Source organism: Pongo abelii, chromosome 22 (assembly GCF_028885655.2).
Source record: "Pongo abelii isolate AG06213 chromosome 22, NHGRI_mPonAbe1-v2.0_pri, whole genome shotgun sequence".
In the NCBI taxonomy this organism is placed as follows: domain Eukaryota; kingdom Metazoa; phylum Chordata; class Mammalia; order Primates; family Hominidae; genus Pongo; species Pongo abelii.
In genome coordinates, this window is record NC_072007.2 from 34,310,701 (window position 1) to 34,382,789 (window position 72,089).

General features: G+C 34.3%; 3 long non-coding RNA genes across 4 annotated transcripts in view; 1 reads left to right on the forward strand and 2 right to left on the reverse strand.

Moving 5' to 3' along the window:
* Positions 1-7,562: 7,562 nt before the first annotated feature.
* Positions 7,563-24,333, reverse strand: LOC103888862 (uncharacterized). The gene is made up of 4 exons (XR_653231.4): positions 24,208-24,333; positions 11,227-11,344; positions 10,631-10,770; positions 7,563-9,183 (listed from the first exon to the last, which is right to left on the reverse strand). It is a non-coding gene; the product is annotated as an uncharacterized LOC103888862 (long non-coding RNA).
* On the forward strand, positions 23,594-56,304 carry LOC129052428 (uncharacterized). Of its 2 annotated transcripts, none has more exons than XR_008517457.2 (4): positions 23,594-23,706; positions 37,778-37,948; positions 52,126-52,203; positions 56,061-56,304. It is a non-coding gene; the product is annotated as an uncharacterized LOC129052428 (long non-coding RNA). The 2 variants fall into 2 exon arrangements; XR_008517456.2 differs by having other exon boundaries at positions 23,613-23,748.
* Positions 56,305-68,434: 12,130 nt separating this feature from the next.
* LOC129052429 (uncharacterized) overlaps positions 68,435-72,089 on the reverse strand; it is a 4,647-nt gene continuing 992 nt past the window's right edge. Inside the window, exons 1-2 of the long non-coding RNA XR_008517458.2 lie at positions 70,979-72,089; positions 68,435-68,993 (exon numbers count right to left, since the gene is read on the reverse strand). The exon at positions 70,979-72,089 is cut by the window's right edge and continues 992 nt beyond it. This is a non-coding gene — a long non-coding RNA (uncharacterized LOC129052429). The remainder of the gene's footprint in view (positions 68,994-70,978) is intronic.

A 72,089-nucleotide genomic window follows, 5' to 3' on the forward strand; every position in this document is an offset into this window, starting at 1 on the left:
AACCCGTCATCTACATTAGGTAATGCTATCCCTCCCTTACCCCCACCACCTGCCGACAGGCCCCGGTGTGATTTTTTAACTATTTTACCGATGTGGAAAGTGAAACTTAGGGAGATTAAAAGCAAAGCAATAATGTAGTTAAGTCACTATTTCCATAAAAACATGTTTCTGAGTTGGAGCATAGATCTTCCAGTAATACCCTCTGCTCTTTTATTTGTGAAATCACTTTCCAATAAGGTATTATGGACTATATTCAATAACACAGCAAGGTTTACCCAGATCAATTTCTGAAATTCAGTCAGGTGTATGACATTGGCTCAAAACTCCTCAGCAATCCATGAACCAGCATGTGTGATCATGAGTTACATAGTTTGTTTGATAAGGGAATTATAATTTCACAAGAACAACTGTTGCCTTCTACAAGCCATCCTGCAGAAGATTCCTTGTGCAGCTTCACAGAAGCTGGGTAAATGTACGTTGTTCTAACTTTTTAAATTATAATTTTTCTCTTGGTTTCCTAAAGAATAATAAAAATTTTAAAAACTAAGGCACTTATTAGATGCTTAAAAATTAATAAAGAATGCATAGGTACAATTGAATTACTATATATTGCAAAATTGTAAATATTCCTGGATTATAATATAAAATAACATTAATATCTGTATTTTACATAAGAGGAAATTAGGCGACTGTGGTCACTTAGCTAATAGATGTAGGATTTAGGATCCAGATCCATGTATATTTAATTTTAATTTAATGTTTTATTTAATGCCACTACTGAAGGAAAGATTATTTGAAAAGTATAGAAAACAGTCCAGGCAATTGTTGGTGAATTAAATTTATAAGATGAAGGAAAAATATGGCATTGATCAAAAATTTTTTCTGAAAAGAATGGGAATGCAGATGTCAGAGGGGAAGCAAATTTTACCCAGCACTTTATGAAACTCCCGTAGGCAAAAGTTTAAATAGACAAGAGATTTGATTCCACAATTCTAATATTTAGGGTTTAAAACACAGTATACAATGTAACTATGAATAAAGATTTAGGAAATTTCATGCATTTCAGTATAAATTGTGATGAACGCCACCAAAAAAAAATCTCCAAAATACAACAGAAAAAGGATGAAATCAACAAGAACCACTATTGTGCAATGTATGCTTTCTTTCTCATAATATAATGCTTTATTCAGAAAAGATACATTTTTTCTACCATGTTGTATGAATCTTTTCACAATCCTTAATAAATTTAAAGAAATATAAAAAATAAAAACTAGGAAATAATACAGCATAAATTATGTCCTTTTGATTTTGAAAGTCTTTCCCCTTGAGCTATAGATTTTTAAACCTCGATTAGAGCAGATGCAAAATGTTATATTAAATATTAACTTTTATTCCAACCATTTTTCAATTCTTGGATTGCCATCTCATTCTTTATGGAAATAAATATGTTTAAAATCTATTTTAAATATTGAAGTAATTTGCTTATAAACACCAGTAGAAACAAATTATTTCCTTCCTTCAATGCAGCATTTATGAATAAAATGTAAGGTTCGTAAACACTGTGAGAGTGCGTGTGAAACGTTAGGGAATTTCACCAGCTTATAGAAACAAATAAGTGATTGATCTGAGTGTCAAAAATAATCTGCAGCCGAAAAGATGTCAAAGTACTTTTCCCTTAACTGCATTTTCTTTCTCCAAGCTTACATTTAATAAGCTTCCAACAGAACCTAAACAAGAGCCAAGAAAATCTACAGTTTATGTGTTCCTAAGCATCTGTAAGGGAAAAAGAAAAGGATTCAACTCAAAATCAAAAGTCTAATACTTACTCTGAAACTATCATCAAAAGCATATGCTGAAATTATCTTCATATCTAATTATTTCAAGGCATTTACATTGGGAAAAAAGGAAAATGAATCAGATAGACATCAATGATTGTTCTGAATTCACATTTACCAGAAATATTTTGACAATGACTCTTGACAGCCAGCATGTATTGAACCAAAGCTGAAACACAAACCAAAGTCATCCTTTTAAGCATCAAACTAGAGTACTTTATTTTGTGTATATGTATATATAATTTATATTTATGTTATACAATATTTATATTTTCTATTTTTTTGATACAATATACATCAATGACTGTAAACCTTCTGAATTCTGCGCAATTTTGCTCACTCAGTGGACACATGTCACTATATGGAGATATCTTTCATTGACACACCTTGGGGGGATAAGACACTATTGGTATCTGCTGGGCAGATGAAAGGGATGCTTTTAAATATTCTAGGACAGGACAGCCACTGAAGATAAAATATTACCTGTCCACAATGTCAATAATACCACATTAGAAGATCCTGATATTTATTATATATTATATATGTTGAATATTTAATCTAAATTCACATATATACCATGTATAATTATTTAATTTATAATAGAAATATATATATATATGTTGCATAATAAACTGTATGGGGCTTCACTAGGATACTGTGTTTCATTTTATGTAGGTGTTGTGGGACCTCTCTATTGGCATATTATAAACTGAGAACATAGTAAGATTATGGAAGAGTCTCCTGTTTTTCTCCACCATAAAACCTGCTCTGGTTTAACTGGAACTTAAACTAGATGACTGCTTTTAGAGGGAGTCAAGCAGTCCAGACATACTCCTGTAGTTCCTAGATTATGAAGATCCAATGGACTCAATAAGTAATTGAAAATGAGTATACTCCTGTAGTTCCTAGATTATGAAGATCCAATGGACTCAATAAGTAATTGAAAATGAGGATGAACAAAATATTGGGAATATTGTGAAGAATGGTCAACATAAACTAAAAATCAAAATAGTAAAAATTCAAGTTGGAGAGGTCAATGGTAAGAAAGGCAGGGAAATTGGGGAAATAGAAGAGAAATCATGAGAAAAGTGTAAGGTAATGATATAAAATAAAATAATAAAAATAATTCTTGTCTTTTAGATCTGGCATTTTTGGAAAGGAAATAATCACTGAATATTTGTACATTTGAAAAAAATGAACAACTTATATAACTTTGGGGCATAAATAATACCAAATAAAGTAGAGTTTGTGTAGCTATGCCATCATTCAATCAGTAGTCATAAACGCTCAGTTTAGCACCCTTCTAAGGATTATAGGCATGAGCGACCATAATGGGCCCAGGTTGTTATTTTGAAATATCACCTTTATACATGATACGTGGAAAGAATTCCATTATAGTAGCTGATTGTCAAACTAATTTGATCAATAGGATTTCCACAACAACATTATCTACTGTATTACCGTATCTTATATTGGGCTATTTTTATAAAAATGGGGACAATGGAACTATTTAGATAATCCAGGTAATTAGTAATGTCTCTTAATAGACTGTATATAAAGAAATGTGTTTTCACCTATTAATGAAGATTGAAACTACAGAAGTTGAATAAAATAGGTTTACAATATTAAAGTGAACATTTCCATTGCATTTTTATAATGGTAATAGGTAAAATTGTCCAACATAATACAAGTGGCATTTAGACTTTTTACATGAATATGTTTCAGTGTTAGAATGTAAAGCATGGTAGAGTAAATCTGTGGGCCTGTGAATATAGATCACAGGTTACAATTCATGCTGTTTTCACCAGTGATAAGCTAAGGGTAAGCATCTACAAAGAGTAAATACTAGGATGAAATAAGATTTCCTATTGTTCTTTCTTCTGTTGAAGAGCTTAAAAAAGGGAAATTATAGGCTAGTTACACTTCCAGTTGGATGAGTCTACCCACCTGGGCAGGATAGCAACCAGTCCATATTGTGTGATTCTTTGGGATTTAATTTTAGAGAAAAAGAGAGCTAGTTTCACTAAGCTTTCTCCCATCATATTGTGGCACAAATATTAGAGTGTACTTAGGCATACCTGAGCTTTCAGCCAAGTTGATGGCTGGGGTGGCAGGGAAAGAAAGTAATATTACCCCGTGGAAAATTTTCCTATATGAGAAATATTACCTGTACATTTTTATTATGACATATATCATAATATTTGGGATATAATAATCCAGCATAATTATTACTAACTACCTCAAAAAAATGAATATTTTAATTACTGTTTAGAAACAATTCAACACCGGAAACCCTTTCTTTCTATATTCCCATTCCAGTCACACAAAGGTTAACATTGTCCTGAATTATATGTTAAGCATATTCTTCTCTTTCTTACATTTTAAACATGAATGTTTGTGTTGTTAAAATATATATTATATATGTTTGTTTCAGGACTTTATATAAATGGAAACATACAGTATTTATTTTTTTGACTTGATATGTTTTTTCAGTATTATCTACAGAGAAAAATCCATGTTCAATTGTACTTTCATTTTCTGAACTATATAGTATTCCATTCCAACATAACAGATCCAGTCATTCTGCTATGAATAAACATAATACATTAGTTCATAGTGCTTAGAGTTCTTGAATGAATATGCTAAGGAGAAACATTTCTGAATGTAGGATAATGGCATGTTTTCCATTAATAACATTTTGGTTTCCAAGGTTTTCTCTTTGTATTGTACAAAGTGATCGAGAGTGTCTGTTACTGCATTACCTCACTATCATGTGGTAGCGTTAGACCTGTAATTTTTTTCACTTTTGTAGATTATGTCATGGAATTTCACTGACTTTACTTGAATTTCTCTATTGTTGATTTAAGTTGAGCTTATATTTATTTGATTATATCAGATGTAAAAGTGCCTATTCATACTATTTATACTTTTTAAAAATGTCGGTAGTCTTTTTTTATTTGTAGGATATTTTATTTTATTCTCAATGTCAATTATCTTTTGGTCATATTTGATGCAACTATCTTCTTCCTGATATAGCTTGAAATTTTATTTTCTTTTATTTTCTTTGATACATATAATCTTAATTTAAATGTATAATTACAAATATATAAAATTACTATGTTTATATGACCATGTTTGTACATATTATAAATATAGTCAATTTTCATAACTTGTGGCTTTAGTATTGTGAATTCACTCATTAAAACTTATTTGTAACCCTAAAATTAAATGTTTCTTCATTGTCATTTGCAGACATTTTCAGGTCAGTGAAAAATTTGAGATGTTCAATTTGTACATTCCCATCAGAGTTTGAACTACGTGACTGTCTGCCTGCCTCCAACTCATATTGTAAAAAAGTGTTTTGTTCATGTTCTAGTTAGTCGCAATATTTTTACAGTTTTATGCCTTTTGTTGCTGATTTCTCTGTTTAACATGACCCAAACATAAATAAGAAGTATGTCTAGTGTTCCCAAAGACAAGAAAGCTGTGTGTGCCTTATGGAGAAAATATGTTACATAAGCTTGATTCAGGCATGATAAGTTGTTGGTCATGAGTTTAATGTTAATAACTCAACAATATGTATTAGATAAGGTGTCTTGAAAGAGAAACATACATAAGTTATGTATTAAACAGTTGATGAAAACTTTGTGATTAGAGGCTCACAGAAATCTAACTCTGTATTTCTCCTAAGAGAAGTGGCTCAATGTTTGCTAATCCAATGTTCATGGCAACTTCAAAGAATGTAAATACCACAAATAATGAGAATAGACTCTCTCTCTCTCTCTCTTTCTGTCTCTCCTCTCTCTCTCTTTCTCTCTCTCCTCTCTCTCTCTCTCCTCCCATGTATGTGTGTGTCTGTGTGTGTGTGTGTGTGTGTGTGTGTGTGTGTGTGTATATATCCTTTTGAATATATTTGTATGTATATATGCAAAAAACAAAGCAAATGCAGTGGGATCTTGGGACTTACTTAGCTGGCCAAAAACCTGAGTGTGTCTATATTTTGTAGACTTGTATTCCATTTATAGCATAACAGTGAGTAGCAGCACACTGATGAGTAAGATCAATTTCAGAATATTGTTAGAAATGATGATCTCTTTTATGTCTTTTTAAGTAAGAAAATCCCTGCACTCTCAAGCTAACAATAGTTACTATTAGAAAAACTACTAATTGTTTTGAGAACATTGTATTCAGCATTACATTTCAAAGTATATCAACTCTTGCTGATATCATGTCTAAAAACACCAAAAGAAATCACTTTCTAAAATATGGTACATGAAAACTACTTACCATGAAGTTTCTTTTCATTTATCAAAGTCATGTCCTTTTCTAGACATAAGCAGCTGGCAGTATTGTTTCCCCAGGGGCATACAAGCAGAACACCATCTGAAGCCAGATGAAAAACAAAGGTACTTATCCAAGTGGAAAATATGGCAAGTGTGTACATTATTCATGACACCAATTAGCTCTTGAATCAACAAATATGGTAAAATGTTTTTAAAGGTAGAGAGCTATAGAGGCCATGTATATACACATAAAACCAAATGGAAACCTTACAAGATTGATCTGCATAATTTAGTCCAAAATAGTTATTTTATTTGAAATATCAATGACTAAATAAAACAGAAGTTACAGTAGCATCATTTTTCTGTAAGTTATAATATTTTTTGAGTGAATAAACTAAATATATAATCAATGAAGAATTCCTCTTTTAAGTATTTAGGGTTTTGTTGTTGTTGTTTTCTCATGGAAAAAATTCAATTAGACAATCCAGATGAAGAAACTGATTCTTAGAAGAAGTTTGATCAAATCATCTATTGGAAAGCGTAGTGCTGAAATTAAAAATTATTTCTGCCAGAATACAAAATTTGCATTCATCTCTCTAAATCAGGATACCCGAGAATTGATTGAAATGCAAGATTTGCAGTAGATTACTTTAGCTTTCCTTATAAAGCAAATTACTCTCAAATTAAATATTTTTGATACAGTGTTGCAAAAATTCCATCTTGGGGCACTTCAGTTTTCAAAACATAATACTCTTTCAGTCTAAAGAATATTAGCATAAGATTTAACACTGGCATTCACTTATTTAAATTTACCTATTTAATCAGATATATTTAATCAAGTTACATATGAATACTTAATTAAACTTGTTTTGGTTAACATTCTGGCTCAGAGAGGAGTTGGATTTCTATATATTGCGTTTATGCAAACATAAAATGATTATGTTCATACCTAGAGTAGCTGCTAATTTATCTACTCACACCTATTTTACATTCACAATTTTTTAAGGTTCAAATATCTAAAACAAAAAACATTTGAAAATTAATATTTTGGTTATTTTAATACAGAATATTCAATCATTAAATCAAGCTTGAGAAGAATAACTGATACTCAGGATTTTTATTATGTATTTACTATATATGTAATGAGCAGGAGAAGGGAGACCCTAAGAGAGACAATGCATAAATAATAAATAATATACTTTTAATGATTTTTTCTTTATATTTTCTTCAATACCCCAACTCTTCCTACACAAACTTGAATTACATTTTTGTAGAAAAGTTTAAATTCTTAAAATATTTTAACTTTATGATGAATAATAACAAATTCATTTTTTTTCTGTCTCCCATACACACATACACAAACACAAAGATATGGAAAAAGCTAAAAGTACCCTTGCCTTAGTCCATCTTTGCTACTGTAACAAAACCCCATAATCTGGGTAGCTTATAAACAGCAGACATTTATTTGTTATAATTCTGGAGGCTGAGAAGTCCAAGATAAGGCATCTGCCAATGAAGTGTCTGTTGAGGATCCATTTCCGGATTCATAGAAGGTGTCATCTAGCTGTGTCCTCGTATAGTGAAAGGGACAAGGTAGTTCTCTGGTTCCTCATTTGTAAGGATACTAATTCTATTCATGAGAGTTCCATCCTCATTACGAAATCATCTCCCCCAAATCTCCATCTCCTAATACATCACCTTGGGGGTTAGGATTCCAACCCATAAGTTTAGAGGGGTCACAAACATTCAGACCAAAGTATTTCTTAATAAGGCACATACCATTTCCTGATTGGAGAGCTGTTAGTTTTTCATAAGAAAATCAATGTTTCCACGGGAAGAGGCAGTGGCTAGAACATATGCAATAGGTTCAAGGCCAAAAAACAAAAGTATCATTCATGGTCACTGATTGGAGATTCATTAGTTGCCCTGCATGCATGCATAAGGATCAAGCATTTTATTGGAAATAAATTTATTTTTGATGCTTTGGTAAAACTATCACTTAATAGGAAGGTTGGGTTTTCCTGACAATTATTTTATGGTTAGTAATTTTTTATATAACACATAGTATTGGAGGACACTTACATATTTTCAGTACAAAAGTGTGAACAGATTGAATTCCAGCTTTGTTCATACTGCCCCTTCTACCAAGGAAATACAGAGATGGAAAAGAAAAACCTAGTAATCAAAAGCAGAGGGTTACCTGGAAGAGTAACAACACAAAGAAAGAAGAATAGTGAGGCTGGATCGCCAGCAAAGGCCTGAGTGGGGAGGCCATACCTTAGTTTGATGAGCTTCCTCCAAAAGAAGTATATGAAGATGCTACTGAGTATGCTGGTTACGTTTATCTTCTCAGTGCAGCACATCGCTATCAGTTTCTCACCTGCCAGAACAGGTGTCCTCTAGGAAGAGTTGTTTTATATACATTCATTTTACATAACTTTCTCACTAAAACTTGAATTACATTTCTGTAGAAAAGTTTATATTCTTAAAATATTTTAACTCTATGATGAATCATAACAAATTCTTTTTTTCTATCTCACATATACATATACACAAACACAAATATATGGAAAAAGCTAAAAGAACCCTTGCTTTAGTCCACCTGGGCTGCTAAAACAAAACCCCATAATCTGGGTAGCTTATAAACAACAGAAATTTACTTGTTATAGTTCTGGAGTCTGGTAAGTCAGTAGTCAGTTTACTTCTCCAGGTCCTCTTTAACACAGTTTTTCTTTATTCTGAGTGACAGGGACAACTAATACTTGATTTGAAGAATATTTAGCAAGATAGAAAAATCAAATATTGATCTCTAAACTTTGTAGGTTGCTGTGGGACCACAATTTTCAGAAACACCAGTCTCATATAATACAGGACTTGAGGAAAACTTTGCTTTATTTAGAATAACTTGGATACTTCTCTGCTGTCAAAGAGAAATAACCTCTAGGAAATGTTTCCCATCTTAGTGGAAATAATATGTTAAATATCTCTCGGTTGTACCTGGAAACTTGACATTGCTAAGATCTTGTCTTCTAAAGCAAAAGAAGTTGCATTCCACTAGTATTCACCTGTAATAAATATGAAATTCACTGAGTATTACCTGGGAAGACGGAGAGTTAGATCACATGTCCAAATCTCTTCTCTTTTAATGTACTTAAATTAATAAAATTGCTGAACAAAGAGATGAAAATTTTATCCAGACTAAAACTGGAAAAGGACTTTCTGATATCCTACAGATTATGAAGTATCTATGTGTATAATTAAATCTGGAACAAGCTCATAGAAGATACCAGGAGCTAACAAATGACTCTCTGAAAGTGGAGTGCTATGTTCTTATCAGCACACAGAAGAGATTTTAAAGGACTTCCTTATTAATATTTTGAAAATCACAGAGCAGCCCCAATTGAAGGAGAAGAAGTCAGTCATCCAAATGATTTTTCGTTTGTTTGTTTTGACTTGATACCGTGAAAAAAAAGCAAATGGTATGAAGACAAGCTTGCTTTATAGCTGAGGACTGAGGTGATGGTATGCGTGAGGGCATGTGTCTCTACTGTTAGAGAAAAATAGCCTTGGCATATCCCACAAATACAAAGACAGTAAGCACTGTGGGCCACTTTGCATCAGTTTCTCACCAATGTAGTTGTTTAGTATAGAATAGGAAGTACACTCATATCTGTGGTTAATCCATAATGAAAAATGTAAGTCCTGTAAAAAGGCAAAGCCAGCCCACTACATCAGATGTTACATATTTAGAAATTAAGCACACACATTTCTGTGACTTAATTATCTTCAGTCAAATTTTGCCTTCCTTTTCAGGCAACTGATAAGTTGGTTCCACACTGGACTGTACCACCATCCAGGGACATGGTCACATTTAATTTCTCAAAGCTGAAGAAAATATGATGGTGAGTTGATAAATTCAGTGACTATTGTTGAGCAAATTGCAGAGCTTGATAGAATTGTCTTAAAAAGTTAATTTTATCAATCAAAGTAACTAAGCAAAAATTCCTAAGTATGTTACCAAAGAAAAAAAAATTACTGTGTAGAGGCTTAAAATGACATGGTGTCTGATAGCTCAATATTTATCTGTTTCTTTATTTTAATTATTACTGTAAGAACTTATAGATAGCAGATATATAATAAAAATTTTTGAGATCAGAGAGTCTTTGGAATAAAATGATCTCAAGGATAGTGTTCAGTAGAGGATCCAGAATGAAACTAGGGAAAATGAATAATAGCGAGAGATGGAGAGGCAGGAGAGAGAGAGAGAGTAAGATGTGGATGGAGGGGTGAGAGACAGAGAGAGAAAGAGAGAAACAGAAAAAATGAATGAGCACGTAAGTATAGATGAAAATAGATAAATCTCAGTAAGCAAATTGTGTAAAAAGAACAGGAATGAGATCCTGAGCATTTTCCTGTAATAGCTCAGCATGTCTATGGAAAGTTTTTCTTTTTTTTTTTTTAATCAAGGTAGCAGCTTTGCAGGTATGAGGATGGCTAGATTCTAAGACTCACTGCTGTACTGGAGGCCATTCCAGTGGCCTGAGTTTATCACCGTATTTCTTCATCCTGGAATGTTGGTGATAGCCAGGATAGCCAGGACAGGATAATCTTTCTTCCTCTGGAAGAGCCATTGTCTTAGTCCTTTCATATTGCTGTCAAGGAAAACTGGAGTCTGAGTAAATGCTAAAGAAAAGAGATCTATTTGGCTCACAGTTAGGCAGGCTGTACAAGAGGTATGGCACCAGCGTCTGCTTCTGGAGAAGGCTGCAGGCTGTCCTCACTCATGACAGAAGGCAAAGAGGAGCAGGCATGTGCACAGAGCACGCAGTGAGAGAGAAGGCAAGAGAGCAAGGCGGTGAGAGTGGGTACCAAGCTGTTTATAACAACCAGCTCTTACAGGAATTAATAGAGCAAGAGGGCTCATTACTGTGGGGATAGCAACAAGCTATTCATGAAGGATCTGCCTCCATGATCCAAACACTTCCCTTTAGGCCCCACCTAAAACACTGAGGATCAAATTTCAACATAAGGTCTGGAGGAGTCAAGTAATCCAAACTATAGCAATTCTACCCCTGGCCCTCTAAATTTTATACCCTTCTTATACATACAATATAGTTGTTCTATCCCATAGTCTTCAAAACTCTTAACTTGTTCCAGCATCAACTCAAATGTCCAATATTCAAAGTTTCGTCTGAGACTCAAGGCAAATTCCTTACAGCTGTGACCCTGTAAAATCAATAACAATGTTTTTACTTCCAAGATACAATGGTTGTGTAAGCATTAAATAAACATTTCTATCCCAAAAGGGAGAAATAGGCCAAAATAAAGGAGTAACAGGCTCCATACAAGTCTGAAACCCAGCAAAGCAGACATTAAATCTTAAAACTCCAAAATAATCTCCTTTGATTCCATATCCCACATCCTGGGTACATGGTGTGAGGGGTCAACTCAAAAGGCCTCAGGCGGTTCTGTCCCCATGGCTTTGTTGGGCACAGCCCACATGGGTGCTGTCTTGGGTTTGAATTGAATGCCTGCTGCTTTTCCAGGCTGATGGTGCATGCTGCTGGTTGGTCTACAGAGCCCTGCTCTCACAGTTCCACTAAGCAGTGCCCCAGTGCGGACTCTCTGAGGGTGCTCTAGCTGCACACTTCTACTCAGTATGAACTTAGTAGATTCTCTCTGCAAGCACTCAGCCCCTGCAGCAGAATTGTGCATGGTTACCCAGGCTTTGGGATATATCCTCTGAAATCGAAGTGGAAGTGGCCAAGCCTCCTCCACTCTTGCATTCTGAGTGATTGCAGACTTAACACCATATGGACACTGCCAAGGCTTTCAGTTTATACTTTAGAGCTGAGGGCCAAGCAGTACCTGCGGCCATTGAGCAGTGGTTGGAGGTAGAGCAGCCAGGATGCAGGGAGCAGCATCCCAAGGTGGTACAGGGCAGTGATGCTCCAGTCCCAGACCTTGAAAGAATTTTGTCCTCCCCAGGTATCTGGGCCTGTGATGGGAGGAGCAGCTTTGAAAATTTCTGCAATGCCTTTGGGGCCTTTTCCCCATTATCTTGGCTTTTAGCACCTGACTCCCATTTAGTCATGCTAATCCTTTTAACAAGTGGTTGCTCTGCAGCACCATTGGATTCCTCCCTTAAAAATGCTCTTTCCTTCTCTATCACACGCCCAGGATGCATATTTTCCAAATGTTTAGGCTTTGCTTTATTTTTAATTATAAATTACAACTTTAGGCCATTCCTTTGTTCCTATATCTGACACTCTTTGAAGGATTTTCTGCTTAGAAATTTCTTCCGCTAGATACTTTAGGTCATGACTTTTAAGCTTGGCCTTCCATGAAGACCTAGAGCATGAAAACAATGCAACCAAGTTCTTTTCTATGGTTAACAAGGGTAACCTTTGCTCTAGTTTCCAGTCAGTTCCATGTGAGATCCTGTCAGCTTGGTCTTTACGATCTGTATTTCTACCAGCATTTTGGTCACCATCACTTGACCAATCTCTAAGAAGTTCCAAACTTACTCTAATCTTCTTGTCCTTTTTCAGACCTCCAAATCCTATCCTTTCCCCAGTTCCAAAACCACTTCCACAGTTTCTGGTGTTTTTATAGCAACATCCCACTCTTTAGTACCAATTTTCTGTCTTAGTGCTTTTAATGTTGCTACAAAGGGATATCTGAGGCTGGGTAATTTATAAAGAAGAGAGGTTTGTTTTTCCTCACCGTTATTCAGGCCATACAAGAGGCATGGCACCAGTATCTGTTTCTAGTGAGGGCCTCAGGCTGCCTTTACTCACAGCAGAAGGTGAAGGGAACCAGCATGTGCAGAATCACATGGATAGACAGGCAGCAAGAGAGCAATGGGGGAGGTGCCAAGCTCTTTTTAACAACCGCTCTCACAGAGCTAAGAGAACAAGAACTTACTCATTACTGAGGATGGTGCCAAAACCATTCATGGGAGGTCCACCCTGATGAACCAAACACCTCCCATTAGGCTCCACCTTCAACATTGAGGATCAGATTTCAACATAAGGTATGGAGAGGTCAAACAAAGTAAACTATAGCAGTAAAGTTGTTGTTGTTGTTGCTGCTTTTCTTTCTTTTTTTTTTTGACCCGGAGTCTTGCTCTGTTGTCCAGGCTAGAGTGCAATGGTGCGATCTTGCCTCACTGCAAGCTCCACCTCCCGGGTTCACGCCATTCTCCTGCCTCAGCCTCCCGAGTATCTGGGACTACAGGCGCCCGCCACCATGCCCGGCTAATTTTTTTTTTTTTTTTGTATTTTTAGTAGAGACGGGGTTTCACCATGTTAGCCAGGATGGTCTCGTACTCCTGACCTCGTGATCTGCCTGCCTCGGCCTCCCGAAGTGCTGGGATTACAGGCAGCAGTAAAGTTTTAATAAGTGCATGGTTCACCCAATTTCTCATCTTTTCAGTTCACATGGTTCAAGTATTGCCAATAAAAATAATTTTCACCATATTTTTACAATGCCTGTAGTGTGCTTTTGAACAAATAATATTTCCTCTAAGGAGATAGTTAGCAAAGGCATAAAACAAGAATGTGGAATTTATAAGCCACTCATCACGTAGGGAAGGCACAGACTCCAGGATACAGAAACAATTGCATCTGACCCTGCTAATTGACTAAGTGCACCCAAACCTTGCTCTTTAAAACAAAACAGTGAAAATGTGCTGCAGAGGAGATAGATGACTCTGTAGGGAGGAGGCAAAAGACATGCTTCTCTGTGAGCTTTAAAGTGTTCATTATAAAAAGCAGAGATACTTATCCCTGTAATTCCCCCAGGAAAGGAACTGGGGAGTAAAGATGAAGATTGTAGGCATGAGCTCAATTCAGGGAACATTTTCATTTCAGTGAGCATCTGCTGGCAGTAAATCCAGTGATAACTGTCATGCAGTGTGGATGTCTTACTTCTTTCTCGTAAGCCTGATGAGAGCACTGTATACCTCCTGGCATAATTGTTCTTGTTCCATCTGAACTTAATGGGGATTTAAACATTCACAGGAGAAGTTAAAGGCAAAGAAAAATGTGATGGTATAAAAAGGAAAACTATTTTTAATGAGCTTATTTTCTTCTATGTAACTCATCCTTATTTTCTAATTTCATAATGTTATATGGAACATTTTTGATATTATAGAAGAAAAAACAAATGATCTCATTTTATTTTATTTATAATTGTATTATTGATCTCTTATTATGATGGAGACCTTTTATATGTATACTGAAATAAATGGAAGAGCTTAAGAAGCAATGGATACAATAATGATGTCAGCTTGGCTGCCAGGAACTTGATGGGTAAAATCTGCTAAGAGACACATGAGATTATTTACGTCAATGAGTGTGTGATAATAAAAGGCAATTCAACCTCATAGATTTACAATTTAGATATAACTAAATATGGTAGTAACACTATATTTACTTCTTAATTCACTTATTATACTTGTTTCTCTTGACCAAAACAAAGGTAAACTCTACAGAATAGTTTAATTACACTTAATGTAAGAAATTAATATCAATTTTTATGACTGGGAGACTCACAAATTAGTCTAACTATAATAGAAAAGCACTATAACTCAAACAACAGTTAGATTCCCTGTGCATGAGATGTCTTTGACCTGCCCAAAAAGGCTTCTACACATGGAATTCGCATGAACCTTATTATAATACCAGCATCCCAACACTAACCAACATTAAACCCTACGATTACATTATTATATGTAAGTGGCAATACGCTGCCAGAAACTGTAATGTCTCCATATGTGTTTAGATGATCTGTAAAGGACCTGCTCTATCTCAACCACAGCGTGAAACTATTTCTGTTTTTACACTGATAGTAGTTCAAGTTTATTAATTCTAGCAACCAAAACATGTAACATCGAAAATCGTGAAATAGCTGGGCATGATGGCTCATGCTTGTAATCCTCGCACTTTGGGAAGCCAAGGAAGGAGAATCTCTTGAGCTCAGGAATTCCAGACCAGGCTAGGCAAAATAGCAAGATCATATCACTACAAAAAATTTAAAAATTACCTGGGCGTGGTAATCTGCACCTATAGTCCAAGCTATTCCAGAGGCTAAGGTGGGAGGATGGCTTGAGTCCAAAGTCCAGGAAGTCGAGGCTGCAGTGAGCTGTATCATGCCACTACACTGTAGGCTGAGCGATGGAACGAGACCCTATCTCCAAAACAAAAGAAAGAAAAATCTCAAAATAAGTATTTTTTTTAAGTATTTTATTGGTGCAAACTGGATATGTCTTTCGGAGTGCAATGTCTATGTAAATATTCCTTGCTGGTAGTCATAATCATTGATATATTTTAATTTGTTGCTACTCTGTTGAACAGAATTATAAAAAGCTTACAACTGATTCGACTTGTAGATATTTACCAGGACTTAAATCCAAACGCCTCTCTGGTAAACATGTGTAAACAAATTGCTTTATTAACTAAAAAAGTCAAGTCCTGTGCTTGACTAATTTAGTGTGGAAATTTCTCACATTAATCAAAATATAAGCTTGGTAGGGAATATGCTATCCTAACTGGCTAACTCTATGCTATATGTTTCAAATTAACTGTCTGCCATGTCAGATTATCCTAAACATGAAAGAAATACATATGTGACCCAAAGTTTGCGAACCTTTGGTGAGATTTGTTTAAATATCCAATTTAGTTTTAAAATCTTATGTATATTAAATTGAAAATGATGACTTTCAATATTTTACCCATCTAGTTGTATATCCTCTCTCAATTTTTCTTAATATGCCTGAGAAGAAAATTGAGGTTAAAGAAATTTAGTGAATGCTATTAGAGACTTGAATTGCTTCTATTATTTTAAAATAATATTTTCTACTCACCTGTGCCTTACCAATTAGTTTATTCAGAATACTAAATGTCATTTCTTCCCTTGGAATTTTGTTCACCTAACAAACGCTGTGTCTGCATTGTGTCTAGCTACTTGTCTTAGGTAGCAGAGATAGACATATAAAGTAAGACACAATTCCAGAATTTGAGAACATTAGTATAATTGGGGACTGAGTTCATAAGAGGAAAACATAAAGCTATGTATAAAGAAAGAGAAGGAAATACACAGATTACTGCAACATCACATGGACTAGAAATATCACAGAGGTTACTTGGCGAAGAAAAAAGAATGGAACAAAAAAGTACCTGAGAGAGAAGAGATGTCATAAAGACTTAAGAATAGGTGAAGAAAAGGAAGTAAAAAGTTAAATACTAGAAAGAGTAAAATAAAATTGTCTTTGTTTATAGATGACATGGTGGTTTATATAGAAAATGTCAAAGAATCAACAAAATACTGCTGGAACTAGTAAGTAATTATGGCAATGGTGTAGGATACAAGATTAATATTTACAGGTCAATTGCTGTCTTATATACTGAAGATGAAAATACGGAAATTTGAAATAAAAAAATATCACTTACATTAGCATCAATAAAATAAAATACTTAAGGTATCTATCTGAAAATAAGTATCTATAAAATCTATATGAGAAAAACTACAAAATACTGATGAAAGAAATCAAAGCAGACCTAAATAAGTGGAGAGATATTCCAGGTTCATGGGTAGAAAGACTAACTATCAGATATGTTCAGCTTTTCCAAATTTATCTGTATATTCAAGGCAATTCGAATCAAAATCCCAGAAAATTATTTTGTGGATGTCAACAAATGGTTCTAAACTTTTTATAGAGAGGTAAAAGACCCAAAGTAGCCAGTTCAATATTGAAGAATAACAGAGTTGGAGAACTAACTAAGACAACTTGATCTCCAGACTTAATATAAAGCTACAGTATCAAGACAGTGGTATTAGTGAAAGAATAGAGAAACAGAATAAGTGTGATATTAAAAAAAATTGAACAAATGTTCAATGGAACACAGTAGAGATCCCAGAAATAGGCTCACATAAATATAGTCAACTAATCTTTGGCAAAAATGCACAGATAATTCTATAGAGAAAGGATTGTCTTCCAAATAAATAGTGCTGGACAGCCTGACTTCCACATGCAATAATTAAATAAATAAATAAATAAATAAATAAATCTAGACACAAATGTTACAGTTGTCACAAAAGCTAGTCCAAAATGGTTCATAGTCCTAAGGTAAAATGCAAAACTATAAAACTCCTAAAAGGTAACATAATGAAAAAATAAAAGTGACTGTGGGTTTGGTGGATTGTTAGATTACAACTCCAAAAGCAAAATCCATTAAAAAAAAACAAAAACAAGAATTCCTTAAAATTTAAAAAAAAAAGTTTTTCCAAAGACACTCTCAAGAGAATGAAATGACCAGCAGCAGACTGGAATAAAATATTTGCAAAATATATACTAGATCAATGACTGACATACAAATATACAAAGAACTGTTAAAACTCAACAATAAGAAAACAAACAATCCGAATTTTAAAAAATGGTAAAAGATCTGGATGGACAGCCTCACCAAAGGAGGTATACAATGCCAAATAAAAATATAAAGAGATACTTGATGTCATCTGTCATCAGGGAGTTGCCAATTAAAAAACTAAGTGAGATACAACCACACACCTGTTAGAATGAATAAAATGAAAACACTGACAACACCAAATGCTTGTGAGGATGAGGAGCAAAGGGAACTCCTATTAATTGATTGTGGGAATGCAAAATAATGCAGACATATTGGAAGACAGTTTGGCAGTTTCTTCCAAAAATAACATTTGCTTACTGTATGATACAGCAAGCACACTTCTGGTACCTACCAAAAGGAGTTGAAAACATGTCAACACAAAAACCTGCATACAAATGTTCATACTGCTTGTATTTATAATTGGCAAAACTTGGAAACAACCATGATGTCCTTCAATAAGTCAATGGATAAGGAAACTGTGGTATACCCATAAAATGAAATATTATTTGGCACCAAGAAATGAGCTGTCGGCCCAGTACGGTGGCTTATGCCTATAATCCCAGCACTTTGGGAGGCCATGGCGGGCAGATCACGAGGTCAGGAGATCGAGACCATCCTGGCTAACATGGTGAAACCCCGTCTCTACTAAAAAAATACAAAAAATTAACCAAGTGTGGTGGCGGGCGCCTGTAGTCCCAGCTACTCGGGAGGCTGAGGCAGGAGAATGGCATGAACCCGGGAGGCAGAGCTTGCAGTGAGCTGAGATCACACCACTGCACTCCAGCCTGGGCTACAGAGGGAGACTCTGTCTCAAAAAAAAAAAAAAAAATGAACTGTTGTACTATGAAAGACGTGGACTTTATTAACAATAATTTATCAATGTGATTCAACAATTTTAACCAATGTACTAAACTAAAACAAGATGTTAGTAGGGAAAACTGTGCAATGGGTGGAAATGAGGAATATTCTCTGAACTTTTCTATTATGCTTTCTGTAAATATAAAACTGTTCTAAAAATAAAGGCTACCCATTAAAGACAAAAGAAAAGAACAGGTGAGCCAGACTTTCAGAATGTGGAGACCTGGGAAGTATATATTTCCCTCTTTACAAAGCAGCAACAAGGCAAGGAAATTCTTCTTATTCATAATTTTTGTTCAATTCACATAAAGCTGAAGTTGCTGGGGACAATTAACCCTAAGTATAAGACACGTGACTCCAAAATGAGATGAGAGAAAACTTAGCTTACTTGTAGCAGATGCCATTTGAGCAATGGTGAAAAGAAGTTAGCTGGATTTTTAATAAATTGCTCAGGCTACATGTGGAGTAGCAAGAAAATATGAACCTCTGAGGGCAGAGGACACAAGGGCAATTTGCATTTATTCACATATTCTTTTCTATTGACGTTTCTAGAACTCTAAAAAAAGATTAGGGGCGTGATGATACTGGCTTAAATGAGAGGCTGCTTCAAGGAGGGCAGAAAGCCAACCCAAGATCCTTTCCCCCTCCTCTCCTATGGGACAAAAATCTTTTTTTTTTTGAGATGGAGTTTTGCTCCGGTTGTCCAGGCTGGAGTGCAATGGCGCAATCTCAGCTCACTGCAACCTCCACCTTCTGGGTTCAATCTATTCTGCCTGGAAAATCTTAAATCACTAGGTGAAAGACAACTACCTTGTCACCTGTGGGGCACTGGTGAAAACCTATTGCAAGTGGAGAAAGTGACCAAGAGAAAACAAACAAACAAACCTCTCTGACTTCATGGGAGTGGCAGGAATAAGTCCTGGGCCCTGACCTGCAGCTGAGTGCCAGACAGGATCCCCGAGAAGGCTGTACACCCATGACTCAGGGAAGCAGTGCTTGCTTAAGACTGAGATTTAATCAGAATCATAGAGAAGCCACCATCATACTATGCCCCTGACACCAAGCTAATGACTGTTGAGTAACAAGTAATAATGTCCTAATGTTATAGTCTAGTAAATAATCATCAGGATGTGGAATGCAGAAAATATAAATGAATGGACTTCCCAAGCTGGAAAATATGAGGTGTTTTTGTGGCTTTTATGTGGAGATATTGCCTTGTGTTTGAGAGGTCTAATCACTAGTCTCACTGCTGTTAATAACCAGTGCTGACATGCTGGTACAATGTGCATCCAGATCTCCATGGACAGGCACATGGTTACAAAGCAAGATGATTAGTAGTAGCATTATTGATAGAATTTCAGTATATTTCATGCTATGTGCACCTACAGGGACTTGAGCAACACATGAATGAGAATTATTGTAGAAGCCTGTTGAGATTAAACCTTACAGCATAGGAGAAAAAAGGAAGAAGAGTTTTAAAACGATGACAAACTAAGAAAGACATGGATAAAACCTAGAAACCTGAACACAGGAAGAATTTTCATCCTAATGAGAATACACCAGATATATTTTTATAATAAAAACTCTCCATTTTTAAAGTAAGGAAAGTGAGAGGGTACATTAAAGGGAAAAAAGCGTCATTGTCAAATCCTTTCATATATTCAAACTTTATAAATCAAAAGAAACTCTTAAAATTATCTAGCCCCTTCTCTCAAATAACAACAAGGGAGAGATATCAGGTTGATCTAAAATCTCCCTGTGATACAGGGCAGGGAAGCCACAGAATCGTGGCTTAGCCAGGGAAAGTTCTTGGTTTTGCCCAGGAAAGCTTTCAAGAGTGAGCAGGTGGTGTAAGAAAACAGCTTCACTGGGGCAGCAGCATTACAGCACAGTGACTGCTCCTGCGGAGCAGGCTGCCCCATAGGTGGTGTGTGGACTGCAGCAGCTCAAGCTCAGTGCTGCAGTCAAACTCTATCTACCTTTAATTACATGCAAATTAAGAGATGAGTTATTCAAAAATTATAGAAAAGGGGTGGTAACTGCTGGATTGTTGCCATGGAAATGGGCAGTAACTTCTGGGTGTTTTTATGGCAATAGTAAACTGTCAGAATGACGGTGGGCATATTTTAGGAAGAGGTAATTTCTGTGCCTCTTCCCTATTTCAGCCGGTCTTCAGTCTGGTCCAGAGTCAAGTCCTGCCTCCTACCTCACCTTCACTTAATAAGGATTAGGAAACAATGACATATTTTCCTTACTGTGTAAAAGCAAATTATAATATTTACATACAGAGCAGAGCTGAGAAATAGAGCAAATAAATATATAAATTTTGTAAAAATATAGCACCTTCTGATAATCTTATAGTAAAGGAAAATGCAATAAAAATTAGCGCCTCTGAGCAGAAAATTTTACAGTATAATTGTCTACAGCATTAAAATGGATAAATATATAGATATAAATATAACATTTGAATTAAATATGTATTTAAATGACTACATTTTTATTTGGAAAATGCTACAGAAGTGTTTTGAATGTAAAATTCTAAGAATTATAGCCCTGCTTAATTCAGTCAGAGAATACAAAACAGAGGAAAATATAGTTTATTTATTAATTTTTAAATTTTTTGTTCATTTCTTTGTGGGAAACACCTTAACACATGATAAGAATAGAAAAAGAACATCTATCTTCCATATCACAGAATAAGAAAATATCAAGCAAAATAATATATTATCTATATGGCTAGCAGAGGAAAGTAAAATGATAAAAGACATTAAATGGTGCAGAGATGTTAATAGATTCAACGAGTCTAAACTTCATATTTTAAAGGCAAGAGCATTTACATTGTGTTAAAAAAGGTATAAATATTTATTTCTTATACAATATTTAAGTAACCTAATATAAACAAACTGCTGGAAACAAAGAATGACCAAATATATGTCACTTAAAAGTGAAACAAATGTTTATCAAAATGAGAAAAAAAAGGATATAATTTATTAGTAATAAAAACATGAACTGAAGCAAAAGGGGTAATCTGCTTTATCTGCAAGTTATAGGGACTATTTAAATGAGAAACATTTATTTATAAGCACAAATATACGTAGCATCAAAATAAGTAAATCAGGAAAGTTTGTAATTAGGGAGTATTGATAAAAACAATATAACATTTTAAAGCATGTGCAAATTATATAGTTAAGAAAAATAACAAACATTATGGGATATGACCTAAGGTAACTTAAAAACCATTTAGTGGAATAGCTTTTTTGAAAAGCAGATGGATCCATTGATATATAATTTTAAAATAATTTTTAAATAGTTGGATAGCCATCAGATTCATTTAGGAGGCTTGTATTAGATTTTTAATCTTGACAAATATTCCAGAAATTTTAAAAAAGTAATAATAAAGTAAATCATCTCATGTTAGTATATGTAAAAATCCTTACGAAATTAAGTGGTTGTTATAGACTGAATACCTGTCTTGTGTTCACCCAAAATTCATATGATGAATTCTAATGCTCCAGTGTGTTGGCATTAGAAGATGGGTCCTTTGGGAGATAATTAGGTCAAGAGGGTGGAACCCTCATGAATAAGATTAATACTCATAAAAGGAACCCCCAAAATGCGGTCTTGCTTTTGCTGCCACGTGAGGGTAAATCGGCAGATTGCAACCCAGAAGAGAACCCTCACCAAAACGTGACCACTCTGACACCTTGATCTTGGTCTTCCAGCCTCCAGAACTATGAATAATAAATCTCTGTTGTTTATAAGCCACCAGTCTATGCTATTCTGTTATAGCAGCCCGAACTAAGATATGTGATGCAAAGATTCCTCTGGCAAAACTGATTGAGGTTTAACTAATGAATTATTCATTAGTAAAGGAGTACTAATAATGCCCCAGATAGATGAACATTTAAATAACATTGAAAGTAATACTGAAATGTAACATAAAATCTTAGTATTCAAGTGTCTACATAAAATTTAACCTTAGCTAAAAGTAGAAATGTACTAAGAAAAAGACGAAGTAAAAATTAAAATTAAAATATCTATCATTTTCTCTTAGTAGAGATTTTGCTCATTCATTTTAATTATTGCTCAATTCAAATTATTTTTAAAATAACTGTATGTAAAATAGTAAAGGGAATAAGAATACGTTCAAAACTAAAAGCAACACACTGTGGGTGAATTAAGCAGCAAAATCATCCACATATGAAAGGTAGTCTTTTTTGATATATCCCTGGACTCCATGTGCTGTTTTTGGTTTGTACATTTTTGTTTGCCAGTAAAGCGCCTGGGCAGGATTAGACAAGAACAACCAGGAGTTCAGTTATTTTATTGTACACAACAAAATGCTAATGATGCCAGGACTCTGCATAGGTAATTATTGCTAAAAGGTCATTGGCAGCAAGCATCGTTGAACTTCTGTTGATCCTCATTCCAGAGATTAATTGTGCTTGATTGCATATGATATTATTTTCATTGGAACAACTGATGTTGACTGAGATAGTGAGGTCTGATCTCTCTGGGAGTACTCAAATGATTTTGGAACACAGCATTTATTCTTGTCTTCCTTTAATCTAGTGACCTCGTTGATACGATCTGTTAGGGTAGTTGTTTCAATAATTCTATATTTATTCTGTTATTTTGAAAATGTTTTTTCTCTGTTTTTTAATTCAATTCACAGAAAAACTCAGAAATCATGATGTTTATTACATGCTTACTCCTCATATTTTCAAATTTAAAAAAAAGCAGAAAACAAGAGCAATAGCAACAATAAAACACCGCTTGAGTCAAACTTTCCTACTAAAGTATCATTCTTATTTTCTTTGTGATTTCAGTAGGTTAGATAAAAGAAACACAAGTATTTGATGTATTGCACTCAATATGCTTAATGCTATTTTCTTTCTCAGACAGTTGTAGAGTAGATTTTCAAGGAGAACTTTTTAAGTCTCTATTTTAATTTTTTTTTGTTCTAAATAACGTGTAAATAAAACTGAATAAATAGATAAATAAAATTATAATGTCTATGTTTTTGCAGAATATTTTTTTCTATTGTTAAGATGCTCTAGACTGAATTACATGTCCTGAAATTCCTATTTTGAAATTTTAGCCCCCAACAATTTGGAGATAAGGCTTTTATGATGTCATAAAGGTGCTCCCCTAATCTAACAGGACTAGTAGCCTTATAAAAGGAGGAAGAAAGAGAGTTATCTTTCTCTCTCCATGATCATGCACCAGGAAGGTAGCCATTTGCAAGGCAGAAGGGGAGTTCTTGCCAGAACTCAACTATACTGGCATCCTGACCTCGAACTTCCAGCCTGCAGAACTGTGAGAAAACACATTTCTATTGTTTAAGTCACCCTTTCTATGGTATGTTTTTATGACAACCTGAGTAAGATGTAAGAGATTAACAAAACATTTTTTACTCTTATCATCTGTGGTACAGAGACATGTAATTAAAAGACATTGCAATGGGATATATTGTTTAATTAGATAGCATATGACTAGAAAATATACATTATTGGAAGGTATTACCAGAAAGCAACTTGATACTTAATTTGTTCAAAATTCAAATATAAAATCTATTTTCCTGTTGTTGTCTGTGGAGAAGAATCATACCACACAAATGTTTCTCAGGAAAAATATATACTGTACTCTTTTTAAAAGATTTATCTGTTTCTAAAACCTACTTCTAAACTTCCCAACTCTTTGGGGTTTCTTTCTGTACTGTTTTGCAGTTGTTTTCATGATACATTATGTACCTATTTCTAAAAATTTGATAGGAGTTTCCAGAGATCAGGGAGTTGTAGGTATTAATACATTTCCCACCTCTCTTGGTGCCCAGTTCAGGACTCTGTCTCACGGGTGCTTGGTCCATATTGTTGATATCTGTAATAACTCAACACGAAAATTAATGTTTCATTCTCTTTTCCTAGTTTTCCTTGAGAAATGGCCTCAAAAGTCCTGAGTTAATTGTTTCTATGCTCTAACTTGTAACGTATTTGGCATGTTGAGTTTAGAGTAAGTCTTCCTCTGATTACCTCATGTGAACACTTAAATCTTTTTTGGGTTGTTCCAAATAAGTCTTCAAATATGAACCTTTTCAATTATTTATTAAAAATCATCTTATTGAAAAGGTTCATATTTGAAGACTTATTTGGAATATATACATATATATTATTTTGCTCTCTTTTTACCAGTTATATACAATTTCCATCATTTTGGAATTTTTGCCATTTTGGAAGCTCAATGGGTATACTTACACTGGTCCTGATCATAAGTCATGTGTAATGTCAGTGAAAGCACCCACTATAATAACAAGAAAAAGGCAAGAATCCTTCTGTGGAGTGTCTCTAAGCAGCATTCACTGACTTAATAGAATGCCAGAAACGCAAAATCCTTAAATTGTTAAAATAAGACTTGGTGATTTGTCTTTTCCCCATTAGGCTTAATGCATTTTGGAAGTCGATGGTTAGAATGAGGAAGGGAGCTCACACTGTAATAGCTAAGCCTGATGAATAAACTCACATGATCATCATTAATATCAAGCCACTGGTGACTGAGACTTCTGCACATGCATAATTATTATTCTTGGCTGGGAGAGGGTAGAGAAGGCTGTAGGAGCTACCTCCTCATTTGATTGTCACACTCCCTGAAATGCCTTAGCCTGTAAATCACACTTTCTTCTTCTAGACAAGAACACCTTTTACATCCACCAATCTTTTTTTTTTTTTTTTTACTTTAGATTTCTAGTCTGTATTTCATTAGGCATATTTCCCACACTTTTTGTAGATTTTGTGAGACTTGTTTAAAAGACTTTACTAAGGAGAAAAGTCTTCTGGAAGAATCATTTACTTTCCTTGTTCTATTTATAGCACACATGATTTGACAGACAGGTACTTTTTAATTCCATCCCTAAGGTTGAATTTCCCTTTATGTTTCATGAATAAGGGAACTCAATGTAAGAAAGCAACTTACCAGTATTTTATTGAGGATTTTGCATCAATGTTCATCAAGGATATTGGTCTAAAATTCTCTTTTTTTGTTGTGTCTCTGCCAGGCTTTGGTATCAGGATGATGCTGGCCTCATAAAATGAGTTAGGGAGGATTCCCTCTTTTTCTGTTGATTGGAATAGTTTCAGAAGGAATGGTACCAGCTCCTCCTTGTACCTCTGGTAGAATTCGGCTGTGAACCCATCTGGTCCTGGACTTTTTTTGGTTGGTAAGCTATTGATTATTGCCACAATTTCAGCTCCTGTTATTGGTCTATTCAGAGATTCAACTTCTTCCTGGTTTAGTCTTGGGAGGGTGTATGTGTTGAGGAATTTATCCATTTCTTCTAGATTTTCTAGTTTATTTGCATAGAGGTGTTTGTAATATTCTCTGATGGTAGTTTGTATTTCTGTGGGATCGGTGGTGATATCCCCTTTATCATTTTTTATTGCATCTATTTGTTTCTTCTCTCTTTTTTTCTTTATTAATCTTGCTAGCAGTCTATCAGTTTTGTTGATCCTTTCAAAAAACCAGCTCCTGGATTCATTGATTTTTTGAAGGGTTTTTTGTGTCTCTATTTCCTTCAGTTCTGCTCTGATCTTAGTTATTTCTTGCCTTCTGCTAGCTTTTGAATGTGTTTGCTCTTGCTTCTCTAGTTCTTTTAATTGTGATGTTAGGGTGTCAATTTTGGATCTTTCCTGCTTTCTCTTGTGGGCATTCCAGCCATCCCATTACTGGGTATATACCCAAAGGACTATAAATCATGCTGCTATAAACACACATGCACACGTATGTTTATTGCAGCATTATTCACAATAGCAAAGACTTGGAACCAACCCAAATGTCCAACAATGATAGACTGGATTCAGAAAATGTGGCACATACACACCATGGAATACTCTGCAGCCATAAAAAATGATGAGTTCACGTCCTTTGTAGGGACATGGATGAAATTGGAAATCATCATTCTCAGTAAACTATCACAAGAACAAAAAACCAAACACAGCATATTCTCACTCATAGGTGGGAATTGAACAATGAGAACACATGGACACAGGAAGGGGAACATCACACTTCGGGGACTGTTGTGGGTTGGGGGGAGGGGGGAGGGATAGCATTGGGAGATATACCTAATGCTAGATAACGAGTTGGTGGGTGCAGCGCACCAGCATGGCACATGTATACATATGTAACTTACCTGCACGTTGCGCACATGTACCATAGAGCCTAAAGTATAATAATAATAATAATAATAATAATAATAATAATAATAAAAAGAAAAAAAAAAGAAAGCAACTTACCCGGTTGTAGAAATGGCATAAAAATAACAAATGGAATCACCCTCCCACATTTCCATTTACTTTTACTCTTCTAAAATAAAGTTTCTTAACACTCAATGTTGACATATTGGACCAGGTAACTTTTTCTTGTGGGACGCTGTCCTGAGCATTGTAGGATGGTTAGAAGTATCCCTGGCCTCTACCTACTAGATTCTAGTAGCATCCCCATGCTCCCAGTGGTGACTGTCAAGAATGCTTTCAGATATTCCCCACTGCTGTTATTGCAGCATCTGTTAAAAGCCACATATTTGTGCCAAGTATATTAAACTATCTTCTTCCCAGTAAACATACTCTTCCTCGAGGACATTGTTTTTCAAAGTCCAGTCTCTATGGTTACAAATAATATTTAAGTGATCACGAGAACTATTTCTGATATTTTAATTTTGTACTATGTCTGTGTGAGTGTGTGTTTTGCTTGTTTTACTTGTTTTTTTGGTTTAGTTTCATTTTGGGGTTGGCATAGATACAGAAGAGATAAATAAGTATTAACAATGCAAACTCAATAAATTCTCAGTGACGAATTTCACCCTATGCTTGATTATATTGTTAATATTTTCACTGAGACTAAAGACCATGAATATGAATGGCTAGAGCATTGTTAAAGGAGACAGTGAGTTTAAAATTTTGTTTTAAACAACTGACCAGCATTCCTTCCTAACCATGGAAGATAAGCAGTAAGGGTTTTTGTGTCCTCGGCTTCACTTTTCGATAACACATTACCTCCGAACACATTAAACAAGTGCAGAAAAATGGCCTCATTAAACATGGCTTGTTATTTACCAACCATAAGTACACACACATAAAAACACAAACACACACACTCACACATACACCAAGCATAGGCCTAGAGAAATAGGTCTGGTTATAAAAATATGACAGTGATTCTTACCAATTCTATTTGCAAATCTACACTCACATTGTTCTTACTAACATTTGCATACATTCGGCTGGTATTTATTTCTTATCGAAACGATCAAACAATCTTCTGTGATTTTGGTGGTTTAGATAAGAAAATACAGCTCATATTTGTTCCAGCAGGAAAAGATTTAATTGAGGAAAAGAGTGGAACACACAATCACTGAGGGAAAAGGGATCCTAAAGCCAACAATGGTGTCCTCAGAGTACAACACTAGAAGGGTGATACTTAACAATTATTCTAGAAGGTGCTGCAAAACTCAGATATGTCTAGGCATTTACTCCTGACTATCTGAGCATGCAACACTAGCATAGGTAACTCTTAAGATGCTTGACAAGTCATTGAATTGATTTTCACATAAATTATTTGCTCATGTATACACACATAACAGCCTCCCTAGAATAATGGTCTCTCTCACTCTTTTATCTTCTGAATCTTGAGTGAATGCCTCTAATGGTAGAGACTTACCAGGAAGCATATAAGAAAGGTGATCTGGGAAATTGAGACATCAACTTTTCCTGTGAGATTCAGAAGAGAATTTAGAAGGAGGTGTTAATGCTGAGTTTAGGACAGACTCTATAGGGAAGTTGTCCCTGTTGTCAAATAATGATCCACCAATTTTAAACCTCTGAAAAAAAGGATAAAAATCAATCTTGCTGCTCTATCTAATATGAGAACACTATTTATTAGTCAATTAAAACATGCTCATTATCTCTGTAGAGAGAACATAGTTACTGAAATCTCTTATTCATCTCTAGGCTATGATCATTCCTTTTATAGCTGAATCCTACATCTCATTAGGTATCCTGTGACTCAAATAGTAAATTATAGACTTTTGTAAATGGAATTCACTCTGAAACCAGGTCTCAACAATTATTTGAGAAGTGATTCCAAAAAGTCTTGGTAAATAGAGACAGGGAAGAAAGAAGAGCTGATTGATCCTGTATTATTAAGCTGACCATTGTGGTAGGCAACTGGAATTCAGTCCCACTAGGAATCTTCTGAACAATCACATAGCATGTGCCTCAGAATTATCCCTTTGGAGGAGAGAAAACAGAAACATTTATTCAGTGACACCTATCCTACACTAGTTGAGAGCTATTTCCAGAGAGTGTTAGTTAACTCTTAGCAAATTCCAGTAACGTTGTGTGCTGGGGTGGGGATGGGGGAGAGCCCTGGAAGAAAAGTGAGAGAATGAGAGGAGCTTGAAGCGAAGCACTGTTGGTGTGCACTAGGGCCCCCTCTCTCAGCTGGAGATGAAGTCAGAGGTGGGCTGGGGACGCAGAGCACAGGGCCCTAAAAGCCTCTGCTACTGCTGATCCCCTGTACTGCTGCCCTCCTGTCACTCTCCACATTAATTCCATTTTCTCACTCTTCAATGGAACTGCCAGTAACAATCTGTAAAGCAGACTTATGGGTTAGTGAAATAGGAACCTGCTGCAGTGGATCCTGAAAATCAGTATGTATCAGCAAGACAGAAAATATGTGAAAAATCAGCTTTCTACCATGTGGTTGGCTGATCACCTTGAATAATCGTGCCGTCTCTCAGGCTCAATGTCAGATTCTGTTGCTGACACAGTGGGCATTTAGCAGTGGCATTCCAAATGTATACTCCTTAAAAGATAACAACAGACTATTAGATCCATGCCTAGCCTCTATCTTGGCCACTAAGTCTACCCTATTAGTGAACCATTTCACAGGCAGTTGTGTGAACTTATTTTAACATATTTTGAAGGGCATGTATGCTGATGATTAACATCCTTAGTTTTTGTTTGAGAAAATTTTTGTCTTTTTTATTTCTGAAAGATAATTTCACTAGATATGGAATTCTAGGGGTTTTTTTTGGTTTCTTTCAACAGTTTAAATATATATATTTTTTATTTTTATTTTTTTTTTAGACAGAGTCTTACTCTGTTGCACAGGCTGGAGTGCAGTGATGCAATCTCGGCTCACTGCAGCCTCCGCCTCCCAGGTTCAAGTGATTCTCCTGCCTCAGCCTCCTGAGTAGCTGGGACTACATGTGCCCGCCACCACACCAGGCTAATTTTTGTATTTTTTAGTAGAGATGGTGTTTCACCAAGTTGGCCGGGCTGGTCTTGAACTCCTGACCTGTGATCCACCCACCTCAGCCTCCCAGAGTGCTGGGATTACAGGCGTGAACCACCGTGCCCAGCCCAATACAGCATTTTTACTGTACCTTTTCTATGTTTCAATATGTTTAGATACACAAATATGTACCATTGTGTTACAGTTGCTTACAGTGTTCCATACAGTAACAAACTACATCGGTTTGTAATGTAGAAATCACAGTGTAAGACATATAGCCTAGGTGTGTAATAGGCTATGTCATCGAGATTTGTGTAAGTGTACTCTTTGATGTTTGCACGATGATGAAATCACCTAACCATGTGTTTATCAGAACTCAACCCTGAGCCTAAGTGACGCATGACTGTATTTTGAAGAAAAAAATTAAATTTGAATTTTCAAAATTAGTTGGAAAGATCAGGGATGATATATTGAAAAGTATTGAAAATTAAATTTACAGCCTCAGAATTTTAATACTTTGTTAATATTTTTGAAGGTCTACTTCGAAAAATCAAAAATTATTTCAAAAAAAATTATATATTCATAAGATTAGTATTTTTCTATAACTGCAGGACAGCATTCTTGTTTCTTTATTAAAGGAAAATTATTTTAAATTATTATTAACATGCACACATTCTATGTAAGTTGAATATACAGTAATTTTGTAAGTTAAATGTATTTTGCTATCCAGATAGATAATTTCATAACTTGGTATTTTATTTTCTATATTGTATAGATTAATTATATAGTATACATAATTTTTTGCTTTAACCCTGCAATAATTGAGCAACTCGTAATAAAAGAAATTGTGAATTATTTGATGTAGAATTTTACATGAAATATCTAAAAACATTGGGTATTAATAAGTTATTAATTATAAACTTTGATAAATTATATTTAACATTTATAGATATTAGAGATAACAAATTACATTACAACTTTTAGACATTCTAAATAATACTGGGGAAAATATACCATTAAAGTAAGAAAATCCTGAATTTCATTCCAATTAGGATCATGTACTACCTTTTGGCATTTTCCACTGTACCTTAATATCAAGAGACCTAATATTTCAAGGATGTATTCAACAAATATACTGATGCTGTAATATTATTTAGCAGAGATTTCTTACATTGCTATGTGGATTAGAAAATTTAATGTGTATTTTAAAACACCTGTGTGTCACATGTAAGAAGACCTCCATTTATTTTAGCTTATAGAGATAACTATATACATTATATATGCATCATAGATCACACATATGCCATACACACACGCACACACATACACACACCCTCTAACAAAGCCTAAAACATGTAGCAAAATTTATAAATATATTGGCCTAAAATGTCTATATGTCATTGCAATTAAGGAACTGAGACAGTCTTCTACTTTTTCTTAGGAAGAAGAAAAGATATTTATTAGGAATTATGCATATCATGATTTTGTTGATTATTAGGATAAATGAAGGGATTAAACAAATTCATTTTATTTTCATGTTTTGCAGAATGTTTATGTTGGTGAATTAATGGATGAAATAGACCTATTCAGCAAATAATCTTGTGTATCTTCTATTTTTAAAAATTATTTATCATTTTTGTTGATACATAATTGTGCATATTTATGGGGAACATACAATATTTTGATGCATACATATGATGTGTAATGATCAAATCAGACTGTTTAGAATATCCATTACCTCAAACGTTTATCATTTTTTTTTGCGTTGAGAACAACTAGATTCTTCTAGCTATTTTGAAAAATACGATAAATAATTGTTAACTATAGTCACTCTACTGTGCTATCAGACACTAGAACTTATTCTGTCTATTTAACTACATGTTTGTGCCCATTATCCAAACTTTTTATCTGCCCCCCACCCTCTTTCCCCCACTATGGTAACTAACTATCATTCTACCTTTTACCTCTATGAGATCAACTTTTATAGCTTTCAGTATGAGTCAGAACATGTAATGTTTGTCTTTCTGCGCCTGCCTTTTTTCACTTAACACAATCACCTTCGGTTCCATCCAGGTTGCTGCACGTGACAGGATTTCGTTCGTTTTTATGACCAAATCATATTCCATTGTATTTATATACAACATTTTCTTTATCCATTCATCCATTGGTGGACACTTAGGTTGATTCCATCTTGGGTTTTGTGAATAGTGCTGCAATAAACATAGGGGTGCAGGCATCCTTTTGATGTACTGATATTTCTTCCTTTAAATAAATACCCACTAGTGGCATTGCTGGATCATATGGTAGGTCCATTTTTAGTTTTCTGAGAATCTTCCATACTGTTTTTAATAAAGTGTGGAGGAAATTCTTAAATAAAGAAACCTCAAGCTGGGCATGATGTTGCATGCCTGTAATTCCAGGTGCTGTGGCCAGAGGATCTCTTGAAGAGCCCAGGAGTTTGAGTTCAACCTGGCAATATAGTGAGTTTCAGTTTCTTTTTTTTTTTTTGTATTTGGATTTTTTTTTTTAATTTTTTTTATTATACTTTAAGTTCTAGAGTACATTTGCACAATGTGCAGGTTTGTTACATATGTATACATGTGCCATGTTGGTGTGCTGCACCCATTAACTCATCATTTACATTAGGTGTATCTCCTAATGCTATCCCTCCCCCCTCCCCCCACCCCACAACAGGCCCCAGTGTGTGATGTTCCCCTTCCTGTGTCCAAGTGTTCTCATTGTTCAATTCCCACCTATGAGTGAGAACATGCGGTGTTTGGTTTTTTGTCCTTGCGATAGTTTGCTGAGAATGATGGCTTCCAGCTTCAACCATGTGCCTACAAAGGGCATGAACTCATCATTTTTATGGCTGCATAGTATTCCATGGTGTATATGTGCCACATTTTCTTAATCCAGTCTATCATTGTTGGACATTTGGGTTGGTTCCAAGTCTTTGCTATTGTGAATAGTGCAGCAATAAACATATGTGTGCATGTGTGTTTATAGCAGCATGATTTATAATCCTTTGGGTATATACCCAGTAATGGGATAGCTGGGTCAAATGGTATTTCTAGTTCTAGATCCCTGAGGAATCGCCACACTGACTTCCACAATGGTTGAACTAGTTTACAGTCCCACCAACAGTGTAAAAGTGTTCCTATTTCTCCACATCCTCTCCAGCACCTGTTGTTTCCTGACTTTTTAATGATCGCCATTCTAACTGGTGTGAGATGGTATCTCATTGTGGTTTTGATTTGCATGATCAGGAATGTAATGTTCTGATTCCATTTTTTAAATCTGACAGCTGACAGCTTTTAATTCCCACTCTTTTCTCTTCTCTGCTTTCTATATCTGTGAAAGCCAATAAGAAAACCTGATTACTTTCTTCTTTGGTGCCAATTAGAATCTCTGTCCTATGCAGACACCAGATCAGCCATGGGAACCCTCACTGTGCTCTCATCCTCCAGCCACAACAAGAGACAATGCCAGTTCTTCCTCGTTGCTCTTTCAACCCAGTTTTAGACCTGCTTGTTAGCTGTCTTGCTCTTCTAGAAAGCCTTATTATGTGAGCATAAACATTTATATACCCTGTTGGTATATGTGTGGCAACTCAGCAACTGAGGCGGATTTTATATGGGGAATTCCATCTTGCCTCCAAGACAACTGCCACAAAGCAGTGTGTGCAGGTGATGATCAGTACTGATAGGGTGTTTGTCTTGTCTTGCTTTGGCTTTTCTAAATGGTGTGTAACCTTCTGTCTGCGTACTATTTTTTTTTTTTTTTGAGTTGGAGTCTCTCTCTCTCGCCCATGCTGGAGTGCAGTGGTGCAATCTTGGCTCACTGCAACCACCACCTCCTGGGTTCAAGTGATTCTCATGTCTCAGCCTCCTGAGTAGCTGGGACTACAGCCATGTGCCAACACTCCCGGCTAATCTTTGTATTTTTAGTAGAGATGGGGTTTCACCATGTTGACCAGGTTGGTGTTGAACTCCTAGCTTCAGGTGATCTGCCCACCTTGGCCACCCAAAATGCTGGGATTACAGGTGTGAGCCACCATGCCTGTCTCCTGCATGCTTTTTGAGTTGTGTTGCTGCCTGCAGGCAAAGTTGCACTTTGAGTTGAGCTTCTTTGTGCTGCATTTGCTGAGTTCTGCCATGCTTCTGTTATAGACTTAACTGACCAATATCAGAAGTATCCTTACTGGCATCTGAAGAAAGGATTAAGAAATTGGGACCTTCCTTAAAGGGGCCTTGGCTCATGCATCATAACCTGCATTTATCTGTATTTCAGATTAAGGCATGTGTCTTGATTCTGTCTAGTTTTTTCAGCCTTCTATAAAAAATACCAAAAACTGAGTAGGTTATAAGCAAAAGAAATTTCTTTCTCATAGTTCTGAAGTCTGGGAAGTTCATAAACAAGGTGCTGACAGATTCAATGCCTGGTGAGGGCCTGCTTTCTCCTTCACTGATAGTCATCTTCTCCTTGTGTTGTTACATGATGGACAGGGCTAGCTAGCTCTCTGGGGCCTCTTTTTTGTGGGCACTAGTACCATTCATGAGAGCTCTGCCCTCACAATCTAATCACCTCTCAAAAGCCCTCATCTCCTAATATTATCACCTTGAGAATTAATATTTTAACATATGAATTTTGGGGGAACACATATATTCAGACCATAACATCACTGTATGTAGTAAGCTTAGGATAAAGACTTGCCCAGTGACTGTCGGTTTTATGTCTTAATCGGGCTATGATTTCCATTCTATAGAGCACTTCTGGGAAAGACTAATGCCCTGTGTAATATATGGGTTCACCAGGTGACCACTCCTGTGGAGAAAGAATAGTCACTATTTGGTATATTGGGCCCACATTCATAAAAGCAGAGGGCTCACTAGTACCTCACAAATGCCTTTGCTGCTGTTGTTGCCTGTGTCCCTTCATTAAAGAAGGTAGTGATTCTTGGAGCTACAGGAAAAAAGTCCAGGACACCTCTCTGGCACAGGCAAGGTGTTAATTTTAAACTGTGTTAAGCCCAAGTCTTTAATCTCCATAAAGCTACCATCACCATGGAAGAGGCCTCTAACTAACTCCTGTGAGGCTTATTTGAAATTCTAGGCAAAAGGTAGTGTATAAATATAAGAAAGGTAGAGGAAACTCAGTCAAACCCCTATTGCATATCCAGTAACCATCAAAAAACAAAAACAATGAAAAACTTGAATAAAGGCGAAGACAAACAAACAAAAACTAAATCAGACATCTGCAATTTGACACAATTAGAAATCCAGAATGTACTAAAATAATTTATGTAAGAAGAAAAATAAAAGAACTTTGATGATTTTTGTACTGCTACAAGAGAGGAAACTTGATTAACTTTAGCAGATGCTAAAGTGTACCAATCAGAAAAATTTAATGACCTTTATCAACACTAGGTCTCAAATTACAGTTACATCTGGGAATCGAAATAATTTTAAACAAGATATTCTGTTTAATCTAGGGGGAATTACCAATGAAAACAGAAGAAAACAAATATACCTCCCCAGAACTACTGCACTGCCCAAATTCCCCATAGTCATAGCACCCATTGCCCTCAAATATTCCAGCAAAGACAGAAACTCTTACCATACAAGCCAAAACTTAAATATTCATAAATAGTAACTAAATAAAATTAGTTAGTAATGAATTTAAGTTAAATTAAATTGCATTTAAATCTCTAGTCCTTAAAATGCTATTGACATAATGAGACTTATTCCGTCCCCACCAGTTAAAATAGTTAATACTGATTAGTATAAATAAAAACATGACCTTTAAGAATAGAACTCGGCCTCTCTGGTATATCCCATATACAAGAGGTGTTGGCCTCCTCCTGTCCCCATTTGTTTGCCAGATGCCGTGGTGCTGGATGAAGTTATCCCTCTCCCAGACCTCTTGGCTACCTGGGCAGCTCCTTGTGATCAAGTGAGTAAATAGCACAGAGCATTTCTAAATTGTATAGATGGCAGCACCACATTACATATGATGAAGTCCCCAGGAGCGTTCTTGCCATCTACCTTTCAATCATGATATCACAGATCAAAGACACACAAAAAGTCAGCACGATTGGCCCAGCTTTGGGCATTCATTCCTTCCACTGGATGCCCTGGCCAACAACAGCCCCATCTGCACATTTTTACAGATTCTTGAGCTATTGCCCATATTCTGGTCATCTGATCCAGCCAATGGCCAAAGCAACAATTCTTTATCCAAAGTTTCTCTATTTGTGGTAAAGAACATATGGGGTAAACAATATAAACCACAGTTCTCTATGTCTCTCTACATAGTAAAGCCACAATACAAGTTCTTATCAAGGCACTTATACCCTTTGGATTGCAAGATAGCTTTCATAGTGGCCAAGGTACTTCTCACTTCTCAAAAATGCCCAGTGCTGGGGTCTTGGACAAAGCATTCAGTGAAACTAAACTTTCTTACTGGCCTAGGCTGCAGCTCTCATAGAATGTCAGACATATAGCTTACGAAGACAAATTTTAATGTTTCAAGTCCCACTCCTCCTTCTTTGCCTGTATCTAAGCAAGACAAAAATAGAGCCCAGCTGCTTCCTCCTTTGGTACCGGCAAGAAGTTTAAATAATGCAAGTCACTGGCCCAAACAGGAACTCTCACCCTGGTCCCACCTTTAATCATAATACTAATAATTAAAGCCAGTTTCTACTCTTCTCTCTCAAGTCATTTTCAGACCTTCATGGAAGCCTCACTTGCTCTTTCCCAAAAAACTCATTTTAAGTGTAGTAAAACTTCCCATGCTATTTTGGGGAATGTGTATATATATAAATTATGAATTAATGCAATTAAAATTAATATAAATTCAAAAAAGTGGTCACATGGGCAGTGAGGACTGCATATTATCAGAAAAGGGCATGCAGAAGATATTGAGAACGTTGGAAATATTGTATTTCTTAATCCATGGTGCTCACATTTGTAACCATCATTTTTTCCTTTAAACTTTCTCATAGGTTTTAACATTTATATTAAATTAAAGAATACCAAATAGAGTAATATAATCAATAGTCTAGTTATTGAAAAATAAAAATGAAAAACTGAGTTTGAAGCAAACGCAAGTTTCAGACATTTGAAAAAAAGTTTTAAATATTTAAACAGGTAGCAGTTTTTCATAAAAATTGTCTCTACAGTAATAAAAATAATAACTAAAGGAAAATTGTTAACATGTGATCTAAAATTATTTCTCATCTTATTTTTATCTCATGGCAATATTAACTTAGGCACTGAAAAATTCAAAAACTAAAACAAACCAAAATATGTTCGTGTACTTGGGAGAAAAATTTAAATAAAATACTGGTGGCCTGTTTTTTTATTGTAATCAATTCAGATGGTAATTTTTATATACTTCAAAATTATGATTAAATGTCACTAACATATTATGGATTTAATATCTTTAAAAATTGAATTTAAAGTCAGAGGTCATAGGTAATATTCCTGCTGTTAAATAATATCTATGACCCCCAGTTTTCCCATAGATAAAAGAAGGATAATAAAACTGTTGAAAGAGGGTTGCTATAAGGAATAAAAGAGGTAATAAAAGTGAAAATGACATTCGCAGGGTGTAACTTACATAAGACATTCAATAATTTTTGGCATAATTTAAGAATCCTCTGAGAATAAGAAAATATTTCACTTCTCAGTGAAACATTGTAAGAATGGCTTTTGTCTCTTGAACACTGACATAAAATCATACTGCTAATTAAGTGGCCATCGAGACTAATCAGAAGGAACAGTATGATAAGTTTGGTCAGTGAATGCTCAGGAAGCAATAACATCAGAATGATAAATGTATCTATAGTTCTCAGGAACATAAATTTATTTCCAGGAGTGGCTCAGTGACAAAGGATTGACTCCTGGTTCTGATAAAATTGTTAACTCAAGTTACCATACTATTTTTATTTAAGAAATACTGATTTCAGCCCTCTTCATACACTGATTTTTCCAGTGTCATTGCTGATTCATGTTTGATTATACTACCCCTTCCTCTCCTATTTTTTTTTTTTTTGGACCTTTCCATATCCGTTTATATGATTTGCCTGATTTCTATAAAACAGATCAGGATATGAAGAAGAAAACAATAAAAAAATTATGTCTGGCAAGGACAGAGATCACCTCCAATGGAGACACTTCAGGAATTGCTCGGTAAAGAACATCAAGTGGTCAAACAGGAGGAGATATGTGGTTCAAGCTACAGAAACAGCAACAGGCTGAGCAGTCAACATAAGGTAAGAAGTGATTCCAGGCTGGGTGACTCTGCTATGTGTTGCCTGATGCGGATACATTTTAAATTGAACTCCATCATTTTTTGAGGCCCTCTGGGAAATATATCCATTGAAAACAGCTGACGCTGGGGTCTATTTGAGTGGGGCTGGGGGAGGTGGGATGAGGGAGAGGAGCAGAAAAGACAACTACTGGGTACTGGGCTTAATAACTGGGTGATGAAATAATATGTACAACAAATCTCACGACACATATTTTCCTATTTAACAAACCTGCACATGTACCTCCAAACCAAAAATAAAAATAAAAATAAATGAATAACAACACCACAAAGAATAGCACGGTTCCAGCCTGATACTGTACTGTATTTTGGATTCTCAACTCGATCCTAAAATAGGAAATTTGTGCATTGCTAGTGACAGAAAGAATATTATTTGCAGGATTTATTGGCAACTTTGCATTTATTCTCAAAGGCAGTGGTTCCCAACCTTTTTGGCACCAGGGACCAGTTTCATGGAAAACAATTTTTCACAGATGGGGGAAGGTGGGAGGATGGTTTTGGTATTATTCAAGCTATTACATTTATCATTAAATTCTCATAAGGAGAACACAGCCTAGATCCCTCCCATGCACAGTTCACAGTGAGGTTAGCATTCCTATGAGAACCTAATGCTACCGCTGATCTGACAGGAGGCGGAGCTCAGGTGATCATGCTTGCTTGCCCCTGGCTCACTTTCTGTTGTGCAGCCAGTGCCTAAAATGCCATGGGATAGTATAAACACAGAAGATGGGAGCCCCTGCTCTAAGGCCTAACTTAGAATATTTTTTATAATTTCTATCCCTCTAGTATAGCCACAATTCCCAAATGGGCTTTCAAAAAAGTGGGTAAAAAAATATGATTTGGAAGTTTTAATGGGGAAAAATAACTGAATACAGCTGAATCTGCAAAAGAAAAACTATGAATGTTATGGAACCTCCTTTATTAAATCTATCTGTCTATGTATCTATCTATCAACTGTCTATCATCTATCTCAGCTGTCTTTCTCTTGAATGATGCTAATTGTTATTTATTTAGCTATTTGCCAGTTCTACTTGTGAAAAGAAATAGGAAGAGACAATACTAATCTAGAATAGTCTATGAAGGTTAACTTTAGATGAAAGTACACTTACAATAAATGCTTTAAGTCAGAAGGAACTAATAAATTGCCCATCTTTAAAAAGTGTCTAATATCACAGGACAATTCCATGAAAATTTCTCTGAAAATTTGTTAAGATCTTTAAATTTGTTTCAGTGCAATGCCCAGTGTTATGAGAGAGATTACTAACAAACTAGATATAAAGAGGGAAACAGCCTAATGCATCTGAAAATGATAGTGCTACTATACATGCATTTTAATGTCTTCTTTTTGTGTACAAAATGAGTATTTGTTTTAGTGAGAAATAATAAAGTTATTAAATGCTGGAACTGGCCTCTGGGAAATTGGCTGCTGAAGTCTCTTATTGTTCATTTTCATCTAATCAGCTATTTTGAATTATTTTATCTATGAGTAGGATTAATTCGCATATTTCAATGAAGTTATATAATGCAATGCATTTATATAGGATATTGATTTAAATAGCTATAATTGATAATTGTAAAATAAATATTGGTGATAATTTCAGATCTTGCTTTGTATCAAAGTATATAGCTCATTAGGTACATAGTATTTATCTGAATCAAAATATAATTAATCGTACATAATTGAAAACTTTAAACTCTTTTTTCTAAAGGATATGGTTTAACCAAAAATTCAGATTTTGAATGATGTCATTGGACAATACAAAAATTAAGCTTTCTGTAACTCGTGAGTAGCAAAATTAGTGACTCTGGGCATGTCTAATTCTAGTAAATATCTTCTCTCTACACAATAAAGAACAATTAAAGCAACAAGAGAAAAGAAATGTACCAAAATTGTTCTAAAATTACTGATCATAATTAAATCAACTCTGTCATCATTTTCTGTGACAAAGAGCTTCAAGTTATGCACATTGCCTCACTTAGCATAGTGTTTCCGTTTGTATTCAGTTTTAGATATTCTTAAGCATGATATCTGTGTTAGGTAATAAAATGTGGTTATTTAGCCATGCCATGCAAATTACGTATGAATGCATATTTTAAATAAAGATAGGTGTTAGCTGCAATGCCTTAGCAAATTAATGTTTTCTCTTTAGTAATTAATACACAAATCATGTTTCTTTTAGCCTCCAGGTTTTCTTATTATTGGCCATTTTATGACATTTTCAAAGTAGTCTACCAAATAGAAAAGATCCGCGCTTCCCTTTATAAAACAATACAGAGAAATGTTTATACTTTCAAGCCTGAACAAGTGACTTGAAATTAATAAATTTTTTTCTAAAAGAAGTCAATAGATTATAAGTCATGGAAGTTAATATAATTTATTTTTGGAATTTGTTGTCACTGAGACTACTAATGCACTACTCTGCCATCTCCCTAATCCGCCCCAATCAATAATACTTTTTAAAAGATATGTGGTTTAATATCCATATGCTTAAAATATATCCTTTAAATGCAGATTTCTTAAGGAATTGGAGCTTTATGTGACACTGATGCAAGATGTTATCTTTGTTTCAAAGAGTCAGACTTTATGGCAGTTCCCTGTAGTGTGCACAATTTGTGTGTGTGTGTGCGTGCATATGTGCGTGTGTGTTTGTTAAGAACACTTAATATGAGGTCTACCCTCTTAACAAATTTTTTAGGGACATAATACAATATTGTTAACTATAGCATAGTGTGATACTGCAGTTCTCTAGAATATACTAATCTTGCATAACTGAAACTTTATACCTGTTGATTAATAACTTCCCATTTTCCCTTCTTCCAGCCCCTGGCAAACACCATTCTGTTTTCTGTTTCTAGGAGTTTCACTGTTGTAAATATCCAATATAAGAGAAATTCTGAAGTATTTTCCTTCTATGACTGGCTTAATTCACTTAGTACAATGTCGTCCAGGTTCATTACATCGTCACATATGGCAGGATGTCCTTCTTTTGTGACAAACAATATTGTATTGTATACACATACGACATTTTCTTTATCCAATCATCCACTGATAGACATTTAGGTTGTTTCCACATCTTGGTTACTATGAATGATGCTCCAGTGAACCTAAGAGTGCAGAGATCTCTTCCAGAAACCAATTTCATTTTTTTCTATATATACTTGGTAGTGGAATTGCTGGATCATATGGTAATTCTATTTTTAATTTTTTGAAAAATCTCTATAGCATTTTTCATAGTGATTGCACCATTTTACGTTCCCACCAACAATGTGTATAAGGATTACAATTTCTCAATATCCTCAGCAATAATTTGTTTTTTTAATTGTTGTTTGTTTTTAATATTGGTCATTCTAATAGGTGTGAGGTGACATCTCATTATGGTTTTGATTTGCATTTCTCTGATGATTAGTGATGTTGAGCACGTTTTCATACACCTGTTTGCCATCGGTATGTCTTTTTTGGAAAAACATCTATTCAAATCCTTTGCCCATTTTTTGAGGGTTTTTCTTTGCCGTTGATTTGAAGTTCTTTATATATTTTGGATATTAGCGCCTTATCATATGTGTGGTTTGTAAGCATTTTCATTCATCCAGCAGGTTGTCTTTTCATTCTGTTGATTTTTTTCTTTTGCTGTGAAGAAGCATTTTAGTTTCATGTAGTCTCACTTTTTGCATTTCTTGCTTGTGCTTTTATTGTCATGTATAAGAAACCATTGCCAAGACCAGTGTCATGAAGCTTTCTCCCTCTTCTAGGAGTTTTACAGCTCAGGTTTTATGTTTAAGTCTTTAAATCATTGTGAGCTGATTTTTGTATACAATATACACCGAGTATATTTTTATTCTTTTTCATGTCAATATCCAGTTTTCTGAACACCATTTGTTGAAGAACCTGTTTTTTCTTCACTGTGTCTTTTTGGCATCCTTATAGATCAGTTCACCATATATAAGCATGGGTTTATTACTGGGCTCTTTATTTTTTTTCCATTGGTCAATATGCACACAGCTATGTGAGTACCATATTGTTTTGATTAATGTAGGTTTGTAATATATTTGAAATCAAGAAGTGTAATGCCTTCAAATGTGTTCTTTCTCAAGACTGACTTGACTATTCTGGCTATATTGTGGTTTATACAAATTTTAGAATTTTTTTTCTACGTATATAAAAAATTTCATTGGAATTTTGATAGAGATTGCACTGAACCTATAGAAGACTTTGGGTAATTTAACAATATTAGCTCTCTCTTCTAACCCATGAACATGGAATTTTTTCAATTTATTTGTGTCTTCACTAATTTCCTTTGGCAGTGTTTTGTAGTTTTCAGTGTACAAGTCTTTTACTTCCCTGGTTAAGTTTTTTCCTAAGTGTATTATTCTTTTTGATGCTACACAAAATGGGATTGTTTTCTCAATTTCCTGCTCAAAGAGTTTGCTGTTACTGTATAGAAACGCAATTGATTTTTGTATATTGATTTTGTATCTTACAACTTCATTGAATTTGTTTATTAATTCCAGCAGTTTTTGTGGGTGCTGTCTTTAGGGTTTTCTACAAATAAGTTCATGTTGCCTGCAAACAGAGATAATTTTACTTCTTCCTTTCTGATTTGGCTGCCTTTAATTTATTTTTCTTGTCTAATTGTTCTGGTTACAACTTTCACTATTACTTTGAATAGAAAAAGACAGAGTAGGCACCCTTGCCTTGTTAGTGACTTTGGAAGAAAAGTTTTCAGTTTTTCACTGTGAGGCGGGATTGATGATAGCTGTAGGCTTTCCATAAATGAATTTTATTATATTGAGCTAAATTCTTTTTGTAACTAGCTTGTTGAGAGTTTTTGACATAAAAAGGAGTTAATATTTTTCAAAAGCTTTTTTCTTTATTTCTTTAGATGACCATGTAATTTTTACCATTTATTCTGTAAATTAGATATATTACATTATTTGATTTGCATATGTGGGACGACCTTTGCATCCAAGAAATAAATCCCATGTGGTCATGGCATGCAATTGTTTTAATATGCTGTTGAATTTGTTTGCCAATATTTTGTTAAGAATTTTTAAATCTATGTTCATTGAGGTTATTGGCCTGTAGTTGTATTTTTTCTTCTGATTGTATATTTATTTAGCTTTTGTATTTGGTTAATATTTGCCTCATAAAAGGCACTTGTAATTGTTCCCCCTTCTTCTATATATATTTTATGTAACAGTTTGAAAAAGATTGTTATTAATTCTTTAAATGTTTGTTATAATTCATATAATTCATCAGTGAAGGCATATGGCCCTGGGACTTTCTATTATGAGAGGTTTTTTATTTCTAATATGTAATTTTGCTAATAATTATAGGTCTGCTCATGGTTTTCATTTCTTCATGATACAGTCTTAGTAGTTTGTATCTTTCTAAGGATTTGTCTGTTAGTTTTCACTTATCCAATTTGTAGGCATATAGTTGCTCATAGAAGTCTCTCGTGATCCTTTTTATTTCAGTGGGATCAGTTGTAATGTCTCTTTTTTCATTTGTAATTGTATTTATTTGTTCTTATCTTCCTTGTTAGCCTGTCTAAGCTTTGTCAATTTTGATGATCTTTTCAAAAAATCAGATTTTTGTTCTGTAGAGCTTTTCCTAAGGTTTTCTATTGTCTATTTTGTTTATTCTTACACTAATACTTTTTTTTTTATTATACTAAATTTGGGTTTGGTTTGTTATTTTTTCTAGTTTCTTAAGGTGTAAACTTTTTTATTTGAGGTTTTTCTCCTTATTTAATGTTGGTGTTTAGCATAATAAGCTTCCTTCTTAGTACTAAGGAATTAGAATACTTAGCACTCTGAGTACTAAGGGATTTATTGTTGTATCTCATAAATTTTTGTATATTGTATTTTTAATTTTCTTCTCTAGAATTTTTTTTTCTTTTTTAATAGAGTCTCACTCTGTTGCCCAGGCTGGAGTGCTGTGGTGTGATCTCGGCTCACTGCAACCTCTGCCTCCCAGCTTCAAGCGGTTCTCCTGCCTCAGCCTCCCAAGTAGCTGGAACTACAGGTGTATGCCAGCACGCCCAGCTAATTTTGTGTATTTTTAGTAGAGACAGGGTTTCACCGTGTTAGCCAGGATGGTCTCTATCTCCTGACCTCGTGATCCACCCGCCTCAGCCTCCTATAGATGACTTTAGATCTATAGATGACTATAGTGCTGGGGATTACAGGCCTGAGCCACCGCACCCGACCTCTTCTCAATAATTTTTAGGTCCATTTTAATTTCTTACTTGGCTCATTGGGTCAATATTGTGTTGTTTAATTTCTACATATTTGTGTAATTTCTAGTTTTCTTTTTGTTATTCATTTCTAGTTTTATTACATTGTGGTAAAAAGATATTTGGTATGATTTTAATCTTCTTAATATTGTTGTATTTCATGCCCTAACATATGATCTATTCTAGAGAATGTTCTGTGTACACTTGAGAAGAATGTATATTCTGTTGCTGTTGGGTGAAATGTTGTCTGTGTGTCTGTTAGGTCTATTTGAGCTGTAGTGTTGTTTAAGTCCCCTGATTTCCTATCAGTTTTCTGCCTGGGATGTTGTATCCATTAATGAAAGTGGTAATATTTAAGTTTCCTACTATTATTGCATTGCTGTATATTTCTTTCTTAGGTTCTTCTGTGTAAAGCAATCTTTATATATTTAGGTGCTTTGGACTTTGACACATACATACTTCCTGATGAATGAGTATCTTTATCATTATATAATGACCTTTTTCGCTTCTTGTGACACTTTTTGACCTAAGTCTATTTTTTCTGATGTAAGTTTGGCAACGCTAACTCTCTTTTGGTTGCCGTTGGCATAGAATATGAAATGTTATTTTTCATTGGTTTACTTTCAGCCTATGTGTGTGCTTAAATCTAAAGTGAGTCTATATGAACAACATATACTTGTTTATCTAGTTACTGTATGTTTTTTTATTCAAGAGTGTAATCCATTTACACTTAACCATTTTCCCATTTGCCCTGAGAATACTTGCCAGAGACATTTGTAACTACAGTATTTACCTTGAAATAACTTTGCCACAAAATATCTCACATTTATTACTAAATTTTCATCCTTCTAGTATATTAACTTTAGAAAAACATTATTCTATTTATAGTATTCTGTTTTTAGTAGTGCTATTTCCATTTACAAAATATAGCAATTCTTGACTGTTGAAAATGTCAAATATTAGAAAATGTAGTGTTAAAAGCAAAATTTCAGCCAAATTAAATCTTAAAAAGTTTAATTGAGCAATGAACTATTCATGAATAGGGCAGCCTCCCTGAACCAGAATAGGCTCAGAGACTCCAGTGCAGCCATATGGTGGGAGAAGATTTATGGAAAGAAAAAAGGAAATTGACATAGAGAAAATGGAAGTGAGGTACAGAAACAGCTGGATTGGTTACAGCTGAACCTTTGCCTTATTTGAACAAGGTTCAAACAGTAGGCCACATTCGATTGGCCAAAACTTGGTGATTGGCACAAGAGTAGACTATAGTATATTTACACTTTCATTTAGGCTAGAGTTTGCGATGTACAGAGAAACGTTTAGGCCAAACATGAAATACGTAAGGAGGGCAGGGCGTGGTGGCTCACGCCTCTAGTCCCAGCACTTTGGGAGGGCAAGTCGATCGGATCACGAGGTCAGGAGTTGGAGACCATCGTGGCTAACACGGTGAAACCCCATCTCTACTAAAAATAAAAAAATAAAAGAAATTAGCATGCGCCTGCAGTCCCAGCTACTCAGGAGGCTGAGGCAGGAGAATTGCTTGAACCCGGGAGGCAGAAGTTGCAGTGAGCAGAGATCGCACCACTGCACTCCAGCCTGGGTGACAGAGTGAGACTCTGTCTCGAAAAATACGAAAAGAAAGAAAAAAATATGTAAGGAGGCAGCTTTAAACTAAACTTGATTTAACAGTAGCATTCCTAAATGTGTCATTAACATCATTCTCAAACAGTTGACCAAGGATTCATTTGATAAATTCGATTTTTCAGAAATAGATGATTCTGGTGATTTAGAAATTCTAATATTAGTTCTGTTTAGAAATAACTCCAAGAACAGTTTTTATATTTTATTCTTACATTGAAAACCAGTCAGGTTGCTTCAGCCTCAAAGAGGATGCTTATGTAAAATTAAATGAGTGCTGGCAGTAAGCTGCATTTTTTTTTCTAAACAGGAAAAGGGTTAAAAAAATTAGGGAAAGATTTATTATGCCATTTTGTTAATTGTTTTCTGTCTTTTTTGTAGTTCTTTATCCTTCTTTTCTCTTACGCTGCCTTTCTTTGTGATTAGTTGATTTTTTATGGTGATTTGCTTTGTTTCTTTTTTTCTCTTGTGTGTTTTCTATATATATTGTCTTTGTGTGTACAAGAGTTTTAACTCTTATTTTCTTTAATAATTTGAGAGATGTAATATACTACTATGTGTGTGCGAGTTAAAAAATCACATACATTCGTGGGGATTTATTAGACTTGAAGTAATCACGAACTGATTAACTGATTTGTTTCTTTACACAACATAGATTTAGTGGTTAAATGATTTTTCTGCTCACAATCTTCAGATTAGTAGTTGTTAAGTTTGAATAAAGGGAATAATACATTTGAATGTTACTGGAGGCTTGAAAACACTCAATTGAAAGTTATTATTTTTGTTACAGCTTCAAATCTTAATAAGTGATAGCTGAGTTGATCTTAATACCAATTTTGATGCTATTTCATTTAGTTTCTTATCTCCCCCATTGCAAACTTTAAACCATAATTCACTGGTTTTATTTCATGGAGCTGTTATAACTTTAGTTGTTGATGTTTAAAAGACTTAGAAAATACTCAGTGTTTGACTTACACTATTTTTGCTTTCTCTCCAAGTACTTTACAATGGAATTCGTTAGTCTGAGCCTATACATGCAAACCCATTTGAAAACAAATAGCAAATTTTTGTTTTTAAAAATAGGTAGAAATATTGGAACAAATATTTTAGAAAAAGTACTTGTTCATTAGGTTTTTTAATATTTGTATGTTTATTAGTCAGAGTCTCAATTTTTTACTGTTGGATTTATATAAATGTATCCTTTGATCACATTTGTTGAGAGAGAACATATGGCTAATTATTTATTGATATGTAAGTAACTTGTCTCCTCAAGCTGACATTAGTAATACCTTAATCTTATGAAACCTCTTACCACGTATGCGTTCAGTTAATTTCACATAAACCATCTGTTGATTCATTGTTTTCTTTTTAGAAAAGCAATTATTGAATCTATATTTCCTATACTTTGTGTAACTTATTTTCAACTTTACTATAAAAATAACTAGACAAAAATTTATTGTTAAACTTTTTAGATGAACTGATTCTTTCCAAACCCTTATCAATAATAATTACCAGATTCAAGATATAGAATCATATTCCAGTATACTTCCCAATACAGTATGGTATAATGTAATTCTATTGCTCCTATAAACCATATTTTTCTTGTTGTGGCAGAAAACATTGGTTTTAAAATCATTAACTTTATTAGAATTATTAATAGTGAGTTATGCCATTGATTCTTATATAATAAGGACCGAACAGCTTGTGCATCAAATGAAGTACTGAGTTTTAAAAAAGAAAGGAAACCAAGCAGCTTATAACTCTGATAATTCTTAATTTAAGTTTAATAAGCAAGAAGATTATTAGTTAATCAAAAGATAATCAAGAAGCTATTACCTAACTGTGCTTTTGAATGCAGACAAAAGTATGTGATTTGATTAGACCTTTTAAAATTTGTTTAAAAGTTTTGAAAGCTAGCAGCTGTATATTTAACAAGGGTGTATACTTACGTTCCCAAAAACATGAAAAAAAGTACAGAACATCACTATTCTTAACAGTCACTAAGAAGAAACAGGTCAAATGCACAAATCTTTGTGATTCAGTTTGAATGTTTTCTATTTACTTGTCTCCAGTTCAGTCATTCTCTATTGAAATAACTGCAGCCTATTGTTAAACTCATCAATTTAGTTCCTAATTCTATACTTTTATTGTTTAAATTACTAACATTTTCATCTGATTTTTGAATAGATTTACATATTGAAATCTTTGTATTTTTTTTAATTTTAGCTATGTTTTCTTATTTTTCATAAATATTCACATATATGAATGTTACACATGATAAGTTGAGTATCCTTTATTCTAAATGCTTGGGCCAAGAAGTATTTCTGATTTTAGATTGTATTTGGGTTTTTAGACTATTCATATAGTTACCAATTGAACATCCTGAATCCAAAAATCTGAAATCCAAAATGTTCTAATTAGCATTTCCCTTGCTATGTCGCCATCCAAAAAGTTTCAGATCTGGAGCATCTAATATTTCAGATTTTTTTAGATTTGTGATAGAGATATAAAATATATAATATACTGAATATTATAAATAATTTACTGAATATTATAAATAATTTAAAGTCTTCCTTTGATAACTCTTACATTTTTACATTTCCTCAACTGAGAGGGTTTTTCGTTTTTTGTTTTTGTTTTTGTTTTTTGAGACAGATTCTTGCCTGTCGCTCAAACTGGAGTGCAGTGGTGCAATCTCGGCTCACTGCACGCTCTGCCTCCTGGGTTCACGCCATTCTCCTGCCTCAGCCTACCGAGTAGCTGGGACTGCAGGTGTACAGGTGCCTGCCACCACACCTGGCTAATTTTTGTATTTTTAGTAGACACAGGGTTTCACCTTGTTAGCCAGGATGGTCTCGACCTCCTGACCTCGTGACCCGCCCTCCTCGGCCTCCCAAAGTGCTGGGATTACAGGTGTGAGCCACCGTGCCCGGCCTCAGAGTTGGTTTTTAATCATATGAACCTTCTTCTTGGTGTGACTGATTATTTATGGCTAAGTCTTGGACATTATCAACATCCCTTACTAGAGAGTACACGTGTTACAATAGATGAACCTACATTGACAAGTCGCGTTCACCCGAAGTCCATGTTTTACCTTAAAATTCAGTTTTGGTGATATATGTGTGTGTGCATATATATGTGTGTGTGTGTGTGTGTGTATATATATGTGTATATATATGTTTGTGTGTGTATATATATGGATTTTAAGACCCCTACTAACCTTTAAATCACAATAAAATATTTTATCAAAATGTTAAAATTATTTGCTTTTTAGAAATAGAGTTTAATTTCATTAGTTATAGTATTAATGTAGTATTAGAGATGGGAGCATTAATAAATAATAACATAGTAGTAGTAATATTACGTATGATGTATTAAGTGTTCATTCTGGCCAAAAAATGTGCTAAATTCTTCATTTATTATTACTTTACATCTAATCACAATGCTAGGTGACAATTATTATTAAGATGAAAGCCACAATATATTTCAAGACATGGATGTATAATGACCACTAAGGAGACAGGTTTGACCAGAGAGAGATTCTGCATTGAGTAGAAATATGAGGCTTTGGATGGGCGTGAATTTCAGAATATGCTTGAGATTCAAAAGGCTAGTTGACTGACTAAAGTCTTATAGATAACTTTTAATGGGAGATTTACTATTGGAATTTTGACCTGTTATTAATTATTGACATTTCCAAAATTTCTGATAGTGAAATGGCTATTTTTGGTTTGAAGCCTGTCAATACAACTTATTGTTCACTGATCTGACTCTAGAAGTTATTTTAAACCCCCATTGTCTCAGTTTTTTCATCTCTAACGTTTTCCTAATAATAATATATTGCTCATGGGATAATTTTAAGAATAAAATCAGTGAAGATTTTTTGTATTTGAATTTATTTGTAATTGTGTCTCATAGAATCACCCAGAATATTAACCACTACTGTTCCAAGACTAAAGGATCCAAAGTAAAAATTGTTTAATTAAGTCCATGGCTAATCAATATGCAGGATTATTTACAGTTATTTGCACATAATGGTCAAATCACTGCACTTGTTTATATAGATTTCTTATAGCTTATTTTACACATTCTTGACAAGTAGTAGGAATAGAAATACAATCAATTCATTTGAATTTTCAGTTTTGGTGGTAAATAGAAGTGACATACAAGTAAAAATAACAAACAATGTAAGTAGAATTTTTTATCCACTCTTCTAACTAGATGTAGAGTATTTCGGAGGCAAATATATTAGCCAGGAAAGGTGATGCTACAAAAAAGCAGTTGTTACTCTTGTCAAATTATCAGTTATTGATGTGCAAACTAAAATACCCAGAAGAAAGAGGATGAGAAGCATATGGTTTAACCTCAGGCAACAGACCTGTATGACTTGCTGTGAATTTTTACCACTTTATTCCAGATAATTCCCCCAAATGATACATATGGTATTTCACATGAGTAAGGGAAACTGCAGTGTTAGGAGAGGGTGATAGTGGCTTTGTCTTCCTTATACAGCTGTTTCCATTTAGCATTTATTCTATATTAAGACAGCTGGAAAGAAATTACAGGCTCTTTTCAGAATCCCCCAAAATAAAATGGCATATTTTTCCCTCAGAGTAAAGAGTTCTCCAGCAATTGTCTCAATAATTTAACCAAAAAGTGATCTGCCATTCTAGGTAGTCAGTGTACTAAATTAAAATACAAAGTATTCAATAACATTTAAATGGTAATTGTACATCTTGTAATCATATATGGCTTTTTTATGACAAGCAAATTATATAATTTTAATTTTCAGTGTTTCAATAGATGGACGGTACTTTTGAAGTTTCAGTTGAGGATAAAATCACACAACATCTACATGAGGATTTGGGATTGGAGCATAATATTTTGCTGAGTATGTGCAGAGTTCCCAGGAAAGGAAATGCCTAAGATATAAGTAAAATTCAAATTTAATATGCCTTTCATAAAAGGTGATTGGGACAAGCTATTAAATAATAGATTTGTAACTCTTTCACTTCAACTCAACAAATATTAAATTTGAGTTTCAAACTTGGCTAATTAGGTGAGTCTTTTGGGAAGGGAAAATGGGATTACTCATCGGGGACCTCTGCTTGGGAAGGGAGGCCAAACGGTTCTAAACTTTACTCTGTTTTATGAACATTATTGAAATGTAAGTTCACAGTTTCAACCTTAATTATATCCAGAGGGTCCAGAACCACATTTTTTTCAAGTTCATTTATCTTGAGCAACCAGCACTATTTGATTTTTTGCAGTTGCCAACTCTCTCCTGGGGATGGCTCAGATGCAATGTATGTGATAAATCAATACAGAATAGGTTGCCTTTTCTCAAAGAATTTGCCATTGAATTGTGAAACTAAAACTATGAGAAAGTAAATAAAAATTTAAATGCAAAGTACAATATGAATCTGTATTAAGTGGTATTGTATAGCACAGAGGAAGAATAGGTCAAGGCTAATGAGGAATGATTTCTTCGAAGGAGGAAGCGGGTGAAAACTGGGCGAGCATTCCAGTTAGATGTATCATGGACAGCTGGTAATATGTGAGTCACCAGAGCCTTTTGATACTCATTTTTTCAAATAATCCTACGTCCCAGTTTTACTATTCAAATAATTGATGTCAAAGTGTTATGTCATTTCATTAAAACTCATTTTATTAATTATTTAATTGATTAATCTCTCCTTTGCATTGTATTAAAAAAGCACATATTTAATAAAATACATTTAGACTAATGCATATTTTATAAAATTTTTATTTTTTATCGATTTTATTATGAAAACATTGAATATAAATTTTGGTTTATGTGTTACAATATTGAATATCTAAGCATGATGTAATTTAATACATGTTTTAGTTATTTCATTTGTGTCATACATGCCTTTCAGTCGTGTTGTAAATAATACAAAAGTGTTTACCCTATATATTTTTAGGCTAAAATAACAAACAATATCATTTGCAATATGTGTTACTAGAAACAACATTAATTTTGCTTCTAGATATAGAATATTTAATATTAATATTATAAAATCTTATGTCTGAAATATGGATTGAGATAGGATCTGGATATTAAATATGAAAAAAATGGGAGATAAAAAAAATTTTGACAGCAGTCAGATTTGTGATAGAAAGAACATCATTAATAGTTAACAGTACAGCATTATTTTTCCCCAAAGTTGAGATATTGCTTTAAAAAATATAATTCTAACATATTGGGTTTGTTTTTAATTTCCAGGGACTACATGTGCAGGTTTGTTGCCTGGGTAAACTGCATGTCATGGAGGTTTGGTGTACAGATTATTTCATCACCCAGGTAATGAGTAAAGTACCCAATAGGTAATTTTTCATTCAATACCCTCCTCTCACTCTCCGTTCTCAAGTAGGCCGAGGTGTCTATTGTTCTATTATTTGTGTCCGTGTCTACTCAATGTTTAGCTCTCACTTATAAGTGAGAACATGTGGCATTTTATTTCCTGTTCCTGTTCCTGTGTTTATTTGCTTAGGATAATGGACACCAGCTCCATGCATGTCACTGCAAAGGACATGATTTCCTTTTTTTTTTTTTTTTTTTTTTTTTTTGGTATGGATGCATAGTATTTCATGGTGTATATGTACCATATTTTCTTTATCCAGTCCACCATTGATGAGCATCTAGGTTGATTTTGTGTCTTTGCTATTATGAAAAGTATTGTGATAAACATAAGTATGCATGTGTTTTTATAATAGAACAAGTTATACTCTTTTGTATATATACTCAGTAATAAGATTGCTGGATTGAATGATAGTTCTAAGTTCTTTGAGAAATCTCCAAACTGCTTTCCACAGCAGCTGAAGTAATTGACATTCCAACCAACAGTGTATGTGTGTTTCTTTTCTTCTACAGCATCACCAGCATCTGTTTTTTGTTTTTTTGTTTGTTTGTTTTTTTTTTGTTTTTTTACTTTTTAATAATAGCCATTCTGACTGGTGTGACATGGTATCTCATCGTGGTTTGAATATGCACTTCTCTAATTGGTGATGTTGAGCATTTTTCATATGCTTGTTGGCTGCTTGTATGTCTTGTTTTGAAAAGTGTCTGTTCATGTCCTTTGTCAATTTTTAATGGGGTTGTTTGATGTTTTTTAATTGTTAATTTGTTTAAGTTTCTTATAGATCTGAATATTAGATCTTTGTCAGATGCATAATTTAAAAATATTTTCTCCCATTCCATGGGTTATCTGTCCATTCATTATCAACTCTGTTGATAATTTCCTTTGCTGTGCAGAAATGTTTCAGCTTAATTAGGTCCCACTTGTCAATATTTGTTTTTGTTGCACTTGTTTTCGGAGTCTTCGTTGTGAAATCTTTTCCAGGGCCTATGTCCAGAATGGTATTTTCTAGGTTTTCTTCTAGAGTTTTTAGAGTTTTAGGTTTTACATTTAAGTCTTTAATCCATATTAATTTGATTTTTTTTTATATGGTGAAAAGAAGAGCCAAGTCCCAATCTTCTGCATATAGCTAGTCAGTTATCCCAGCACCATTAATAGAAGAGGGAGTCTTTCTCCATTGTTTATTATTGTCAACTTCGTCAAAGATCAGATGGTTGTAATTTTGTTTTTTGTTTGTTTTTTAAGATGGAGTCTCACTCTGTTGCGCAGGCTGGAGTGCAGTGGAGCGATCTTGGCTCACTGCAATCTCTGTCTCCTGGGTTAAAGCGATTCTCATGCCTCAGCCCCCGCAAGTAGCTGGTATTACAGGCATCTGTAACCACTCCCGGCTAATTTTTATATTTTTAGTAGAGTGTTGGCCATGCTGGTCTCGAATTCCTGAACTCAAGTGGTCTGCCCTCCTCAGCCTCTCAAAGTGCTTGGATTACAGGCATGAGCCATGACAAATTTGTAATTTTAATTCTGGGTTATCTAACCTGTTCCATTTGGTCTGTGTGTCTGTTTTTGTACCAGTACTATGCTGTTTTGGTTACACTAGCCCTAGAGTATAATTTGAAGTCAGGTAGTGGGATGCGTCCACTTTTGTTCTTTTTGCATAGTATTGTTTTGGCTGTTCAAGAATTTTGGTTCCATTTGAATTTTATAATAGTGTTTTTTTCTAATTCTGTCAAAAGTGACATTAGTAGTTTGATAGGAATAACATTAAATCTGTAAATTGCTTTGAGCAGTATTGCCATTTTAACAATATTGAATCTTCCTATTCATGAGCAAGTCATTATTTCTTATTTGCTTATGTCATCTCTGACATATTGTAGAGATCTTTCATCTCCCTTGTTAGCTATATTTCTAGGTATTTTATTATTTTTGTGGCTATTATGAATGGAATTGTGTTTTTGATTTGGCTTTAAGTTTGAGGTATAGAAATGCTACAGATTTTTGTATATTGATTTTGTATTCCAAAACTTTACTGAGGTTGTTTTTCAGATCTGGGAGACTTGGGCAAAGACTATGAAGTTTTCTAGGTATACAATTATATTATCTATGAGGGGAGATAGTTTGACTTCCTCTTTTCCTTTGGATGCCTTTTATTTCTTTCTTTTGCCTGATTGCTCGGGATAGGACCTCCAGCACTATGTTGAATGAGAGTGTTGAAAGTGGGCATCTTTGTCTTGTTCTGGTTTTCAAAGGGAATATTTTCAGCTTTTGCCTGTTGAGTATGATGTTGGCTACAGGTTTGTCATAGATGGCTCTTATAATTTGAGACATGTTCCTTCAATGCCTAGTTTTTTGAGGGTTTCTAACATGAACAGATGTTGAAATTTATCAAAAGCCATTTCTGTGTGTATTTGAGATGATCATGGGGCTTTTGTTTTTAGCTCTGTTTATGTGGTGAATCACATTTATAGATTCACATATATTGAACCAACCTTGCATTCTGAGAATAAAGATCATCATCATCATCATCCCTACATGATTATGGTGAATTATCTTTATGATGTGTGCTGCTGGATTTGGTCTGTTAGTATTTAGTTGAGGATTTTTACGTCTATGTTCATCGGGTATATTGGCCTGAAGTTTTCTTTTTTTATGGTCTCTCTGCCAAGTTTTGGTTATCATAATGATGCTGATCTCATAGGATGAATTACAAAGGACTCCCTTCTCAGTTTTTTGGAATAGTTTCAGTAGGATTGTTACCAGCTCTGTTTTATATGTCTGGTAGAATTGGCCTATAAATCTCTCTGACCTAGGGCTTTTTCTGGTTGTAGGCATTTTATTACTAATTCAGTTAGAAACTAATTATTGGTCTGTTCAGGGTTCCAATTTCTTCCTGGTACAGCCTTGGGACATTGTGTATTTCCAGGAATGTATCTGTTTCCTCTAGGTTTTCTAGTTTGTGTGCATAGAGGTGTTCCTAGTTTTGTTTATTCAATTCATATCTTGAGGCAACAATGTATTTGAATTTTTAATAAATAATAACTAAAGTTAATTTATAAAATCTTTCTTTCCAATCTTTTTTTCTTCCTTTCTTCCTTCCATTTTTCTTTTCATTCTTTTCGAAATACCCAGTGATCTTGTACAATTATAGTGAATAATTTTTATCTCAAATGAGGATGTCATGCTGTATATTGTAACCATGTATGATCCCATTCTAGAGACCTGATGGCCCTGTCCCCCATGGGTTGTAAGGCTGTATCATAAACAACCTCCAACTACTCTCCACACTATCCGAGCCTTCCACATGCTGATTAGCTGGATTTCCCAAATTGCTCATGCAGCGAGCTCATACACCAAATCCATATTGCCCAGTTTTTCCACTTAAAACCTTTCTCTTATTCTTGATATTTAATAAGAAGGAGCAACAGATATATGAACAATTGCGGAACTGACATTTACCACTTTATTTGTAAATATCTCTATTAGTCTGGTTCTTTTCCATGCCACACCATCTGGGAAATATCCCGGTGCATAGTGCCACAAGGCCATGAAAAATCTCCCGTTGCATGATAGCAATAGTGATGTATGTGTTTTAGAAACGTAAGAATGACTTAACAAAATTTTACTTATCAAAAGTGTATCTATACATAGTCAGTATGCCTAAATAAGCAATGAAAGCTATTTAATTAGAAATCTGAACGTGAGGTATGTACAGTGTAATAGTATCCGGGAATATTGGTAAAAGTGAAAACAAAACAAATTTTGTGACAGATCGTATTTATGTGTCATATATTTTCCTCATTCTCAGATTTTCTTGGGCTCACCTGCCTCCTAAGTCTTGGGTACTCAATTCAGAAATCGATCATCACTGTCATTGTCTCAATTTCCTAACACCACTGAACACTTTAGCCTCTGCCAGGGTGAAGGCCAGGCTTTGACGAAGCCTATGGAAAAGTTACGGAATGACCACCTGGACCAGAGCTACTGCCAGACTCCAAGGGCTAAGGTTTCTTTTGTTACCTCCATGTCCCAATGAAGTGCTGCTCTCCCTCCTTGCCTGCCTCTCTTGCCTTTTGTCTTTATTTTTGCTGCCCTATATTCACAATAACAAAAACTGTCTCAGGCTACCCAAGACTAAGGCAATACCAAAGAGGAAGATTGTGGCTTAGGATGTGCTGTCCTGAAAGGACCACTATCACTGAGAAGCAAGGATCAAGCAGTTAGGCTTTTCTACCCAAATATTCCCATTTCAGATTTCAGAATCCCATTCTTTCTTCATTAGAGATCTGACTTTGACATAAGAGTAAGTTGAAAAGGTTTATGTCACATAAGAAGACAAAGCAAACTTGACTGTGTAGCCATCAACAAAACCGATAGTGAGTTTTGAGCACACTACAGAACTTTTAAAATCCAGGATCATTCAACAGAGTGTCAACTAAAGACTAAGAAAGTACTGCTAACCAGTTATAATAGCACATTTAGATAGAAACTTTCATGCACACACAAAAACATCAATATTTCTCTTGATTTTCCTTTAAAAAATAATCTAAAATATTGAGGGATGGAGGAATAACGTGATTCTGTCTGAGACTTTCCTTTTTGGGAGCAACTTCCTGTAGTTCTATGGCAAGATTATTTGCAGATAACCGGATAAGAGATTGTTCCACATTTCCTACTGAGAGGCATATACAAGAAAAGGCTGGTCCTGCATCTTGCTGCATGATACAGCCATACACAGCTGTCCAGGCTTAGCATTAGGCACTTCCAGCTGCTTTGTGTTCCAATTAGCTTTAACTACACAAGTCTCCCAAATATGCTCTTTGATACCACTCATTTGCTCCTGCCATCCATTTTACCTAAAGAAGACTTCCCATTCTAGTAGTTAGACTCATTTACCATTCACAAATAACCCTAGAAAATACATTTTCAATGATAATTTTTTGATTTTCCAATCATATAATAGCTCTGCCACCTTTGGTTAAACCATTTTTCACCTATTTTATCGCAATTACCATTCTAAACCCTGGTATACACCATTTATGACTGTATTCTATTCTCTTAACCCCCAAATTCTTCCCAGTTCTTAAACCCCTAAAAGATAGATACTGTCTTAATCACCTCTGAATCACTTGAAAGGGATATATTTATGCACTACTTGCTTAATAAGCAGTCTTTGAATTGCTAAACTCAATAGAATTTAGTATCCGTAATTGCACTAACATTTATTACCACTCCCATTTTTCCTGAGTATTTCTCTTTGTTTTCTCATTTATCTCCCTTACGAATATGTGAAAGGCAGGCGGAAAAATATCTTTTGTGGTTCATAATCCCTTTCCCTAATGCACAGATTTTTTTCATGTACTTATAATTTTCTTACTTTTCCCAAAAGCTTTTAACACAGATACCTTGATGACTTTCCAACATAAACCCATTTAATAAATAAATTTTCCTGAGAAAATGCATAATATGCCCCTCTTAAGTCCATATCAATTAACTGCAATAATTTCTATAGTTACAAAACATTCGGCTGGGTGAGGTGGCTCATGCCTGTAATCCCAGCACTTTGGGAGGCCGAGGCGGGTGGATCGCCTGAGGTCAGGAGTTCGAGACCAGCCTGGCCAACATAGTTGAAACGCTGTCTCTACTAAAAATACAAAAAACTAGCCAGGCATGGTACCAGGCACCTGTAATCCCAGCTACTCGGGTGGTTGAGGCAGGAGAATCACTTGAAACTGGGAGGCGGATGTTGCGGTGAGCCGAGAACACGCCCATTGCACTCCAGCTGGGGTGACAGTGTGAGACTCCGTCTCAAAAAAAAAAAAAAAAGAAAAAAAAAAGAAAACATTCAAAAGGTCAAAAAGAAAAGATTTTTGAATGAAAGTTTGCTTATGGACCTCTGAAAATATTTACATTCCCTTGTCAAACACTTAAATTTAAGAGAAATGCTAATTAATACAACTTCAGACTCAGTTCTAAAAGCAAATGAACTCACAGCAAAGAGAACTATTAAGAAATGGTAAACTCACATTAAACAAAACCCTGTTTTGTACACACATGATACCAGAGAGAAAGTTGTGTAACATATTTAAAAATGAATTATTGTATTTGCACACACAAATTTATTTAAAACAGGAAAAAAAAATCAAGAATTATTTTTAAATCTGTTATGACTAACAAAATGTCCACCATTTTAAAAGATCCATGTGTTATATATTCTTTGCATATATATACATCCACATACATGCCCACATATCCAGAAATGCACATACATGTGTACACATATTCATACATATGTGCACATACATATACACATATATCCATTCATCCATACATGCATACATACATATGGGCAACAGATACACATATGCCCACACACACACGTGTATGTGAATGTATATGGAAAGATAATGAAAAAACTATTTTTCTAGTTTTGGAAAATCATGCAAAAGATCTTCAAATATTTATTTCAGCATTCAAAGTAATCTTGAATTATTTCATAATTTTTGGATGAGGAATACTTTCAATCTGGTTTACCTAGGTCAATATTATTCTCCATCATCTGATTTACTTCAAATCCATATTTGTGAAGCCCCTTTTTTTTAATATAAGAAGCATAGAAAAGAGCTTGACACTTTTTAAAGAAAATTTATAGTGGGTAATATAATATGTTTTTAAAAACCTTGTATACTTCTGGAAAGCCTAGAAAACAGATAGAAGAGTATGTTACATGGCCATTAGGCATAAGACTTCAATTGCTCAGAGCCTCTTTAATATATTATCTCCCTGGAGGTTCTTTTAAGCTTCCAGTGAATACTCAATTTTAGTAGTTTCTACTACACTGTCATTAAAGATGCTTAACTTTTAAAGTTATCAGAATTTCTCTTTACACACTGCCAGTAGGACTTGAATAATTTCTGAGGTAATCTTAATAGAAAGCAGACTTTTGACTTATAGTCCATTGGGTCTTTAGAAAGAAAGTTGTAACAGAAACACCCAGTAAATCAAGAAATTGTTATTAATTTAATATATTGTCCATATTGAAGCTACTTTGGAAAATATAGTATGGCCAAACGAATAAATCAGTAAGAATGTTGCCTAGTGTCACGAAGTAGAGTGTAGTGAATCAAAAATCCTAAGTCTGATTTCTACTTTACTTTGACTTTAACTTTGGTCCATTAAAGTTCAGTTTTCTCATTTAAAAAATTGATTTCAAAAACTCAATGTTCCTTTGAGAATCTAATAATAATAGCTTCAAAAAGTTACTTAAAACATTAAATGGCTATAAATATTATTGTCAGTATAACAAATATGAACTTATGATAAACTTCACAGTATATTACTAAATTGTGAAACTTTCCAAGAATCTTGACAGTTTGTTTTGCAGAGAAAATTTGGGAGTGTAGCTAATTAAAGGATCTACTAAGAGCACTCAAATTAGAGTTCAATGTTTTTTTTTTTCTCTATACATTTGCTCCTTTTGGAACACTTATCTTTTTATATAACTGTGTTGTAAGATCTGTCTCTTTCATCCAGCTGAAAAATTTTGAGTTTATGGCCTTAATTGCTTACTGGTTTCAGGACATAATGAAACATTATGGCAAAAGACTTCACTCTACAAGGTTAACAAGAGTCAGTTTAAATAAACTGCCCATATGTACTTTGAGGAATAATTTTGACTGTGAAGACATTGATAAAATTTTGCTTTAATTATAATTAAAATTTTTTAAAATTACATTACTGTTCAGAATGTTTTCCTTAATTTTTAATTATTTTTGTCAAAAATGTAGAAAGCAAAAATTCTGTGACACTAACTGTATTAGGTGCTGAGGTTATAAAATTGATTGTCTAGGCTCTAAACCTTTCATCAAAGAGAAAAAAATATGACGTAAATAAAACATATTAAGTATACACATGAATGTGTGTGTATAGAATTCCAAACTGAGACTAGAGATACATTGTAAGAAGGATAATTGATACTAAAATCTGAAGATTGAGTTGCAAGCTTTTTGGATGTTAGAAACACATTCCAGATAGAGGGGAAAATGGTATGTATAAAGGAATTGAACAGAGTAAAGTCATTTGGTTCTCCAGGAACTGAAAAGAAAGACAAGCATGGTTCAAGTGCATAGAGAAAATGGGGGAGTGGCAAAAAAGTTAAGTTGGAGAGATAGTTGTTGCATAAGTCCTCCAGGTTGCACAAGTTTGTGAATGGTTTGATATTTTATCATATTTTAATCAATGTGAAATGGGAAATTATAGTTAATGACAAATTTTATTTTACATATATACTCTTTTTTAATGATTCCCATTTCCCATGTGTAGGGAATACAGGAGTGTGCTTAAACGACAAACTCTTTAACTTCGTGGAATTTACATTTTTGTGGGTTGGGAGAGCAAAAAATAATAGTAAAGAATAAAGATGACATAATATTTTAGCTGCTGATGAGAATTATGAAGAATGATACAGCAGGCAAAAGTAGTGAAAGGAATTGAAACGTGCTATTTCCTCCTTTATAGGCTTGTCAGGGAAGCCCTGAAGGTGAGGAACAGAACATGATGAGGTCAGAGAGATGTGTGAGTGGTAGGTCCTGGATGAGCATGTAAGCCATCTTATAAACTTTGGCTTTTAATCACTTGAGGTTAGGTGAGAGCAGTTGGTTGAGAATACCATGTGCCTATTTTAAATATGTTTGAAGCTATTATAGGATTTGAGAAGAACAGAAGGAAAAATAAAAGATGTCTCCTAAAACTGTGTATTTGATATGTTTACTGAGCAAAGGAAGTCTAGGCAAACAAGAGGTATGAGAAGAAATAAACTTTTTTTTTTTTTTTTTTTTTTTTTTTTTGAGATGGAGCCTAGCTTGGTTGCCCAGGCTGGAGTGCAGTGGTGCAATCTCAGCTCACTGCAACCTCCACCTCTGAGGTTCAAGCGATTCTCCTGCCTCAGCTTCCCAATTAGCTGGGACTACAGATGCCCGCCACCACGCCTGGTTAATTTTTTGTATTTTTAGTAGAGACGAGATTCCATCATGTTGGCCAGGCTGGTTTCGAACTCATGACCTCATGTGATCCACCAGCCTTGGCCTCCCAGAGTGCTAGGATTACAGGCATAAGCCACCATGGCCAGAGGAAATACATTATTTTTATGGCAATTTTACATTAGATATGTAAGCAGAGGTTTCCAGTTGGCATTTGCATGTGTCCATCTGTAGTTCCAGGAAAGGTTTTTTTGGTAAGCACTATAGTTTTGGGCAACACTGGACTATACATATTTTTTAAAAGAGGCCTTCTTAAGTTCCCATGAATCTGCAATATTTAAATTTAGAAGGCTAAAATATAATCTATTTAGATTTTTAAACATTTTTGTTAAATTATAATATACACGCAGGAAAATGCACAAATATTGATGAATTTTGACAAGTTCAATGTAACCATGAAACTACCACCCACATCTAGAGACAGAACAGTATAAGGTCCCAAAGGATCCTTTGTGCTCTTTTCTGTTGACTATAGCTTCCAAAGTGCAACCAGTATTCTAATATCAATGAGCATAAATTGTTTGTACTCCATATAAACTAAATCAAATGTACTTTTATCCTGGATTTCTTTGGTCAACACTTCGTTTGTGAGATTTCTCCATATTGCTATAAAAATATATATAGTTTGAATTTTGAAATTAAATTTTTTTTACAAGGCTAGAATTTTACTTTTAGAGAAGATAATGTGGAAGGTTTAACTCAATCAAACATTTTATAAATGTTTTATAACTGGTAAGTGGAAGTACTTATCTGATTTTTTTTGAGCAAAGTAAATCTTCCAAGTTTATATACCTGCCCAAATGTCCACCTTACTTAATTCATTGTTTGATATATAGATATTCTGCAACACAAAATAAACTAAACCTAAAAACATGAACACACATGCATGGAGGTAAACATGGATCTTGTGTGCATGTATGCATGTATGTAAAATGTAATTGCTTAGCCAATTGGAAAATTAAATTTATAGAGATAATACAGGAAATAAAATGACTACTTTTTTTGTACTGCCAATTGCTTTATCTGTAATGATTTCCAACAGTAAAATTTAAACATTTTCCAAAACTCATCCTCCCAGCTTTTTGGAAGATTCTTTTAGTTCATTCATAATTGTTTGATTGTGGTAGCTGTGTATCAAACTTTGCATTTAAAAGCTAGAAATGTTTATTTTCTCTGAAATAGAACACATTTGTCACCACTAAGAATTTCATTTGCTTTACTTTATTCTCATAGAAAATGTATGGAATAAATAAGACATCCCAGCATGCAGAGATCTGAAATAAAATTCCAGTGCACCAATAAAATAAATGTGTTTATTGTACATGATGCTAACAATAAAAATTGTGTTAGTGTTTATCGAGTACAAACTAGGTCAGTGTATAGCTCTCTTTCATCAAATGAACACAAAGATCTTGTGAAGATAGTGTTATTGTTTTCATTTTATATATTGATTTATAATTTAAAAAGCTTAAATAATTTGTCCAAACTCATAGAAAATCTTGAGTAAAAAAGATTTCTGTCAGGCTTTTTAGAGCTCTAAACATAAAATACAGTAAAGAGGAAGCAGAAAATATAATTACAAATAGAACTAAACATCAGCCAGTATTAGGTAAACATTAAATATTAGTTTAGTTTTAATTTTGAAGCAAATTTATTAATATACATAAATAATTCTCCAGATATTTATGTCTTTTCTCTATAAGCTAAATTTTGGGATCTATGTATGTTTGTATGTATGTATTTGCATACTTATTCTTTTCTTCCCTGCTGCCCTTTCCATCTCTCTCCTTCTAGATGGATAGGTAGATAGATAAGCAGACAGATAGGTAGACCAATTATAATATTATATAAGCAGTTAAAGGAGAGGAGATTTTAAAAAGCTTATGAAAGAGTAATTAATAATGAACCCCTGGCTATGCCAGGAAATCTAGTGACAAATTGGCTGTGTAGAAAGAACAGGTAACAAGCCGTTATTGATGCTGATTAGTTGTCACAAAGAAATAAACATGAAGTTTAGTCATTGATAAGTCTATTAAAAGGTAAGTGTTTGTAAGAAATATGAAAACACTTTACAGAGTAAACATATTGGAACAAAAATTGGAGAAAAATGAGCGAGTCTTTAGAGAAAAGAATAGGGGTGGAGCTGCTTGTACAACTGAACTTGCACTGACCATGAAAGTAACCATTAATAGAAAATTGGATAAGGAAAATTTAGGAGATGGAAGAAATGATTATTTTTAATAAATTATTTCAAAATTGTTATACCATTTAAAAAATGTTTGAGACACTAATTTGAAATTTCTAGTCCAAAGACCCGAAAGAGTTAACATATGTAGGGAAGTGACTAATGCATTGTCAGGAAGGTCCTTTAAAAAAAACATTAACACTTCAATAACACAACTGCAGTTGAAATCACATTTACATCTGAGATAAAGAAAATAGTAATGTTATAGCTGATTTGAAATACTGCAGACTACTCATAAAATAATAGCTATATCAATAATGGAATTAAATGAGTGTAATTTATTTTACAGATCAATCTCTGTGGGTTACATTAGCTAAAGACAAATATTTATTTGCAAGTTTTTTTTCTAATATCAGTGTAATGAAGAACTAAATTGTACAAGACTATACAAAAATATTTAAGACTTTTTTTATATAGATCACTGTGAAAGCATTCCCATCTTTCATTGCTATTTTTTTATTACTATTAATTTTTATAATTCACAACTTTTACTTTACTATTCTTCAATATGGTACTTAATTGCAATTGGCTACTTAAATAAACTTTATACATACGAAACAAAACCAAACCAAATGATAAGGTTGTGGGCCATGAATTTTTTTATTATTTTGTCTGGATTAATTCAAGGTACGCCTCAGTAGCAGTTTCTTACTCAAGACACTGAAGGTAGAAAATAATTGTTATTTCCAGTACCTAATTCCAACATAAACTGGCAGGCAGGAATAAAGTTAAGTCTTCTGATTGAGAGGCAACGAGTTAGTAATAGTGTTTGCTCAGTTCCTTATAAATGAGGATTACTGTTTTAACTGTGGCTCACGCCTGTAATCCCAACAATTTGGGAGGCCGAGGCGGGCAGATCACGAGGTCAGGAGATCGAGACCATCCTGGCTAACACGGTGAAACTCTGTCTCTACTAAAAATACAAAAAATTAGCTAGGCATGGTGGCTGGCGCGTGTAGTCCCAGCCACTCGAGAGGCTGAGGCAGGAGAATGGCGTGAACACGGGAGGCGAAGCTTGCAGTGAGCCGAGATCGCACCACTGCACTCCAGCCTGGGCGACAGAGCGAGACTCCGTCTCAAAAAACAAAAAACAAACAAAAAAAATCTTTGCCTCTAGAGGAAAACATTCTACTTCATTTTTTTTGTAGACCTAATGTAGCTAATCATCTTAAATGTGAGCTGTTAGATGAGAACTTTTACATATTAAAAATCAAGTATTTTTCAATCAGTTGATAATCACTTTCCTGCTCTCTGTAGGTGACTATTAATTTATTGGTTTGAAATAATATGAGACAGTTGGCAGACAATAATAGTAACGTAAGCAATTCTCCTCAAGAAAAAAGAGCTTTGTAAATATGAGATTGTTTCTCTCCATTTCAGTATAAGATATTTAATTCCTCATAGTCTTATTAATTGCACTGTTAATCTTTTGATATAACTTCTTTTAAAAAATTAAAACAATAAAAAATAGAATTCTATTACTACTAATAATAAATCAGAAAGCTTTAAATTACTATAAATATATACTATAGTATGCAAAAGTGTACTACATGCTATACGTTTCTCATGCTTTTACTGAGAAATAGTCCTTTATAAAAACAAATAGAAGGGTGTTTCATTCCTTTAATAATTTATTGTCATAACTTCAATGGTTGTATCTTAGCTGCAACAAGATGGAATGACAAAGGCCTGTTAATGCAATACAATAAGGAAGTCATGTGTGGCCTTTGTCACAGAATATCAAACACATGTCCTTCGGGCCAAATTTGAATAACGTGTTGCCTAGCAAAGTGCTGTGCTTTGCTTTGCTTTATCCTAGTGCTATGCTTTATTCTTTTTCAGAATTTCTTTCAAAAACCCATTGCCTGACCTTAATCCAACCTCCATCCTTGAGTCCCAACAGCCTGCTCTCTCAAGAAACTTTGTGCACACACTGAACTCCCTGCTATTCTTATTCACATTCTAAGACACTTTCCAGGGACAGGGATTATTTTCATCTTCAAGTCAAGATGTGTCTTTGAAATCCAGAAGACTTGAGGAAGCATTGGAGACAATGCAGTTTTCCAAGAGGAGAGTTAATGGAATGAGGAGTGGCTCATAAACGTGAGAAAGTAAAATGACTAAGTTCTCAAGAATGAGAGCAAGTTAGCAGGGTCAACTTTATTCTAAATGAGTATTTTATATGATTTCACTAGTGGAAATCTTTTAGAGAGTGAGTGTCAATATAGAGTGAAGTAATGAATAGATTTTCTCATCAACAATGAAATAATATGAGGAATTTTAGAAAGCACAAAACATATAAAATTTACTACAAATCATCTAAAATACATATAAAAATCATAAGTCCAAAATTTCAATTTGAAAAATGATCAAATGTTGGTTGGAAAAAATTTTATCTTAATTGTTTAATAACCTTAATTTTTAAATTTTTAATTAATTATTTTATTGGAGTTATAAAACATTCATATGTCATTTTGTAATAATATTGTACTATATGGCTGTCCTAGTCCATTTACTGTTGCTTACAACAGACTCCCTGTAACTAGGTAATTTATAAAGGAAAGGAGTTTGTTTCTTACACTTATGGGGGCTGAGAAGTCCAAGATCCCAGGACTGCTTATGGTGATGGTCTTGTTTTTCCAGGACTTGTAGGTCAATAAGTCTGAAATGACTAATGTTGAATTTTAGTTGAAGTCACTAGAGCATAATGAAGATTCAACTGAAGGATTGCCTGCATCACCATCTTTAACTTTAGATGACAGATTTGTGCACTCTTCTCAGTTATGTTGTGTGGCTAATATTTAATAAGAAAGCTAATGGCATTTGGAATCTTGTATCAGGGCTCTAATGCCAACAGCTGTAGCTGTGATTCCTTTCACCCATGTGTATATGATCGGCACTCTGTACTATAGGAAGCTCCTTAAGAACTGCCTAAGAGCAAGGTACTTATTCTCTGTATCCCTAGCAAACATACCATGTATGGAAATGGAAAGCACTCAACCAATTTATAAATAAAAGAATAAATGAATGAATGATTATGGATCTTGTTAGAGATTTCATTAGTTTCATGAATATCATACCTATAATGATACCTAGCAATAGACTTCCTAGAATAGTACATTTTAAATTCAGACTATAATTAATGAACATTAACTTTTAAGTTGTGCTGATTAAACATAAGCAATTATAATAATATTTTATGAAAATTTCCAGAATACATTTTAAATTCAGATTAAAATTAATAAATATAACTCTATTAGTTGTATTGATTAAACACAGACTAATATAATACAACTTTATGAAAGGCGTCATGAAAGTACTTATCACATTTAACATGTAAATTTCTTCTGCTGTTTACAGCCATGCGAAGTAATGTATGTTTGACACTTCATATGACACTTCAGAATTGCACTTTGTAATGCAATATTTTGATTGACATATAACTGCAAATAAAGACTAAATGATTACAAGAGAAAAAAAGTGACAGATACTCCAGCCTGCTTTACTCAGCCATGTTAGCAACAGCTAACCCGGAAACTTTTAAATGATGATAGAGTAGAAATAAAACAGAATTCTGGTCCCCATATAAGAAATGAGAGATCAAGAAGGGAAATATCACATTGATTGGAAAAATACCACTTTAAAAGTATTTTATGGTTTCTTTATTTCTGATTATGAAAAAAAAGGCTTGGCTTAAGATAATGGAATATAAAGAACATTGCTGCTTTCCTCTCTCAAAAAACACCTTCAGATACCAAGAAGACAAGAAAAAAAATGCAAATTAATAGTTCACAAAATAAGGAAATATTTTTAACCTAAAGCTGCAACATATGATGAAGAGCTGCCAAATAACATAAGGCTTCAAGAAGTGATGCAAAAGATGGCCAAGGAGACGTCTGCAGCTGCAGGCCTCAGGGATAACTCAGTTTTGCAATAGCTATGATTTCTTGCTTTAAGTAATAGTAAGGAGAACTGCCGTCTGATGTATGAAACTTTCTCTGTCTGGTTTGCAACCATATAGAAGTGGTGGAAATGTGTGTTGGAAAGAGAGATAACCTAGGTGTCATGGTTAATACTGTCAATTTGATTGGATCGAAGGATGCAAAGTGTTATTCGTGAGTGTGTCTGTAAGGGTGTTGCCAAAGGAGATTAACATTTGAGTCAGTGCATTGGGAAAGCAGACCCATGCTCAATCTGGGTGGGCACAATCTAATCAGCAGCCAGCAGACCCAGAATAAAATACAGGCAGAAGAATGTGGAAAAATTAGACTGACTAAACCTCCCTGCCTACATCTTTCTCCCATGCTAGAGGCTTCCTGCCCTCAAACACTGGACTCCAAGTTCTTCAGCTTTGGAACTTGGACTGGCTTCCTTGATCCTCAGCTTGCAGATGGCTTATTGTGAGACCTTGTAATCATGTGAGTTAATACTCTTTAATAAACTCCTAAAGGGGAGTTTATTAAACTCCCCTTTATTGATGTTTATATATATACATCAATCCTATTAGTTCTGTCCTTCTAGAGAACCCTAATACACTAGGTACACCATGTTTCTTACAAACATTCTGCCTGTGAGAAGCCCTTTCTCTGCTAATTTTTGTTGGATGAGGAAGGATGAAGAAAACAATAAGTTACAGATCTTAATGGGAAATCGATATATTTGGCTACATAAAAATTGGTATTTATGATTTTTTTAAAAAATCTCCCAAATAATTATAAATAATATGCTAGAAAGCAATTGTAATGAATATAAAACACATTCACACATCCTTAATACAAAAGCTATTTAAAATATTAAATATTTTACCTTTAAATAGATGTAAGTCAAAATATGTGAATATTTTGCAGAAAAATTCACCAAATTAATAACTGTCTATAATATCAACAATAAACACAAAAATGAAATTTGCCTTTTTATTAAACAATTTTAGAAATGTTAATAAAGTAAATATATTATTTGCTGGTGAGTGGATCATATAATGGACACTTCTATAGCTCTCAGATGTATTATTGTATACACAATGAGAAAACATCAATATAACATTTCTGGATGAAAATGTAGCAATGCAAACAATTATCAAAGGATTAATAAATTGATACAGCATAGAACATCATAACAGACAGTGTATAGAAGAAAAAACATAAAATTACTAGAAGTAAATGTAAAAGCACCATCTAGCATGGTAGCTCATTCCTGTAATCCCAGTGCTTTTGGAGATGGAAGCCGGAGAAACACTTGAGACCAGGTGTTTGAGACCAGCCTGGGCAACATAGTGAGACTTCATTTCTACACAAAATTTTAAAATTAACTAGGTGTGGTGGCACACATTTGTAGTCTTAGCTATTCAGGAGGCTGAGGCAGAAGGATTGCTTGAGCCTAGAAGTTCAAGGCTGCAAGGAGCTATGATTGCACCACTGCACTCCAACCCAGGTGACAGAGCAAGACCTTGTCTCTAAAACTAAAAAAAAATAAAAAAATAAAACAAGTTAGAAAAAGAGTACACGTTAGGCAGTCTCTGCATTAGTTGATGACTGATGTAACATGGGACATTCCTGCAATGTATATATACTTAAAGCAAGGTATATATTGCCCTCGCCCCTCCTCTACCACTCAGAGGTAAACCCTCTCCTAAAATTCCCTCCAGTCGGTATATTGGTGATCAGTCACAAAGTAAAGAAAAGGAGTGAAATTTGCATGTTTTATAATCTCTGGAGGTAGAGTTTGATGGCAAATATTGACAAATTAGGTGAGAAAGGCAAAGATCAGTAAAGAAACCAGTAAAAATTTCCAAAAAAACTGGAATTTCCTCTTGGGTCACTAGTGTCAATCATAAAGGAAGGAAAGGCCAAAATAAGTAGTTCAATAATGGACTGAGGTAGCACATTTTAAACTTTTGAACCATTTTTATAAAGTAAAACATGCCATTTAACCTAACTATGATATTACTTTTACATTTCGAGTTACTTTCATAGAATGACATCCGTTGTTTCTGAACACTGGATGCACTTTATCTGAAGTAACCTAACATTAAATGCATCAGTACTGATTGATTGTTTGTTTAAATCATTGTTATTAGTAATCTAATTATTTGACCTCAATTACCTTTGTTATTTAGGCATGAGTGATATTTGATAAGGGATGCAAAAAGTTGACGGTTTTTGAACCAAAAATCTATCTTTAGGAAACTTCCAGAAATGTAGACAAATACTGAGATTTAACAAAATGCTGTTTAAATAATAATAAAAATTAAAATGATCTCACAGATTTGTTAGCATGGCCATTATAAAAAAGTCAGAAAATCATAAGCATTTGTGAGGATGTAGAGAAATTAGAACCTTCGTCTACTCTTGGTGAGAATGTCAAATGATGCAGTGACTATGAAACACAATATAGAGCTTCCTCAAAACATTAAAAATAGAACTACCATATCAGCCAGCAATCCCACTTATGGGTATTTATCCAAAATAATTGAAATCAGAATATCAAAGAGATATTTGCACTCACGTATTTATTGCAGCTTTATTCACAATAGCCAAAAAGTAGAAACAAAGTATCAACAGATGAGTGAATCAAAAATAATGTGAGATATATATATATATACACACACAATGGTCTATTATTCACCCATGAAAACAAGAAAGTCCTGTAATATGCTGCAACATAGATGAACTTTGAAAACATCACGCAATGTGAGTTAATCATTTCACATATCTGAGATGACTAAAGTAGTCAAACTCATGAAAGCAGGGGATTGAGTGGTGGTTGCCAGGGGCTGAGAGAAGGGAGTAAAGGGGAGTTGCTGTTCAATTCTTATAAAGTTTGCTAAAGTTACGCAAGATGAAAAAAATTTAGAGATCTGTTGTACGACATTGTGTTTATAGTTAACAATCCTGTGCTAAAAATGTGTACATGTGTTGAGTGTAGAGCTCATGATTGCTTTTTGTTTTTGTTTTTGTTTTTGAGACAGGGTAGCAGTCTGTCACACAGACTAGAGTGTTGGGTTGTGATCTGGTGTGATTGTGGCTCACCGAAGCCTGGATCTCCCAGGCTAAAGTGATCCTCCCATCTCAGGCTCCCAAGTAGCAGGGACTATAAGTGCATGCTACCATGCCTGGTTATTTAAAAAAAAAAAAAAATTTGTAGAGACAGAGTCTCACTATATTGTGCAGGCTGGTCTCAAACTCCTGGACTCCAGCAATCCTCTTGTCTCAGCCTCCCAAAGTGCTGAAATTACAGTTGGGACCTATGGTGTCTAGCCAAAGTTTTGCTTTTTTTTTTTTTTTCCGCACAATAAAGAAAGGTGAATGAGAATGGGAAAATACATTGCGTTTTGTTAACTGGATGGACTGTTATACAGACATAAATTCCATGTATTTGAAAAAATTTTTGTCACAGAAAAAAATGAACATTAAAAGTAAATGAAATTAATAATAAAAATAGTACCTATGGTATTACAGGTTTCTTCTTTGGCTTTCTGTCTTGTTGAACTGCCTAGTGCTATCAGTAGAGTATATAGTCCCCCACTCGAATTGTGTTGCTATCTCTCATTTCTTAGGTCTGGTAGTAATTGTTTTATAAATTTGGGAGCTCCAGAGCTAGGTGCATATATATTTAGGACTGTGATAATTTCCTGTTGGATTAGTCCTTTTATCATTATATAATGTCCCTCCTTGTCTTTTTTAACTGGTGTTGTTTCAAAGTTCTTTTTGTTTTGTTTTGTTTTTTTCTGATACTGGTGTCCATTTGCATGGAATATCTTTTACCACTCATTTACCTTAAGTTTATGTGTCAAGTGAGTCTCTTGAAGACAGCAGATGGTTGGTGAATTCTTATCCATTCTGCCATTTTGTATCTTTTAAGTGGAGTATTTAGGCCATTTACAGTCAACATTAGTATGGAGATGTAAGGTACTATTCTATTCATCATGCTAGTTGTTTACTGAATACCTTCTTTTTTTCACTGTGTTGTTATTTTATAGGTCCTGTGATATTTATGCTTTACACTTATTCTATTTTGGTGTATTTTTAGATTTGTTTCAAAATTTAGAGCTCTTTTTAGCAGTTCTTGTAGTGCTGGTTTAGTAGTGGCAAATTCTCTTAGCATTTGTTTGCTTGAAAAACACTACCTTTTCTTCATTTATGAAGCTAGTTTCCCTGTACACAAAATTCTTGGCTGATAACTGTTTTGTTTAAGGAGGCTAAGGACAGGACCCCAATTCCTTCTAGCTTCTAGCATTTCTGTTGAGAAACATGCTGTTAATCTGATAGGTTTTCCTTTATGTTACCTGACACTTTTGCCTCACAGTGCTTAAGATTCTTTTCTTCATCTTAACTTCAGATGACCTGATGAGTGGGTGCCTAAGTGATGATCTTTTGGGGATGAATTTCCCAGGTGTTCTTTGAGCTTCTTGTATTTGGATGTCTAGATCTCTAGCAAGGCTATGAATGTTTACCTTGATTATTCTCTCAAATATGTTTTCCAAACTTTTAGATTTCTCTTCTTCCTCAAGAGCACCAATTTTTATTAGTTGTGGTCATTTAACATAATTTCAAAA